Source organism: Bos indicus x Bos taurus, chromosome 7, assembly GCF_003369695.1.
Source record: "Bos indicus x Bos taurus breed Angus x Brahman F1 hybrid chromosome 7, Bos_hybrid_MaternalHap_v2.0, whole genome shotgun sequence".
Classification (NCBI taxonomy): Eukaryota; Metazoa; Chordata; class Mammalia; order Artiodactyla; family Bovidae; genus Bos; species Bos indicus x Bos taurus.
Genome location: NC_040082.1, coordinates 39774236 through 39835183, shown reverse-complemented (window position 1 = coordinate 39835183; position 60948 = coordinate 39774236). Strand labels below are relative to the sequence as shown.

The following is a 60948-nucleotide window of genomic DNA, read 5'->3' as shown; positions in this document are numbered from 1 at the left end:
TGAGGAACCTGGACTTCTACCACAACCAGGAAAAATATTTGAGGAAATAAGGTCTGAAAATTTTCCAAACTTGAAAAAAAAACATAGACCTATAGAATAAAAAGTCTGAGTGAATTTCAAACAGAATAAACCTAAATTAATCTCCACCAAGACACAGCATAGTCATCAAGAAACAACAGCTTATAAATAGCAGGAAAAACAATTCAAATGACAGGTTTCTCCTCTGAAACTATGGAGGGCAGAGGAAAGTTGCACATTTTTCAAGTGCCCAAGGAAAAGAACTGCCACCAGTGAAAATATGCTTTAGTAATAAAGGATAAGTCAAAACGTTCTCAAATGAAGGAAGCCTAAAAGAATCTGTTCCCAGCAGACCTATCCTAAGAGAACAACTTATAACAAGTTCTTTAAACAAAAAGGAATTTTGGAACACCAGGAAGGAAGAACAGTGGAAAGAATAAAAACATGGGTAATGACAACAGACTTTCCTTCTGCTTGAAATTTCTGAGTTATATTTGATGATTGAAACAGAAATTATAATATTGTTTGATATGGCTCTCAATGTAAGTAGAGGAAATAATTAAAACACACATGAACTAGAGAGAGTAAAGGTTAAGATTTTATACTTCACTGGAACTAGTAAAATACTATCACCAAATAACTGATATTAAGAAGAGGTGGCACAAATATATACAGAAGAACTATATAAAAAGATCTTCATGACCCAGATAACCACAATGGTGTGATCACTCACACAGAGCCAGACATCCTGGAATGCAAAGTCAAGTGGGCCTTAGGAAACATCGCTTTGAACAAAGCTAGAGGAGATGAAGGAATTCCAGTTGAGCTACTTCAAATCCTAAAAGATAATGCTGTGAAAGTGCTGCACTCAATATGCCAGCAAATTTGGAAAACTTAGCAGTGGCCACAGGACTGGAAAAGGTCAGTTTTCATTCCAATCCCAAAGAAAGGCAATGCCAAAGAATGTTCAAACTACCACACAATTGTACTCACCTCAAATGCCAGCAAAGTAATGCTCAAAATTCTCCAAGCCAGGCTTCAACAGTATGTGAACTGTGAACTTCCAGATGTTCAAGCTGGATTTAGAGAAGCCAGAGGAACCAGATATCAAATTGTCAACATCCACTTGATCATAGAAAAAGCAAGAGTTCCAGAAAAACATCTACTTCTGCTTCATTGACTACACCAAAGCCTTTGACTGTGTAGATCACAACAAACTGTGGAAAATTCTTCAAGAGATGGGAATATTAGACCACTATACCTGCCTCCTGAGAAATCTGTAAGGCAGGTCAAGAAGCAACAGTTAGAACCAGACATAGAACAACAAATGTTTCCAAAGGAAAGGAGTACGTCAAGGCTGTATATTGTCACCTTGCTTATTTAACTTATACGCAGAGTATATCATGCAAAGTGCTAGGCTGGATGAAGCACAAGCTAGAATCAAGACTGCCGGGAGAAATATCAATAACCTCAGATATGCAGATGACACCACCCTTAAGACAGAAAGTGGAGAGGAACTAAAGAGCCTCTTGAAAAAAGTGAAAGAGGAGAGATAAGTCAATGTATTTAAGTTATATATATAAACTTATACATAACTTACACATATACTTATAAACTTAAAAAGATATTATGTATATAAAAGTGAAAAAGCTGGTTTCAAGCTCAACATTCAAAAAATGGAGATCATAGCATCCAGTCCCATCACTTCATGGCAAATAGATGGGGAAATAATGGAAACAGTGAGAGATTTTATTTTTTGGGGCTCCAAAATCACTGCAGGTGGTGATTGCAGCCATGAAATTAAAAGACACTTGCTTCTTGAAAGAAAAGCTATGACCAACCTAGACAGCACATTAAAAAGCAGAGACATTACTTTGCCGACAAGGGTCCATCTAGTCAAAGCTATGGTTTTTCCAGTAGTCATGTATGGATGTGAGAGTTGGACCATAAAGAAAGCTGAGTGCTGAAGAATTGATGCTTTTGAACTGTGGTGTTGGAGAAGACTCTTGAGAGTCCCTTGGACTGCAAGGAGATCCTAAAGGAAATCAGTCCTGAATATTCATTGGAAGACTGATGCTGAAGCTGAAACTCCAATACTTTGGCTACCTGATGCAAAGAACTGACTCCTTGGGAAAGATCCTGATGCTGGGAAAGATTGGGGACAGGAAGAAAAGGGGATGAAAGAGGATGAGATGGTTGGATGGCATCAGTGACTCAATGGACATGAGTTTGAGCAAGGTCTGGGAGTAGGTGATAGACAGGTGAACCTGGCGTGTTGCAGTCCATGGAGTCGCAAAGAGTTGGACACGACTGAGCGAATGAACTGAACTGGATAGACTGATAAGTTATGTATATATAATACTTAGAGCAATCACTATAAAAATTTATATAAAGAGATACACTTTAAAATAATACAGGCAAATAAAAATGGAGTTCTTAAATCATGTTCAAGTAACCAACAGAAAGACAGACAACATAGAAAAACCACCCAAACCAGAAATCAATAAAGTGGCAGACTGAAGCTTCAAAATATCAATAATTGTATTACATACAACTGGTCTATTTTATTTGTAAAAGCCAAAAGGTGGAAAGAATCACAATGTCCAACACGTGAATGATTACACAGACTGTGTTAAATCCACACCTGGAAATCCTCAATCATAAAAGGAAATGGACTACAGATACACACAACTGCTTGAGAAGATCTCACAGGCCTTATTCCGAGTGAAAAATGCCAATCTCAAAAGGCATATACTTGCATAACTCCATTTACATAACATCTGGAAATGAGAAAATCATTAGTTAATGATTAGAGAATTAGAAAATCAGAAAAACATTAGTGATCGAGGGTTAGAAATGGTGAAAGAAATGGTGGTTTCTGTGAGTATGAAGATGCAGCACACGGGGTATCTTTGTGGTGATGGAAGAGTTCTGTATCGATTGCAGTAGTGGCTGTGTGAATCTATACGATAAAATGGCATAGAATTACATGCACACATATTGTAGCAATGTCAATGTCCTGGTTTTGATATTATACTATAATTATCTAAGATGTGATCATTAGAAAAAAACTGGGTAAAGGTACACATGATCTCTTTTTGAAACCTCCTATAAATCTACAATTATTTTAAAATATCATGTATAAACTGTATACCCTTACCTAAAGTACAGAAAAGGTTTTCAAAGATAGGCATAAAAATAGTGGTAAGGACATGTCTGTATTATTTTTGCTATTGTTTTTTTTGGGGGGGACATGCTACAGGGCATGTGGGATCTTAGTTTCCCTAATAGGGATTGAGCCTGTGCTCCCTGCAGTAGAAGTGTGTAGTTTTAACCACTGGACTGCCAGGGAAGTCCCTGTACTGTTTTTAATAAGAGAGAAAAAGAATGTAAAATTATTATAAAAAATTCAACTACAGGAAAATACAAATAAGGTGAAACTCACCTGCTCTATGATGCCATCATGTGATTTCTTTCATTCACTTATGGTGCCATGAATGGTTAACATTTGGTGTGTATTTCAGAACGTTCCTGTGCATCCAAAGTCATTTACAAATTATAATCATTATAATCACCAGTGTGTACTATTATATGTATAATATGTATACTATATATAAATATATATTGTATATATATCTCATTACTTGAAATTCTTTTCATTTATTATTCATTTCCAAGTATTTATTTGAGTACCTTCTTTAGCCACCATCATGTGAGGCTCTGAGAATATAGTAGTGAATAGAGCAGACATCCATTTCCTCAGAAAGCTTACAGTATAGTAAAAACTGTCACTAAACAAACTGAAAGAAATACACAATTATAATGTCAAGTTTAGACAAATGCAAACAATGCTTTGAAATGCCCAACTGTGAAAAGAGAGGATAGTAGTTATGGCAATACCACGGCATGTTTATTATTAATAGAAATGAGACTGCAGAGAGAAAAGAGGTTAAAAATACCACAGCAAGAGAGAGGGATAACTGATTTTCTATGAAAGCTTCCTGAAATAGAAGGAGCCACAGCACAAATATGAATTGGTTTCAGGTAAAAGGAAAATGCCACATTGAAACAAGCATAGGAAGTGAGGACAAGTAAAGCTATAATTTAGTTTGTAGATTTAGAGGTCTGAAGTTCAGGCAATTCCTCTTTGAGACTGCTTATTTCCTTAGCAAAATACAAGACAATGTCATCTACCAAAAGTAAGGATATAAATCAGAAGATCTGAGGTTGGAAGAGAGTTGAGATTTTAAGTAGTCATTTGGGAAAGCAAGATGAGTAGATACATGCAGTAGTACTCTTGCCAGGGGTGAGTTGAGGGCCTGCAGAGTTGGTTCTATGAGGCAGATTCTAACCATTTTCAGCAAACTGACTGAAGTCAGGGAAAAAACAAGTGTACAAACATTCAAAGAGAGAGACAAAGTGCTACAGTGCACTGCATTTTTTAAGAAATTAGAGGATGTTTTTCAACTGGAAAGAGAGGAAGAAAATGGCCTGAGAAAGGGAAGGAAGTAAAGAGAAAGATGGAGATGCAAACAGGGTGACAGCTTTCCAGCTGGGGGTCAGGAATGTCCTTTTGTCCTCCAATCCCAGCATAGTCACTGTGATATCAGTTTGTCTTCACTGTGAAATCTTCACTGTGATATCAGATTTTGTGAAACTGTTACATATTTCTTTTTAGTCTCTTAGACCTGATAATCTATCAAACCCTATGGGGTAATTCCCAGGCACCTTCAGTGGCTGCAGGGAAGGATGAGTGAGGCACAAGTGTATCATCCATTAGAAGATCAACTCTAGTGAGCAAGAGCAGGCTGACATTTAATTTTTCTCTTATTGGCAATTGTGAGTTGCTGTGAGTCCTTTTTTAGGTCCATTGTATTATATTCTTTCCTAGTTACCAAGTCCAGTTCTTTTACTCAAATGATATCTTTCAATTGACCTCAAGTGTTTTCTCAACATTATTTTTGATTTAATGAATGTTTAGCTAAATATAAACAGACTTGGAGGAACTGAGGTATGGGCATAATTAAAAATCATCTGTTACATGAACCATTTGTAAAATACTCCACAACCATTATTCTCTGAGAAATACTACTGTTAAACACTTGGCTAGGTAATTTGTAATTATTAAATTATTTACATTTAGTAATAAGAGACTTATCAGATCCTTTGTACAATGTCTATTCTGTGATTAAAAAGAACCTCCTTGTGAATTTTGTTGCTTAGAAATAGTGAAGCTTAAAAATGTTTTTAACTGATGTTAACAGAAACAATCTTCTCTAACTGCAATGGCAAAAATACAAAGTTGCCAAGAAGCTGTTTCAGTTCAGTTCAGTTCAGTTCAGTCCAGTTGCTCAGTCGTGTCTGACTCTTTTCGACCCCATGAATTGCAGCACGCCAGGCCTCCCTGTCCATCACCAACTCCCAGAGTTCACTCAAACTCACGTCCATCAAGTCGGTGATGCCATCCAGCCATCTCATCCTCTGTCGTCCCCTTCTCCTCCTGCCCCCAATCCTTCCCAGCATCAGAGTCTTTTCCAATGAGTCAACTCTTCGCATGAGGTGGCCAAAGTACTGGAGTTTCAGCTTTAGCATCATTCCCTCCAAAGAACACCCAGGACTGATCTCCTTTAGAATGGACTGGTTGGATCTCCTTGCAGTCCAAGGGACTCTCAAGAGTCTTCTCCAACACCACAGTTCAAAAGCATCAATTCTTCGGCACTCAGCTTTCTTTACAGTCCAACTCCCACATCCATACATAACTAATGGAAAAACCATAGCCTAAGAAGCTGTTTAGAACCTGAATAAAGCAAAAAACCTTGGGGTGAAAGGTAATTCATTGCCTAGTCCTTCGTATTTTGACCATCTCTTTAGCTAGATTGCTAATATGTGACTTTTGTACAAATTCCATTAATTTTGGGTTTTCCCTTTCTTATTTTTTTAAAATTAGAGGGAATACTTTTTGCAAATACGCTTCATTAAGAAAAATGAGCAGATATCATTACTAGTGCAATAAGAATTACCAAAAAGGGGGAGGAAAACAGAGTTCTTGTGTCTTAATTAAAAACTGTTAAGACACAAAACCTGGCTCTTTGCTCCCTTTCCAACAGCCAAAAGGGAAACATGGATCAGTTACATGCTATCAAGAAGAAAGAAAAATACAAGTAATTCGACTAGTGCATGTGAGTGAAAGTCGCTCAGTCCTGTCCGACTCTTTGCGACTGTAGAGTCCATGGGATTCTCCAGGCCAGAATACTGGAGTGAGTAACCTTTTCCTTCTCCAGGGCAATCTTCCCAACCCAGGTCTCCCGCATTGCGGGCAGATTCTTTTATCAGCTGAGCCACAAGGGAAGCCCCGACTAGTGCATACGTAGAGGCCAATATTATTTTCACCTTTTCCCTTGCTTTTCAAAGCCTAATACATTTGCCGCCACAGACAACAATCTGCTGCTGCTGCCAAGTCGCTTCAGTCTTTTCCGACTCTGTGCGACCCCATAGACGGCAGCCCACCAGGCTCCCCTGTCCCTGGGATTCTCAAGGCAAGAACACTGGAGTGGGTTTCCATTTCCTTCTCCAATGCATAAGAGTGAAAAGTGAAAGTGAAGTCGCTCAGTCGTGTCCGACTCTCAGCGACCCCATGGACTGTAGCCCACCAGGCTCCTCCATCCATGGGATTTTCCAGGCAAGAGTACTGGAGTGGGGTGCCATTGCCTTCTCCGGACAACAATCTAGTGGGCACTTATTATTATTTTCCTGCTTAACATAAAGGGATGCACGTTGGGAATTCGCTGTACCAGATAGCGGGTGCTCCATATTTTCATTAAAGTCTGTAATTCTTTTGTTAGGGTTTGTAATTGGCTTTCTTAGCATTATGAGGGAAGTGGTAATGGAGGTGGCAATGGGCAGGTAGACATAATTCAATACAAGACTACAGTAATCTCGATGGCAGCTCTTATAACGAGATCAGCTTGCATGATTCTCTGAGACTTGGGCTTGCCCCTTTCTTGACGATCCTGTTCTGAGATTGGGTAAAACGGGTAGAATTCTTAACTCCTGAAATTACTAGTGTTAGTGGCCCCTGGTGACAGGTCGAGTTCTCAAGTCCTCAGTCCTCAAACATCACCTTTTAGGCCTCATTCGGAACATGACAAAGCCACACGAGTCCTAGGCCCGTCTCCCACGAGGATCTCCGTTCACCTGAGTAAGCCTCAGTGCACTGCCTCCGAACCAGCTTCGACTTTGTCGAAATAATACCACAGACGTCATACTCCCGCGGCTCCCGCCCAAGAGCCCGCCAGCGGGACGCATGCGCAGAACTGGCGCGCGCCCACAGCCAGCTAGGCGTCGCAGGTGTGTGTACACCGGTCACAGTCTCCGAAAGGCCTGCTTCCCTCGTCGCGGTGAGGCAGTTCTTGGCGGCGACTACGTAGTATGACCACACGAAGAGAAACAAAGGAAGAGATTGTCCCGTCTCTGGCGCGCTTCCGTTTCAAACTCTAACTTCCGGTTCGTTAGCCGGTTCCGGTCCCCGTCTCTCACTTCCGGTCGCCGTGGGTTCCTCTGCGGTCGGTTCCTGCATCCGCTGTTGTCGGTTCAGCTGTGCTCCAGGTGAGGGGACGCTGGGCATCCCTGCCCACTACCCGCGGAAACACCGTTGGGCTGGAGGACCGCAGCTTTGCTGTCCTCGGTGCGCGACCTTCACTGTGGCCTGGCAGGCCGGCTGGGGCTGCATTAAGGCGTCCCGCCCGCGGCTACCCTGGTCCGTGCGCGGCCCAGGCCTTCGGCCTCGGCCCGCTCATCACAGGGGCCGCCACCCTCGCATCCAGCCTCCTCGCCTGGGTGGAGGGCTTTCCGCCCCTCTGTGGGTTTTTGCGTCCTCCCGTCTCATTCCTCTCTCGTCTGGGGTTTGTCCATTTCTTCCCCCTCCCTGTTGAACGTATCTCAGCCCTTCTGGGTTTTGGGGGTCTCTGCCTGTCTTCTGTGCTGTCCCCTAGCTGCTGCTTCTCTGCACTCGCTCGCAGTTGCTGCAGCCGTGCTGTCCAGAGAACGAGTTGGCAGTTCTTCAATAGTAGGCAGGTTGAAAAGTTAATTCCCCTCAATTCCTAAGGTGTTAACTTAGGCTGAAGGTCCTTTCAAATTGACCGCCTTTGCTACTTTTTAGTTGTGTGGTCTGGAGCAGCTTGTTTTTCTTTTTCAAATTTCTAGCCTGTATAGTGAAGACAGTAGTTGTCACTTTAGGATTGTGAAGATTAAATGAGATTATTCAATAAAATTGTCGAGCATATTATAATTTTTCTATTTTCACCACCATTTGTATTGCTTATAAGTGCTGTCACAGCTGTTATTGCAGGGCTTAACGCTATTGTCATGGTAAACATTACTACCTTGACTAGACAAGTCACCACTGTATGTTAGGTTGGAAGAATTCATCCAGACAGCCGTTCTTGACCGTAGTTTCACCACCATAAAGGTATGTTCCTTGCTAACTTATTTTGGTTGGATCGCCATACCTACCCCCAAAATCGTTTTTCGCTTTATAAATCTGGTAAGATCTGGAATGACACAAAACATTAGAATTGTGTAGGGAAAGGCCAAATGTGAAAACAGAAAATGACTCGTGCATTTGCATTGCATTGCTCCATTCTTGTGAATAATCTAAATATTCAAGGAGTAAAGTTCAGTATAACTTTGAAAAACAGTTTTAAGGGCTTTTGCATTAAACTTTTTTATGGTATTTGTTTTATTGTGCCTAGTCCTTTAGAGCAGTTGTCAGTTTGGAAATCCACTTGTGGCATAGGTGATATGTAGCATTTGTATACTGCTTTACTAAGCACACAGAGCCCATGCCATCTGGCACATTTTCTATTTTAAGGCTGAGAAAATTGAAGAGCCTCTCTAACTTTAAGATGCCTCAAAGATGGGGGGGGAGGTGGCAACAGGGATTGTTAAAACACGAAGTGCTAGGTCTCTTCTTTCCAGGCCCAGTTACATTTCTAACAAGTTACCAAGTGGGGTCAGTGCTGTTGAATGGTCTGGGGACCACACTTTGAGAACACTCATCTAGAGGCACAATGATTTGTCTGCACCCACCTAGAGTTGAGGTGATCTCGCTTCAAATGTTTTGTTCTGCCCAATACAACGTGCTGTATTAGCACTGTTTGCATTCCTAGCTCTTGTAAGTTTTCATTTTTATTTCCACTTCTCACAGAAAAATAATATTTAAATGGTATTTCAGTTTGACACAAAAGGCCTATTTGGCTTTTTTTTTGAGGAGTATAGCATTTGTTAGAGCACGTTCTTGCCAAATAGAATACATTGCTCTAAAGTAGCATACCTTCTTGTAGAGCAGGTTATAAACATAGAATGAATGTAAGTGAATTTATGGTGCTCTTTTCAATGGGCATGCTGAAGACATCTTGAGTTTCCAAATTACATTTGCATGTTAAGATTCAGAATTTGCCTTCTTTCTTGTTGGTTGTAATACTTGAAGAGTGCAGTCATAATATATTATGACAGCATTTGGAAATACCACTACTTTGAGATGAAAAAGATCTAGTTCTCTGACCTGCTGGGGGAACAAACATGAAAACTGGTAGAAAGCTTTATGGCGGGGAAGACCTACCTGCTATCATTGATGAGTGGCAGCTGCTGTATAATCTTTGTGTACTTTATCTGTGCCTGTGGGTTTTGTATTTACTGATCTTTGGTACCTTAAGTTCAATTCAAGAGAGACACAAGGGGAAGAAACTTGAGATTTAGTCAGAAGACCTGTTCATTTATCAGCTGTTTGTGCATGAGCCAATTACATAACCTCTCTGAACTCCTAGAGAATTCCATGGACTGTATAGTCCATGGGGTCACAAAGAGTCGGACACAACTGAGCGACTTTCACTTCACTTCTAAACTCTCTGTTTCCTTCACAGTGAAAGAGAGACAGTTCTTACCAAACAACCTTGTTAAATGAGATTGTGTAAAAACTGTTCTGTGTATTCAGTTCAGTTCAATCACTCAGTTGTATCCGACTCTGTGACCCCCATGAACTGCAGCACGCAAGGCTTCCCTGTCCATCACCAACTCCCGGAGCTTGCTCAAACTCATATGCATCGAGTCAGTGATGCCATCCAACCATCTCATCCCCTGTGAAAAAGTGAAAGTGAAAATCGCTCAGTTGTGTCTGACTATACAATCTATGGAATTCTCTAGGCCAGAATACTGGAGTGGGTAGTCTTTCCTTTCTCCAGGGGATCTTCCCAACCCAGGGATCGAATCCAGGTCTTCCGCATTGCAGGCGGTTTCTTTACCAGCTGAGCCACAAGGGAAGCCCAAGAATACTGGAGTGGCTAGCCTATGCCTTCTCTAGTGGATCTTCCTGACCCAGGAATTGAACTGGGATCTCCTGCATTGCAGGCAGATTCTTTACCAAATGAGCTATTAGGGAAGCCCTGTTTATTAAATCTGAAATAAATAATGGCCATTTACCATTTGTTTAATGCTGTGCCTAAAACACTGCAGTTCTAATTTTTGAAACTATTTAACCAATACTTACTTGCATAGTGCTACCTATGTGCCAGGTAGTATGTGACTTACAAAAATTAACTTACTCCTCATGAACCTTGAGAAGTAGGTAGTATTATCATCCCTATTTTACTGATGAGGAAACCTAGGCACTAAGAGTCAATTAACTTTCTAAGGTTAAATAGCTAATAAGTGGGATTCCTGAACTCCAAACTCAGGTAATCTGACTCAACAGTTTGTGCTCTTAACAACTCACTGTCCTACCTTGCAAATGGTAAATGAACATGGATGGTCCATCATGGAGGAATTTGCCTGTAGCACAAACCTGATATGTAGTTCATGATTGCAGCTTTCCAAACAGGAATAATCTGATAGAATATTAGAGGGTTGTAACTAAGCTAAAAGTTGGGAGCATGGAGGAATTTTAACTTTGACTCCTAATAACTTTTGGTGTTCTGATAACATTTCTATAAGTAGAAAATCCTGTTTCTGTACCATCAAGTTGTAAAATAGGACTCAAAGGATGCAGTTTATAAGACTTAGAGCTTTGATACATCTTTTTAAAAATTTTTGTTGAATATAGTTGCTTTGCAACGTTGTGTTAGTTTCTGCTGTATGACCATGATATCTTTGATACGTCTGTTTCAACATGTATATGGTTTTCTTTCTAGGTATCTTTTTCAGAAGGAAAACTGCCTTATCATATGTTTCAAAGATGGCTCTTCCTATCATTGTAAAATGGGGTGGACAGGAATATTCAGTGACCACACTTTCGGAAGATGATACTGTGCTGGATCTCAAACAGTTTCTGAAGACCCTTACAGGAGTGCTACCAGAACGCCAGAAGTTACTTGGGCTCAAAGTTAAAGGTAATTTTCTTCCTTCTTCAAATTTATTGCATTGATATATTTATAAATCTTTACATTAGCTATTACCAGTTCACCTTAATAAGTCTTTACCCCTGGAGGTTTCTTTGATAGGGATATCCCTTAAACTATTTTAGTGATACAATAAGAGTATTTAAGGATACTTGGAAATAACACCACTATTAAGATTACTGTTGATTTCCTCTGACGGTTGATGTTTGCTTGTTAAACCTTGGACATGGAAGTCCCAGGTAAAGAGTGTAATTTGTAATATCTGTCTTCTAGTACAGTCTTTTCATTACAGCTTGGGCCTTTTACTCTCTCCAAATAACCTTTTCTCTTTTGAAAGTAATAATGATTTAGAAATTATCAGCAATGTTCATATTCAGTTAAAAGGCACTTTTAAGGTGTTTTTGTTTGTTTTATCATTGAAGAGTCAGTTCTGAGTAGCAGTAAATCTACAGTTATCCCAGGCAGTCAATTTTCAGGACTTTCCGGAAAACAGTTACTTTCATCTTGAACAACAGAATAAGAATAAAACATGAGTTTATTTAGTTAGTTGAATTAAAGATGTTCCTCTAAGACGGAGTTGGGGGAAAAAACCCAACCTTGTATTAATTGCTCTTCATAGTGTGTTAGAAACTGCTAATTCAGCAGTAATCGTTTATTAATTTAAGGGAAAAGAACCTGCTGTGGAATCTTTTAATGTTAGGGTTTTGTATAATGGGATAGTGAAACCAGCACCTGAACTTTAGTGAGAAAACAGTCATTTGCTTGTATTGTAGGCAAACCTGCAGAAAATGATGTTAAGCTTGGAGCTCTCAAACTGAAACCAAATACTAAAATCATGATGATGGGAACTCGTGAGGAGAGCTTGGTAAATGTTTACTTTTGTTACATTTGTCCCATTGAAGATGCGTGCGTGCTTAGTCGCTCAGTCATGTCCGACTTTTTGCGACCCTCCAGACTCCTCTGTCCATGGGATTTTTCTGGCAAGAATACCGGAGTGGGTTGCCAGTTCCTCCTCCAGGGGATCTTCCCGACCCAGGGATCAAACCCACGTTTCCTTCATTACAGGTGGATTCTTTACCACTGAGCCACCGAGGCTGAAGATATTATGATTTATATCACACTGTTACATCATAGTTTTAATTGTGGTAAAATTGTCAGTTTAATAGTCAATAGAAAGTAAAAACTGCACAGTGAATGTGGTATTAACTCAGCAGAAAGCAAACACTGGGGAACTTGTCCGTGTACACAGGTAGCTTTTAGTATAGTAGTAGTGATAATGGTCAAATTTAACGTGGTAAATCTGCCCAGTGAACATACGTAAAATGTGGACGTTTTCCCATAGCGTGTGCTTGCAAGACTTTTGGACTCAATTTGTATCTCTTAATTTTTTATGCTATGCATATATTTGTTATGTTAAAGATAATATGGTAAAGCAATACTGTTTTTCGTCTTAATAGGAAGATGTCTTAGGTCCACCTCCTGACAATGATGATGTTGTTAACGACTTTGATATTGAAGATGAAGTAGTTGAAGTAGAAAATAGGTGAGTGCTTTTCATCATCAAAGGGAATTGGTTGTAATACAAGAAAAAGTGAATCTTTTCGTCTGATTTTATTTTTCATTAGGGAGGAAAACCTACTGAAAATTTCCCGCAGAGTAAAAGAGTACAAAGTGGAAATTTTGAATCCTCCCAGGGAAGGGAAAAAACTTTTGGTACTAGATGTTGATTATACATTATTTGGTAAGTCAGCTGAAACGGTGCTTCATCGTCTGTTACCCGTAACAGCATTTTCCCCTTTTGTGTTTTCCTTGCACTACGAATTACTTGAAAGCATTTCTTTTTATTTTAAAAGTAAATCATTTATTGTAAGCAAAAAAAAGAAGTCATATGTAATCCCAAGATCTAGAGATCTTTTTTTATGTGTTAATTTCCTGGATATTTATATGTATATCCTTTTCATGTTTACTTAATGATATATTCAACATTTCAATCATTTTGTATTCATTGTGAGTTAAATATATGTATTTTTTGGTCTGGTGATTTTCTAGTTTGTGAATACGTGATACTTTAATAAAGCCGTTAGCTATTTATTAACATTTTATGAGGATTATTTAAAAATCATTTTTGATAGTTTATTTCTGGTTTTCTGTTATGTTCAAAACAGATTCTTGAATTTAAGAATTTGACATTTGATACTTCATGTCAACAAAAAAAGATATTCATTTCATCCTTTAATATTGCCAGAAATAATTAGTTAACTCCTGACATTAAAATGATCATATTTACCTCTAATCCTAACCTTTAAGTACATGTCATAAGTTAGTGTACATTTATTTTAAAATTTGATTATTAAATTAATTGAATCTGTCATTTTGGTGAAATATGATTATATTTGGAAGGTGAATGGCTAAAAAGTGAGTATATCTGGCCCTAGTTTGTTTTTCATATCCTAAAATAAGATCTATGTTTTAGAGATTAGAAGAAAATGTACTGTTTATTATATAAGCCTGAATTCTGGGTATTGACTCTTTGCAAATTGAACAGAATTGATCAGTTAAAGTTGGAGCAAGAATAGTGAATCGTGTGCTTTGAAGATGTCCCTCTGTCAGCTGATAGAAGTTAGTCCGAAGTAGTTAGTATTTTGAGTGTTTCTGTTATATTTCAGAAGTTTAATTGATGTTAGATACTTGTCCATGATAATAAACTAATCATCATTTCTAACTGATTTTCTTTTAGACCATAGGTCTTGTGCAGAGACTGGGGTAGAATTAATGCGGCCATATCTTCATGAATTCCTAACATCTGCATATGAGGATTATGACATTGTTATTTGGTGTAAGCTGTATTTCTTGTTTAGATTTTCATGAAAATAAGGTTATTGCTTATATTACTTTGCTTTATAAAATGTGACTTAAATTTTATTTTGCAAATTTCTGATGAAGCATGTTTGATACTTTCATCACAGTGTGAACGTATACATGTATTTGCCAATACCACTGAAATACTTAAATATAGGATGAGAGTAGTTTATAGTATGAAATAAAATGGCCTGTTTTTACAAGACCCCACTTTGATAAGGATCTTTTCTTTCTGATATTTCCTATAGAATCTTTGATGTTTTAGTATACTGTTGCTTTCTCCTTTCTTCATTATTCTAGTCTCAGAACATTAGAGAAACATATGTATTAAAAAAAATTTACAGTGATATAGTTCAGAAATAAAGGCAATGTGAATTTACTTAGGGAAAATTAATAAGTGGGTTAAAGCAGTGTGACTCAAGTTGTGGTCTGCCATCCCAGGAACTTGTAGGTCTATGACAAGAGTGAGTTTGCTCCAGAAAAGTAAATTTACTGCATTACCGAGCACACTGTTCAGTTGAGGTGACATTATTTTTTTTGTGGCATGATTTTCTGAAAAGGAAAGGGGAGTGGTGTATTGATTTACATCTTACCTTCCCATAAACATTTTAAGTTTTCTCTTGGCAATGTCATAAGCAGAAAAGAGCTATCCTAATTGTGAATTAATAAACTGCCATCAGCTAAAGATGGTACATTTAACTGTATTAGGTTACTGATTATAGAGGCTACATACTTCTGCAGTCTGTAAATTTCCTTTGTATTTTCTCTTATTAATCAGAGTATTTCAATAGTTTAGTACTAACATGAGTGCATATCTGTTATAACTAAATATATACTTAAACATATAATTTTCTGATTTTTAAGATACAGAGGAGAAAGCTTCCTAAAAAACAGTTTTGTGTTCAGCAATTCTGACTTCTGAGATGACATTTGAGAAAAACGTTTATCCTCTAACTGTTATTAGAGTAGACTTATGGATTTTGAGAATTTTTTACAATCATATATTTAAAATAGGTTATTTTTATAAATTTCATAGTAGTACATTGAAAAGGGCATCTCATTTTATAGCTAAGTAGACTAAGGTTTTAATTCTGGCTCTGACCTTCCTGATACTGGGCAGGTCAGTTAATCACTCTGAGCCTTAGCTTCTTCATCTGAGAAATGAAGATAAGGAAACCTATATTTCAGGATAGTTATAAGAATAAAATATTGATATAGCAACTAGTAATGTGTCTGACATGTAATAATTGCTTAATAGTTAAGAAATCCTTTTTATTAGCTGAGAATCTGTTTTTCATCTGGGAATTACAGATTCAAAATATATACTGAATTAAAAAGTTATTTTTCCCTATCACATGATTTGTTGTCATTGTAGACACATCATTCTCTAAAATTTTAGTTCAGCTGACCAATTTTGCGTGTAAGGTGATTTTGGTTATTTTATGTGTGCTAAAGATTTTTATTCCAAGAACTTAGGTACCTCAATTGCCCTTAAAAAATAACATACATGCATGTGTATACACACTTTAAATAATTGAACTCCTTTTTCCCTTTTGAAATATTTTACTTTGTAATACCTATGTAGTTTAAGTCCAGTAACTTGAGATGAGTAATGCACATGAAGCTGAAGGTTGAATTTTAATGTCAGTGATCTCAAAGAGGTTGGTAACTGACAGTGAGCAGGTACATAACATAGATGCAGTTTATGAATTTAGTTGTCTTAGACTTGTTAAAAGCTGCTCGACTCAGTGATCACTAAGTTTGCCAGACCTGGAAAAATTGTAATTTTCATTAGCTTATATTGACGTACATACATATTCATCTGCTTATATTGACATACATACATACACACGCCCCCGCCCACACAACCCCCGTCCCCGCCACCTGTGTGTTACCTGGCAGGGGGAACATAGAAAAAAATGGAGATCCAGGCACCCTAAATTCAAGTTTAGAACTGATGGAGAATAGTAGCAGGGCTGTTTTTAAAAGGGTGATTAGGGCTTGATTTATGAATTTCCTAGGTTCAGAGTTCCTTTGAGCATTGGTGACTGGTATCTTTTAGAGAAAAGTTAAAAATTGTTGTCTTGAAGACACAGTAAAATAAGTTTGTTTTTATAAATAATTAAAAGAAAATTAACCATAAATTATGCTAGGGATTATTTGTGGTATATTTGAACTTTTAGTATTGCTTAGAAACTAATTTATACAGAAGAAAGATTTTTTTAAATTAAGTTCAAACTTTTCATATATATTGTGTTATCATTCCTCATGTTTTAGCTGCAACAAATATGAAGTGGATTGAAGCTAAAATGAAAGTAAGTGTTAGAAAACAATCCATTTAAGAACATTTTGAAACTGCATTTGTCTTTTTAGAAAATTCTGAATTAATTTCATTGTGATTGGAGGACATTTAGTATCAAAACAAATGCCAATATCAGGAGTTAGAGGTGTTTTTCAAGTCTGCTTAGTGGTGATTTGCTTTGATTACCTACCTATGTCTTTTTCAAGATAAAGTACAGCAAAGCTCCTGTTCCTCTTTCCCTCATTTTATGCTAACACTTTATTTTCCTTCTTTTGTCTGATATGTGATGCTTAAAGGAGTGATGCTCTTCTAAAATAGTGAATTAGGAAGTAACCTGTTTCTGGTAGTATATTGAAAAGGGCCCCTCATTTGGAAGCTAAATAGACTAGAGTTCTTTGGACTACCATTTACTCAATCTGCTTAGTGAAACTAAAATGCTTGCCAGTTGTTGATCAAGATGTGGTAGCCAGGGGGATAGAAAGATGGTATAATGGGAAATTATGCTGGGCTATTCATAAAGCCTGGGATTGTCTACATTATTATATTTTAACCATGTGAACATTTATATTTATAGGAGCTGGGAGTGAGTACAAATGCAAATTACAAGATTACCTTCATGTTGGACAGTGCTGCTATGATAACAGTGCATACTCCGAGGAGAGGATTAATAGATGTAAGAAGTCATTTTTCTTTTATTTAAAGACTTGCTTGTTTTCTGATATATTATTTGCATTTGTATTGATGGAATAAACTACACAAAGAGTTTAGAAATCCGACTGGATAATAAAGTATCAGTTGAGTTTTGACGGAGGAAGCTGTATTTCAAGTTAATAGATTTGAATTTTAGTGACAAAATTAAGAAGCTTAAGGAAGGGCTGTCAGGAAAAGTCATGGTTAATTGTCCTATGATGATAGCAGCACAGTGTTGCTAAAGACAGAATGCTGCTGCTACTGCTGCTGCTAAGTCGCTTCAGTCGTGTCCGACTCTGTGGGACCCCATAGGCGGCAGCCCACCAGGTTCCGCCATCCCTGGGATTCTCCACTGGAGTGGGTTGCCATTTCCTTCTCCAATGCGTGAAAGTGAAGTCGTGTCCAACTTGTAGCGACCCCGTGGACTGCAGCCTACCAGGCTCCTCCGTCCATGAGATTTTCTAGTCAAGAGTACTGGAGTGGCTTGCCATTGCCTTCTCCAACAGTGTAGAGGAGACAGAGTAGATGAGAAAAAATACTGGATATCTTCAGGGAAGATAGTAGAAACAGACCAGAACATACTTGTCTTGGCCTATATGAAACTGATAAATAAAAGCAGATACATCATGATGCATGTCTTTGGGGTGACGTATGTGAAGGCCTAAAGAAAATAAGAAGAACCGTCAAAAAAGATTTGTGCTTAAAAAGATTAAGTTTCTTCACTTTGTTTACTCATGAAGTAACTAGTCATACTATGAACTTCTAGTATCTGCAAAGCCCTGCAATGGGCACTGTTGGGAATAAAGAGATGAGAACACCTGGTTCCATGCCTTTTGGAAACACACAGACTAATAGGAATTGGGGAGAACTTAGCAAACTAGGAAAATTTAGAAGAGACAGTATTAAAATTGTCCATCATAAGTCAAATTATGTGCATGGGGATTTTTCAGTAAAGGAAATTAAATCTACATCAGGAGAAAATGTAATTTATTATCTGCTGAAGTGGTACATTTACTAAATCTAAACGGGGAAAAGAAGTGTGGCAAATGTTAAACATAGGAATGTTTCTAATAATGAAAAAGGAATAAAAAGAAATCCTCAATAAACAAATCCCCACCATGGTAGACAGTTGATTGTATAAATTTTTGTTCACCCCTTTAATGGAATGCGGCTAACTATTTGATGTAGTATTTAGTGCTTTAAAATTTTTTCATGATACATTATTAAAGTGAAAGAAGTATTTTAGCAGTATTTGCAAACTGTTAGAAAATAGTTTTTTAACCTTTGTTTGGTTCAGGGTTTCCCTTAGCTTAACAAAAGATCTGTGAACTCTTTGAGGCTGCCGCTGTTTATCAGAAAGACTGGAGGTAAATATACCGGAATATCTAGTTGTAATCTTTGGTACTAACTGGATTATAGATATTTAAAATTTTTCCTTTGTCCTTTTTTGTGTTTTCACAATTTTTTTCCCTACAGTCAGCAATGTTACTTCTCTAATTGAGAACAAAGTAGTGCATGTTTTGGGGAACATATAGTGCTTGACCTAATTACAAAATGACAGCTCTATTTAGGAGGATGTAGGATTGCTAACCCTGGCTGTCATAGAGCTCTTGTCTTATCTCTTGAGACTTTATGTTGGCTAGGAAAACCAAAAATCTGGTTTGTTGTTTCAGTTCCAATATATTTGTCTTCAAGTATTTGGGGGGTTTGTTTCAGTAGTAAACAGATAGTGCAAACACATACAGCAAATAAAATTATAGTGACATTAAAATATTTCAATAACATTTTTTGTAGTAGCAAGAACGCTAAGATAGGAAAAGAGACTTTCTCCATATTAAAATAAACTATAGAAGGAAAAAAAGAAAACATTTTAAAATGACAACTCTTATCACCATTTATTACTACCATTTAATTTCATATAGTTAATAGCATGTAATCTCGTATCACAAATCAGACTCCTGCATTCAGCAAATTTCTTCTAAAAGAAAAAACTTTTAACTTCTAAAAGTTAGTGTATTAAAAAAATTTTTGAATGTATAAAAAAAGTTCACGTGATTCACAAATAAAGTATGTAGTGAAAAGTCTTCCTCCGTCCTGAACCTTCCAGCCACTTAACTGTCCTTCGTATAGGCAATCACTGTTACTTCTCATGTGGTTTTACAGAGAATTTATGCAAGTATCAACAGATATGAATATCTGAGGAATTATCTTTTTGAAGGCTCATTTTAAGAATTCAGAAATACAAGAAAGAATTTACAAATTATGGTATTTTTGAAGTTAAGCAGTCAAATGCTCTAGAAATTGTGCACGTGTACTACTGAACTAAAGAGAAAGTCAATTTTTGCTTTACAAAATATTTAAATATTGTAGTAAAAGAGCCAGAAACATTGTTGTTAAGGTTTGCTAGTTTTGAAAACAGAACCCAAGTGAAACCTCAGGTTCTGGGGACATAAGACTGCTCAGCAGACTCTAAATAATTACTAGATTCTTACTTTTTAAATTAAATACTCTTATTTTGATCCCAAATCTTTGTGTTAAAATTATTGAAAGTGTTATAATGGGCTTAGTTCCATTAGACATGAGCAGACCTTTCAGAAGTTAACATTGGGAGATACATTGTCTCTTAAAGTGTGTTGCCTCTCAGTTCTGGTCTGTTCACAGAGCCATCACTGTCTTGTGGTAAAGGAACACTGGCATAGTTCTGTAGGCATTTTGCAGTATTTTTGCTTCTAAGAAAGGATGAACTATTAATGAAATTTAAGTTAAATCTAAGTTTTTATTCTAAGGTAAAGCCTCTTGGTGTTATATGGGGAAAGTTTTCGGAGTTTTACAGCAAGAAAAACACCATCATGTTTGATGACATAGGAAGAAATTTTCTAATGAACCCACAGAATGGACTAAAGGTAAGACATAATTTACTTGCTATTCTCATATATGCTGGTATATGTAGTAGAACTTTAGCACTATTGAATTTCATAAATTTTTTCAGGTAATGTGTTGGCAAGAAAAACTTACATGTTTAGAAAAATTCGTATAAAATTGAACATTTTCTCTTTCGCATGGTATCTCCTTAGTTAACCAACTCATGTAGATGTTTTATTTTCACTAAGCTCTGAGGAACAACATGAGCTTACTGACATTGACTTTCAGCATCAAAAGTGAAAGCATCAGACATTGTTGGATTAAGGATTGTTGTTATTGTTAAGTCTTTAAGTCATGTCTTACTCTATGTGATCCCATGGACTGTAACCTGCCAGGCTCCTCTGTCCATGATGATTGTCCAGACAAGAATACTGGAGTGGGTTGCCATGCCCTCCTCCAGGGGATCTTTCCAACCCAGGGATCGAACCAGGTCTCCCTCATTGCAGGCAGTTTCTTTACCGTGTGAGCAGTGTAAAATTGGTGAGAGAGAAATTGAAACTTAAAGTTTTCGGTACCTGTGACTGCCAATGTGTCAGTACAATATGAAAATGGAAAAGAGAGCTTGATATTATGGTACTAATGCAAATGAAATCTCCATTTGAAGTGTAAATCCTGACACTAAGATATTTTTAATCTCAGTCCTCAACTTTTCCACAAGCTGAATTCTTGATGACTTTAAAAGACAAGAGAAAAACTTGAAGCAGAATCATTTTGAAGCTATCCTTGCAGACTATTGATGTGGTCTTCGGTGTACAAGAAGGATAGTTGAGGGAATTTTTATTAATGTAGGCAGTGAATTGTCACAAATATAAAAACTCTTGACTTGGAAGAGAAGTACTAGGGATAGATTGGTGGTTATGTTCCCCTTTAAAAAAAATGATTTCTGTTTGAGGCTTTAGGAGAAGTGCTTTTCCCCTGTGTGGTTTACCAGGTGTAAGACACAAAAGTACATTCTTCAGTCTTGAGCAAAGATTCAGTTGGTCTAAGCTGAATCTTGTATGAAACCAATGGTATCTGTACTGGAAAGGAGGTAAAATCATGGTATTCAGGGAATGATTAAAATTTTTTTTTGGTTGAGGTATAATATTAGTTTCAGGTGTACAATATAATTTATGATTTGATATTTGTATAAATTGTGAAATGATCACCACACTTCTGTCACCATACAGAGTTATTTTTTTTCTTGTGATGAGAACATTAAGATCTACTCTCTTAGCAGCTTTCAAGTATGCAATACGGTATTACTAACTATAGTTATTATGCTCTACCTTATATCCCCATGACTTATTTTATACCTAGAGGTTTGTACCTTTTGACTTTCTTCGTTTCTCCCACCTACCCATTTCTGGCAACCACCAATCTGTTCTTTCTGTTCTCTGTTAGGTATGAGCTTGGTTTTGTGTGTGTGTTTTGTTTTTGTTTTTTCTTAGATTCTGCATGTAAGTAAGACAGGGAATGACTTTTGAGAAGAGCTTAAATTAAAAAAAAAAATATTACTTTCATGTGTGTTTTTAGAAGAAACATTTTCCCAGCCAACATTTGGGCCCTCCTCATCTCTGGATACAGCAAGATGATGATACAAATTTCTAGTACTTTAGAGCAAGATTTTTTTTTTTTTTTTAACCAGAGTACTCAGTAGAATCACTGAAGGAGTTCCTAAAAATATATTAGTTTCCACCTCCAAAAATTCTAATTCAGGAGAGGTATTTTTAAGCATTCTGTAGGTAATCTCTCTCATGTCTCCTTTTGAAAACTCCTTCTAAGAAAGTAGTAATTAATGTTCTGCCCACATTGACATAGAAGTGGTTTTGAAATTGAGAAATACTCTTAAACTATGTGTTTGTTAGCACTGTTTCATAATACTTCTGGTAGAAATCTCAAAGATTTCACAGAGATTTTAAAGATTGCTTATTTTTGAAGTAGTTAACTTCTTATAATAAAAGTTTGTTAATCTTAAGGTTTGAAATATAACATAGGAGGCTTTGTCAGTTATAAATATAGTACTGAACTTAAGGAAGTTGAGTTTCGGTCATGCATAAACAGTAGTTACTCTGAACTTCACTTTTATTATCTATATAAGGAAGTGGAAATATAAGAGAATGTAGATCATCTAAATATCCTTAAGTTCCTAAAAATGTTTTTTTGGTTATGCAGCAGTAGGGATAATATATGTTGATCACTTAGATTATTCTTGAGAATGGAACAGTGATTATACTGAAACAGTTGAAGTCAATTTTTTCCACTTAACTGGTTTAACTTTTAGATCTAGAATCTTTGGGTTATTTTAGTTTTGTTAATAGTGCTTAAGACCAATTCAATTGTTTAGAAAGTAAAAGTAGCTTAGCAGGGCCTTGGGTTGAAAGTCTTATTTATTAGGCACTGAATCTGTACTTTCTCTTTCAGTCTAAATCTTTTCCTGCTTTTACACTGGAAATCACTTTGGTACATTGTATGTTAATAGTTTAGAAGTTAGTATGTTTCTTTTACAACCTTTAGTTACATGAGGAAATACTTTAAAATATTACAGTATTGCCCAGGATTGTGCAAAAACTCATGTCACCACATTCTGATATCATGCCTGTTTATACGTAGCTGCAGAGCTTACGCAAGCCCCTGCGGAGACTCTTCTTGATCTCCAGCAGTCACTGCTGCTGCTGTGAAGCAGCACTGCCTGTTTGGAAGTAGGATCTCCTACAAGAGCTTGCATCTGTGCAGATTCTGACAGCTCTTACTGGTGCCAGTCAGCCACCCGCTGACTCACAGCTGTGGAGGTCCTTGGCCCTAAGCTGTTTTGATGCAAGTAGAACCTGGGATGTATGGGAGTATTTTCTTCTGTTGGTTTCAAGCTGCTATTGTGTTTTTCCCATGACACAGTATATAAAAATTCTTGTTAAACCTCTACTCTTGATTGACACGGTAACACTCCCATGGGCTCATTGTTCTCAATATGTAACAATGATCAAATGTCATGTTTTTAAATGTCCCTATGTAAAATTGACCAGTGTGCATTTTCTCTCAGTCACGATAAGGATATATTAATATTTTACTAAAATGATTTATTCACTTCTTATAGGAGTATGTTTGATTAAAAACAATTTTTTTTTTTATAATGGAAAAGTTCAAACATAGAACTGCTTGGAATTGTATAAATTAACCCCCATGTATGCATCATCCTATTTAAACAACTTGTTAATTCATGAATGTTTGCTCTATACCTTAACTGTTTTCCTCTCTTTGATATTTTGCAGCAAATCCTAGACATTATTTCATCTAAAATTAGTTAAAGGTTTATGAAATGCTATCGAGTGGTATATAGATGAGCAGGTTGTTTTAAAAAGTAGAACTCTATTAGAACTTTAACATAAAGAAAAGTACATAAAATGTATAGTTTAACATTATTTTACAGAGAACTTGTGTAACTACCATTCAAGTCAAGATATAAAATTCCTTACTAATTATAGTCTTCAACCCTGTCCATCATCCTGACTTTGATGCTTTTGAAATGAACTTTTTATCATAATAAAATATATTGAACTTAAAAATTCAGAAACCATGACCACTTTTTATGGAAAAACTCATATAATTAAAAATATTTTAATAGAGACTTTAATAATAAAGAAAAATACTTATGATAAAATGTGAGTGAAAACAGGTTATACCAATGCATAATATCTTAGTTATATAAAAATTTAATAGAAAAATACTGATGTGAAATAATCAGACATTTATTTTTCATCATTAGTTTGTTCTTCCATACTAATATATGATAATGATGTTTTATTCTCTAGTATTATAATACAAAGTTGATTTTTTAAATTTATTTAAATGTTTTCTCTTTTCTTTTTTTTAAATAACAAAACAACTATGTGGAGGACTTCTGGGGTTAAATGCATATGTAATATTGCATTTTATTGTCTGATAGTTTTTTATCAGTTTTTGGTCTTTGAAATTATTTGTAATAATAAATTTATGGTTTAAAAAAGTTTATCTCACTCTTCTATAAATCAAGCTTGTATTGTGTACCTTTTTAATGAATGAAGTGACGTGGATGAGATTATTTAATTAGTAAGAAGCAACTAGATAGAAGGGGGAAAAGTCTTAAGTAGTTCTGCAAAGTAGAGAAGCCATGTAGGGTTGAAGTGCTGTAAGATAGCTGGTGTTGTCAAGTTCAGACTGAAAGGCTAATAGAAGACAAATTAGGTGGAAGGGCTCTTCTATTATAAACACACCATGACTGTCAGTGAGATAATATAAAAGTAATTCTTAGTATTGACATCCTTGGTGATATTAATTTCATTGACTGTAACTTAAATGTACAAGTTTGTACTATTTTTCTTACTGCAATGTGAATTATTGGATAATGTCTGTTTTCTAATAGATAAGACCTTTTATGAAAGCACACCTAAATCGAGATAAAGACAAAGAACTTTTAAAATTAACCCAATACCTCAAGGAAATAGCAAAACTAGATGATTTTTTGGACCTGAATCACAAATACTGGGAAAGGTAAGTGTCATTTGTTTAATCATTTATTTCATCTGTACGTTAATGAATGAAAAAATTATCTGGTATCTGTGGTATACACATAACTCTTATTTTTTATTTAAAATGGGTAAATTCTAAAGCTGTTTTGTAATCTAGTGACATCTCCCCTGGAACTGTTTTTCCCTTTCGTCTTAACCTCTAACTTGTTCATAAACACACATCTCTTAAGACCTTCGGTACTTCTTTAGTAGAGAGGCTCTCAAAGGCTAGTGCATGTTTTTAATGCTACCTGTTAATTATTTTGTAACATTTAGTGGGTCACTCTTTTATGAATCATATGAGAATGTAGTCCCTGTTCTCATACTGTAAAATAATGTCAGGATAAAATAAAATATGCTAAAATGTTTTTTGTTAAAAATTACAGGTAACCTCTCTGTAGCAGAAAAATTAGAAAATTAATTCCTTTAGGCAAACAGTTGTGATTATGAAAGATACTAGCTTGATGTCTTGTCTTCTAGTCTTTTTTTCTGAGCACAAATTTAAATACAAATCTACACATAGATTTCATGTAAACATCAAGATTTTGTAGGATAAACCTCTGGAGGTGTGGACAGGATTATGTACTGCAAGTATTCTTTTCAAAGTAAATCTTTAAAGATTGGATTTCACTAATACAGCAACAAAAGAAACTTCATGTAATATAACACTCTGGCTGAATTACACTTTTGGCTTTTCAGATCACTCGTACACTTATTTACTTAGATATACTTATATACTTACATAAACTTGTAATATGCTTCTTACTAGAGTCTCATAATATTAGGACTGTCATTTTTATCCCCAGTTCCTATAAATGGTGTAATAACTAAGGCATAGGAATAATAGACACCATTGTGAGCAAGTTTTACCATCAAGACTTATCTAGATCTCCTGATTTTAAGAACTCTTTCTCCACCCCCATAGCTCTGAGTATAGTAATTCATAAATGGGAGAAATAGAGATGTAAAAATTTTAGTTTGTTTGCACACTCCTATAAAATAATATGAAGAAAAATTTGTTTGTTTAGTGAATTAACATCTTTACACTCTTGATCAGAGTTCTTTAGCAGCTTTGGCTGACTACCTTTATGCAGGAAGATCATTAAATGGACTTTGAGTTTTGGGGGAAATTTATAATATTGGCTAATACATTGGTTTCACATTTGGAAGTAAGACAGTATGTAGTGACAGTGTGCAGCCTCCAGAGTCTTGTTTTCAATCTGAACTCCACCACTTTCTTGCTGTATGAACTTGGACAAATTGCTTAACCTCTTGTGACTGTAAAATAGAAATAAATTCTCGTTGAAAACTCCTCATAGAATATTGTGAGGACTAAATAAATTAATGCATGTGTTTAGAACAGTACTTGGCACATAATTAATGTATGTTGCTGCTGCTGCTGCTGCTAAGTTGCTTCAGTCATGTCTGACTCTGTGCGACCCCATAGACGGCAGCCCTCTAGGCTCCTCTGTCCCTGGGATTCTCCAGGCAAGAATACTGGAGTAGGTTGCCATTTCCTTCTCCAATGCATGAAAGTGAAGTCGCTCAGTCGTGCCCGACTCTTTGCATCCCCATGGACTGCAGCCTACCAGGCTCCTCAGTCCATGGGATTTTCCAGGCAAGAGTGCTGGAGTGGGTTGCCATTGCCTTCTCCTAATGCATGTTAGGGATTATTAACAGTTATTACTTATCTTGAAAAGGTTTGTTATTAAAATAAGCAACTTTCTTTGGGGAGGAGTGTTAGATTGTTAACTTGAATTCAGTGTAATACAGCTTAGACATCTTTATTTTGATTTCTTGCAGGTATCTCTCAAAGAAGCAAGGACAGTAGTTACAAGCTGTACTGGCAGTTATTGAAGATACTTGATTATCCAGGAACAACTTCTCGCTTTTATGCTAAAGATCTTTATGATAGTGCTGGACACTGCAGCAAATACCAACTGCTTATACTTGGTCTTCCAGTTTTTTTGTAAATTTAATTTTATATTTTTTGAAGATCATAGCAATACGCCAAAAAAGAAAAAAGCTCCCCCCATATGAATATACTGTAACTCTTAAAAAATATTTTCTCCAGCATAGAGTAGTGAGTACTGCCCCCCCCCCCCCCCCCCCCCCCCGCCACACACACGAAGTGGCAGAAATGTATACTTAACAATGTTATTTTGTGACTTTGGAAACAAGTATGTCTTGTGTTTTTGTCTCAATGTGTTGTCTAAGCCCAAACCCATCTTGAAACTACTGTTTTTCTCTTTAAAACCAAAAAAAGAAATGTTTTTAGTAAGGAACTTAATTTGGTTTGCTTAAAATCACCAAGATTTTTTTTTTATTCCTTTGTCATAAACACAATTTCTCTTCTTACTCCATTACTTACATTTCTAAATTCTGACCTGTTTCATTTGGGTCTGTATGTGTGTCAGTGTTCTTTGAGTAAAACTGGAAAACGTCTGCTGTGATACACATATGTCATAGTATGACAAATAGTAAACGTAAGACTGAGGAATGGAAGTCCAGAACTAGAGTGTGTTTCTTTGTGGTGGCCAAGTAGAAGCACTCCTGCCTCAAACCATTGTCCTAAAAGCAGTACATTTTCAAATGGGATGTATCACTGGTTCAGCCCTGAAAAGCATGAACAAAAAGTTTTTGTTCTGTTCCAGCTCTGTCTTGTAGAAGTGCAGACACTGTGTTTCAGTGAAAATACCTAGCCATAAGATGAAAAAAAATTTATTTGCAATGCTTGTGCCTGCAGATATGTAATGTGACCACTGTTTTGTGTTGACAGTATTGCTTTATAGAGTTCTTCTATTTGAAAGGAATCTGATTCTTTCAAATAAACATGGTATATATTGTTCTTATGGGGGACTATTTCAGTGGTGTAAATAATAAATTTCTTTTCTTAAGACATTGGTTATCTGCTCTATATTATCCCAGATATTTTGCCTCTTTGTTGAATCATGAAACAAACACTAGGTTCAGGTAGGCACTTCTTGAAAAAAATTAAATGTGTATAGTTTTAAAAGTGTTTATCACTATTCATGCATTTGGAGTTGATTTTAGCAACTAATTAGGTAGTTAGCTTACTTATTTCTAATAAGCACCATGTTTTCAGAAAGATAAACTGTTTGGGGTTGTTATTAGAAAGATATAGAGTATAGAAGCATTTGAGAACCCTTAATTAAAATGATTCAATGAGAGCATTTTAATTAGGCTAAATTTAAATATTTAAAGATAGAATAGAATCTTTTAGAGTATTTCTTTGGCACATTTTCCCACTGTAAAAAGCAGCTTATTATTCTAAGTTAGGCATGGAAAGGGCTTGATCTTTTTAAGAAAGTTGAAAACTTCAAACTGTTTATATACGTTGATAAAGAGCAAACATTTTCTAAATCAGTGTAAACTAGAATATAAAACTTAGCAAGCTTCAGGAAGCAAAGCAGAATAGGATTCAAGAAAATTTTTTTTCTGCCGTTAGGTGGTATCCTAAACCAAAGTTTGTTAGTGGATATGCTAAATTAAGCAGTCCTGAGTGAACCTTGTCATTGTCAGCTTATTGGAATCACATGTGCTTGTGTGGCTATACATTCGTAGTGTGAGAATTTTAGTTTGTCTTCAGCATCTCATGGTTTATTGAACAGATGTATCTATATATATCTGTGTATGTGGTGTACACAACAGAACCAAGAGATGGCTTAATTCAGATGCATATTCTAGTGAAATAGAAAGTTAGTTTTATATATGCAGATATTCCAAACTTTCAGACATTAGTGCCTAACAAAGTATATTTAATCTAAAAACTGCAGAACATCATTAAATATTTGGTTTATAGGGCTGTTTGAGACCTGGTAGCCCCTCAGGTCCTTTATGAAAATCAAGTTATTGGGTTAATGTTATCTGTAGGAGTTAGTTGTATAAAGACAATAGATAAGCAAGTCAAAATACTAAGGAACCGCATCTTGTTTTTCATTCATAGAAAGGAAGATGGTTGTCTTGTGGGGAGGAGGTGAAGCTGTACGGGACTGGGAAAGAAGAAGACTATGCAAAACAACATGGGAAAGGCAGATCATTTAGGGTGTTGCTTGGTTTTTAGATGACAATTGCCAAGAATAGTAGTAAAACGTAAAAAGTAAATAAACTGGTTGAGGTTTTTTTTTATCCCAAATAATCAACAGAACTCTCTCATAGGGACAGATTGTTAATTTCCCCTAAAGTATTGGTACATCAAAATTTATTAATGTTTTTAGCTGGAATAGCAGCCCAAGTGGTGTCTCTAGAGATTAAATGCTTAGGTATTTATGTAAGGATATATTAGTTTTTAGGATTAACTTTGGAAAAAGCTGTGTGGGTCTTGTGGGAATGCTAAGTATATAGCACTTAAGGGGAAATCCTTGATAATTAGTTGGATAGATTTATCAAAGACTGAGAAACTAATGCATTTTAAGAATTGGAAAAGAAATCAGTATCAGGCATCCTGTAGGTTTACAAAAGGGTGTCAATTACTTAAGGTCAATGAGATTCCATGTAGAACATAAGATCTTTAAAACCTCCCACTCTAGTGATTTTTTAAAACTCTGGATGTTTCTTATTTTTCTGAGTTTTGGCCGTGCCACATGGCCTGTGGGGTGTAAGTTCCCCAACCAGGAATTGAATTCACACCCTTGGCAGTAACATCCTGGAGTCCTAACCACTGGACCAAGAGGGAATTCCCAAAACTGGATGTAAGCAAGCACTTCTTAAATGCTGGTTTAAGGATATTTCCTGATACACAGTGTTACTTATTAAAACACAGATTTCCTTTTGAAAAGTTGAACTTAGAGTTTGTATAAACTGGGAAAACAGTCTTTAAAAATACCAAAACCAGAGATACTGTATAAGTCAATATAGCCACAAGAAACACAAATTAGATTGTATATGTGTCTAATCTGTGATGCTAAAGACCAAACTGATGAATGCATAGGTTATTAAAGTAACAATTTTTGATTGAATGCAATTCTCTCAATTCTGTTCACAGGTCTTTTTTTTTTTCTTTACTCATTATAATGCCTTTGAGATTTTTTAAAATTGCAGTATAATTGCTGTACAGTATTTTATGAGTTATAGGTATATAATAAAGTGACAATTTTTAAGGGTTATACTCCATTTATAGTTATAAAATATTGGCTGTCTTCCGCATGTTGTACAATATACCCTTGTATAAGAGCTTATTTTATACCTAATTGTTTGTACCTTTGTCTCCCCTGCACTTATGTTGCCTCCCACCCCTTCTTTCTCTCTGCTTTAACTACTAGTTCTTTATATCTGTGAATCTGAATTTTTGTTTTTTGTTTTTGTTTTATTCATTAGTTTGTTGTATTTTTTAGATTACACATATAAGTGGTATCATAAAGTATTGTTTCTGTTTGGCATATTTCACTTAGCATAGTGCTCTCCAAGCCCATCCATTTTGTTGCAAATGGCAAAATTTCCTTTTTTAGTCACAGAGTAGTAGTCCATTGTATATTCATTCATTATTCATTGCATAGTCTTTATCCATTCATCTGTTGATGGACACTGAGATTGCTTTGAAAAGGTACATGCAGCCCAAAATTCATAGCAGTGTTATTTACTGTTCCCAGTTCTTGATATCCTGGAGTACTTTTGATAGCTATCACTTTTTGTTGCATAATTTGTGAGGATAACAAATTATGTTCTCCTTAAGAAGAAAGGGCAAGAGAAATGTCAGAAAAGAATCCCTCCTTACTGGTACCTTGGGCAAGTGTCTCTAATTCCTTGAGCTTTCCCTTCTTCACAAAAATTTTAATGATGTGACCCCATAGGCTGTTGCAAAGGTCAAATGAGACAATGTGTAAGTACTTTGAAGTAGCAAAGGCTTGTGTGAATCAGATATTATTAAAAGTAGTTCAGACATGTGGCTGTGACTGAACTATCTCATTCTTGAAATTATAATTAACAAGAATATAGTATTAAAAGGAAAACTTTTCTCAGGTTTATTTTTTACAATATTACCTTGGCTTTCTGAAAGTTCTAAATAATCAATGAAAGTAGAATGAGGAAACTCTTCTTATGATCCAGATGTTTTTGTAGATATCCAAATGCTTTTAGTCTGCAAATGCCACTTAATAATGGTGTGAATGGATGATCTGCTGGATATGTTTGAAACTTTCACAGTGTTATAATATGTCTTGTATAGAGGAATATTAACATTATTTTAATCTTTTCACTGAACCCAGCTGTTCCCAGATAGAAGCTTGCTAATTTTGCCATGCCTGTAAAAAATAGGATATCATTCCAAAGCACTGAATTTTTTTAAACATTTTTTTTTCTTACACAAGGATACTAGGGTACATGTTAGTTTTGGCAGAATAAACTGTGGAGGGACCAGGAAATCAACATTTAGCATGGATTTGTTAGTACCTATTGTGTGTTTCCGATGTGTTCTTCAAAGGTAAACAACAAGATTCTCTACTCCCAAAGACTTTATATTCCAGTAAGGAAAACAATTTCAAACCTTTTTTTTTTTTTTTTCAAAGAATAAGAAGTGCTATAAAAATATAGTAACGTGATAAAAAGTGTGTGGGGTGGTGGGGTTGTAGAGTAGTGACTGACAGTAGCAGGGGCTAATGTGGGATCACCTGAATAAGAGGCATTACTCAGAATACTGCGAAGAAGAGTATTGTGGGCAAAGCTAAGAGCAAGTGAGAGACCTTAAGGCAGGAATTAGGTGGGCAGATTCAGGGACTGGTGGGAGGCAAGCGGTGGCTGAGGAGAGCTGAGGATGGAGAGGGAGGCAGAGCCCATGGGATAGGTTGGATTGTGTAGGTCTACTATAAGTAACCTGGTGAATTCCCAGTGACAATTCTTAGTGAAATGGGAATAAGTGAAAGATTTTAAGGGAATGACAATTTTTAAAAATTCATGTATTTTTAATTGAAGGGTGATTGCTTCACAGTATTGTGTTCATTTCTACCAAACATCAACATGAATCAGCCATAGGCTTACCCATGTCCCCTCCCATTTGAACCTTCCTCCCACTTCCCTCCCCACCCCACCCTTCTAGGTTGTTACCCAGCCCTGATTTGAGTTGCCTGAGTCATATGGCAAGGGAATGACAATTTTTAAACAACCTTATTGAGATACAATTTACATACTCTTTAAGATCCACCCATTTGAATTCAATGTGCAGTTCAATGTTTTCTAGCATATTTATAGAGTTGTGCAACCATCACTATGATCTAATTTTAGAACCTGATTTGTTGTTTAAAAGATCATCTTGGTTCTTGTGTGGAGAACAGATTATAAAGGGGGAAAAGGATAAAAGGATAGTATCAGGAGGCTACTGATGTTACCCAGGTGAAAATTTTCAAAGTGACCAAAGGAAAATTGGCATTTTTTCACTCTTTCATTGCATCACTTGCCAACTACCTATTGAGCCTGTCTTCTGTGCTAGGCCCTGTGCCAGGAGCCAGGTCTCCAGTGATGGAGGTGATATTAGACGTGATCCATGTGGAGCACACAGCAGTGCACAGACTGTGCGTCTCCTCTCAGGTTTCACGAGGATGTTTCTTTCATCAAACCTGCAGGGAGAGTCTCTGACTACACATGCTAAAACAGCCTTGTCTCTGTGACATGGAGTTATCATGGCAGTGACAGCCCATCACTCTTGCAATGCTCTGTTAGAGTCCAGCAACAGATCCCTCCCACATTTGGAGATTAAACAAATGTGTGAACAGTGGGAGGGGGTGGGGGTGGGAGGAATCAAGGAGTTATTTTATGGCCTCTCAGCCACAGTCCCTGGGCCTAATCTGTATGCTATGCTATGCTAAGTCACTTAAGTCGTGTCCGAGACTGTGCGACCCCATAGACAGTTAGCCTACCAGGCTCCCCCGTCCCTGGGATTCTCCAGGCAAGAACACTGGAGTGGGTTGCCATTTCCTTCTCCAATGCATGAAAGTGAAAAGTGAAAGGGAAGTCGCTCAGTCGTGTCCGACTCTTAGCGACCCCATGAACTGCACCTACCAGGCTCCTCCGTCCATGGGATTTTCCAGGCAAGAGTACTTGAGTGGGTTCTGTTGCCTTCTCTGGCCTAATCTGTAAAGTTGGTATAAAAATAACCTACTTCACAGGTGGTTATGCAGATTCAACATAAGATAACGTATAGCAAACTCAGCCCTCTGGGCTTTACCACTTGGTAAGAAATTTCATTTGAAGAATAGATAACTCAACATATCAAAGCCAACACATAAAGAGCCTTTCTCACTTTACCCACTACCTGCAGTGAAGCAGGCCTCAGTGCTGTCCAGAATTAGACCTAGGATGGGTGTCCTGCATGAGCATGCTTGGCCTGTGACAAGAGAGTACTCAGGAAGATGGATCAAAGACTGCCTCCTCTTTTTCTGTGGAGTTGCAGTGAGAACATCCCCTTCTAACCATTTCATACACAAACAGCCAAGAATGCCATTTACAGAGTATTTTGCACTTATGCTCAATATATTGTCACTTCTTCTGCACCATCTAATGGGGTTACAGTGTGTGCCATAAGCCTGTGGCTAAATTCTGCCAGGTATTTCTTCAACTCCAAATTCTTGAAACCCCCTCTTATAGCCTTCTGGAGTCTCATCTGCAAACGGATTCAAATGTACTGTATTACAATCAGATCTTTAAGAATAGGCACAGCTGTAAAGTTTTTGAAATTTTAGTTAAAAACAGAAAATAAGCCTGAACTTACTCCCCTCTACTAGTGGGGGAGAATGAAGGAACACTTAAACACTATTGTATATATCACTCAACTTTAAGAAGACATTTTTGTTTGTTTTGTTTTGTATTTACCCTCGGCAGTGAGAGTACAGAGTCCTAACCACTGAACTGCCAGGGAATTCCCAAGACATTAAAAAAAAAAAAGAACGTGGGACTGTTCAGTCGCTCAGTTGTGTCTGACTCTTTGCGACCCCATGAACTACAGCACACCAGGCCTCCCTGTCCATCACCAACTCTGGGAGTTCACCCAAACTCGTGCATCGAGTTGGTGATGCCCTCCAGCCATCTCATCCTCTGTCGTCCCCTTCTCCTCCTGCCCCCAATCCCTCCCAGCATCAGAGTCTTTTCCAATGAGTCAACTCTTTGCATGAGGTGGCCAAAGTATTGGAGTTTCAGCCTTAGCATCAGTCCTTCCAAAGAACAGCCAGGATCTCCTTTAGAATGGACTGGTTGGATCTCCTTGCAGTCCAAGGAACTCTCAAGAGTCTTCTCCAACAACCACAGTTCAAAAGCATCAATTCTTCTGCGCTCAGCTTTCACATCCATACATGACCACTGGAAAAACCATAGCCTTGACTAGATGGACCTTTGTTGGCAAAGTAATGTCTCTGCTTTTGAATGTGCTATCTAGGTTGGTCATAACTTTCCTTCCAAGGAGCAAGTGTCTTTTAATTTCATGGCTGCAATCACCATCTGCAGTGATTTTGGAGCCCAGAAAAATAAAGTCTGACACTGTTTCCACTGTTTCCCCATCTATTTCCCATGAAGTCATGCGACCAGATGCCATGATCTTCATTTTCTGAATGTTAATATTCTTTATTTTCCCTTAAGTGGCTCTTTGCTCAGGAGGAATAGATGTGCATCGTTTGGTGGGTTTGTTTAGTTAACATTAGATCTAGTTGTTAATTTTTTTTTTTTTTTAGGCCACGAAGATTGCAGAACCTTAGTTGCCTGACTAGGGACTGAACCCAGGTCACTGCAGTGAAAGCACCAAGTCTTAACCATTAGACCAGTAGGGAATTTCCTAGACCTAGTGGTTTAAAAGATCTTTAATAGCAATGCATGATTATTTTCATTTTAAGGGCTATTTTATTTAAGAAGTACATATAATTTTTAAAGATCACATAAAATCTCACCACCTCAAGGTAGCCATGATTAACACTGTGATGTACTTCAGGTTTTTGTCAGTGTTCATGTGTGCTGGTGGAATATGTGTACAAGAATGTCAAAATATGTCCTAGGGGCTCTATGTGCTTGAATTAGCCCATGTGGTTATTTTCAGATCCATATAGTTGGAATGATGTTGAAGGTGAAACTCCCAATATTTTGGCCACCTGATGCGAAGAGCTGACTCATTTGAAAAAACCCTGATGTTGGGAAAAATTGAAGGCAGGAAGAGAAGGGGACAACAGAGGATGAGATGGTTGGATGGCATCACCGACTCAATGGACATGAGTTTGGGTAAACTCCGGGAGTTGGTGATGGACAGGGAGGCCTGGCATGCTGAGGTTCATGGGGTTGCAAAGAGTCGGACATGACTAAACTGCACTTAAATGATAGTTGGAAAGCCCCTGGAAGAAGAGACTATATTTCTTTTCCTCTTGAATTCTTTCCAGGTACATAGTAGGCCTGGTAGATACAAGACAAATATGAGTTAACTAATGAATATATAAACAAGCCATAAAATATACACTTATGTAATGTCATTATTTGAAACATTTGCTCTAAATGCTTTCAACCATAATGAGACTCACGACTATATGTATTTCCCTTTTTGCATCCCTGTATGTTAATTTTTTCCATCTACCTTTGAGGGGTGTATATTGAAATAAGCACAATATTTTCATGAAAGCTTATTGTAAAGATGAAATTTGTAAGTTCTAGTTACTGATGCAATGTTGGATGGCTCCTCTGCTATACATTTATGTCTCATGATGCACAGGAGAGATTATCATCTATTTATTAGTATCTTCTTTAGTAGTAAATTGATTCATATAGTTTACAAATGCCTTTACCAAACAATAATAAAAGCGCACAGCACCTGTCTAAACGCCATAATTCCTTCTCATAAACTGATATTCTTAGGGAATTCTGAGAGCTCAAGGCTAGATGATTCTTTTGACTAAGAGGACACTGATAGGTATCATGTAGATGCCACTGAGCAGCAAATCATCAAAAACAAAGTGCTGCCATTTGCCTGCCACCATCCAGTTTACTGAGCAACTAACTAAGCACCCCCACATCCAGCCCCACGGTGGGGTGCAGGAAATGTGCATGGGGGCCCTGGCCTGTAGGAAGTCTTGCTAGGACCACTGACCACCGACACTTCTCAAATGTTAGCTCCCAAGATGGGCCCATATTATCATTACTCCATCAGGCAGCCGCAGCCTACTTGAGAAGGTAGAGAGGTCCTGCAGGTGATCCAAGTCAGGGAAGGTCTTGATTTGAGTAATTAGAGGAATTTAACTGAGTCCTATGTTGGAGTCAGGCTGAGATCTGCAACAGTCTTGAAAGCACCACATAAATGCAACAGGTGGCTCTGAATAACATAGGAGTCAACAGACCCAGGTTGGATCTCCAGTGCTACAACTTATATGAGGGTCTAAGGTAAGAAACACAACCTCTCTGTTTCCTATTGCTACATAACAAGTTACTGCAAACTTACTGGCTTAAGACAACACCCGTTTAGTCCCTCATGATGTTAGGAGTCTGTGCACTGCTTAGTTGGATCCTCTGTTCAGGGTCTCACGAGGCTGCAACAAGGTATCTGCCAGGCTGTATTGGGGAAGAGTCTGCTAGAAGTCAAGTCCTTTGCCCCACTGGGCCTCATTGGTTCTAACCAGTTTTTGTTGTGTCCTGGCTCTGTCATTCTTTTAATGGTTGTGCCCTGCTCCCTTCCTTCCCCTTTCAAGGTGAGGTCAGACTCAAAGACAGGCAGGTAGCAAATATAGGGGGGCCAGTGAAAACAGATAAGCCATCTCCAGAAGGGATAAAATCTTGTAATCCAGGTAATGAGGATTTTGACAACATTCTTGGGGCATGGGATTGAGATGGGGAGGGGTCTGCTCTAGGTTTTCAATTAGCCACACTTGTATTTGCTAAAGTCTCCGAAATCTGCTCTGGACCTTGGTCACTGGTCCACATGAGTTGTTGCCACCTTAACTCCCATTCCATGCCAGGTCCAGGGATGCTCCTTGTTATGTCTGAACTTCTGCTGAATGTACAGAATTCCTGTGCTTCCCTCAGCCTTGAGTCACTCTGTGGAGCCAACACCCTGTGGTACCTCAGAGCCACTCAGGAGCCTTCTTCAGGTCAGCCTTCTCCCTTCACCGAAGAGGAAGCTGAGCCACGGTATCACTCTGCGGGGCTGTCTAGGTTCTCTCTGCCTAAGGCACACCACACAGCCATTTCTTCTCTGAGATCATGGCACCCCTCGTGGACACTACCTGAGAAGAGAGGCCTGCATTTGCTTTGCTCTCTGATCTCATGAACCTTCATGGAATTCTCCTTGTCCCCATCCTGGGCTCATTTTCCTATTGCTGCTGCTGCTGCTGCTAAGTCGCTTCAGTCGTGTCCAACTCTGTGCGACCCCATAGACAGCAGCCCACCAGGCTTCCCCGTCCCTGGGATTCTCCAGACAAGAACACTGGAGTGGGTTGCCATTTCCTTCTCCAATGCATGAAAGTAAAAAGTGAAAGTGAAGTTGCTCATTCGTATCCAACTCTTAGCGACCCCATGGACTGCAGCCTACCAGGCTCCTCCATCCATGGATTTTATAGGCAAGAGTACTGGAGTGGGGTGCCATTGCATTTTCCTACTACACTCCCTCAATTCCAGAAGAACCTAATCTTTGTGGGAGGAAGCTTTGATCTAATTCATCACCTGTGTTCCCAAATTTATTGCCTGGCTTTTGAGATTCAAAAGCCCAAAGCTGATTACTTTGCTCTTCTCTGAGGTATCCGTTCCCCACATATTTCTTAGTGAATGGCTCAAAGAGGGGGCAGAACAAGAGGTGCAAAGGAATACAGGGGAAAACATTGTTTAATAGTTCAAGTTTATCAATCCAGCATAAACAGTATGTTGCATTGGGTAGCCATGCAATAAATATGTTTGTGTGAAAGGATCAAACAGTTTTTTCAGAGAGACTTAATGCTTTCAAATCAGGCTGTTAGGGAATGTTTTCCTTGGGAAAACATGATTTAAGAATGGCAATCACTGATAAAGTTTGTTTTATACTCACTTTCCTTGGATGCATCTAAGCCCTAAAGCAGAATTACTTAAGTTTAAAATTAGGTACATGAATATTCAGAGCAGCATTATTCATAAATAGCCCCAAAGTGGAAACAACCCAAATGTCCATCAACTGATGAATATATAAATAAAATGTGGCATATCAACACAATGTGATAAAAAGAGTAAAGTACTGATGCATGCTATAACATGTTTGAACTTTGACAACATGCTAAGGAAAAGAAGGAAGTTGGAAAACTGTGTATCATATAATTTCATTTATGTGAAACGGAATAAACAAACCCACAGAGGCAGAGCAGAAAGTAGATTAGTGGTTGCCTGGGACTGCCAGGGGGAGGAGAGAGATGGTGGGATTGGGGCTGATGGCTAAGGGGTGCTGGGTTTCTTTATGGAGTATTGAAAATATTCTAAAATTGACTATGGTAATGGATGCACAACTCTGTGAATATGCTACAGCCATTGAATTTATGCTTTAAGTAGTCGGTTGCACAGCTGTGTGAATTATACTCATTATAGCTGTCAAAAGATTTTGATATTTAAGTTTTAGTAGCTTCAGTTTATGAAGTTAGGAAAATGAAGCCTAATATGAGAGTTTGTTTCTATATATTTAAATAACTTTTTCATTATTTAAAAGTGAAATGGTTCTTTTTGTGGATCTAGGGCTGAGTGTAAAGTCACAAATTTGTTATTTCTATATATTAGTCTTTTGGGGGTCAGTACTCAGTGTTTCTCTTATCCAGTGAAGTTCTGTTACTAAATGCAAATTTGTCTGCCTGACACACAGTGAAGCCAAATAAACCAAAACCCTATATGTATCTATCTTAGTTATCTATCTAGTTACATGGAATATTCTTCCAGATGAGGAAAGATTTTCAAAACTGTATGTTAAAAAAATTAAGCAAGGGAAGGGAGGGAAATTGGAAGGCATGAAAAGCTGAAGACTTAACAGATGAAGGCTGTCTGTAAATAGAGCATCAGTGGACCAGTTTGGGGAAGGACACACCACAACCACTCCCACTGGCAGACGCACCCAATCACTGCTCCTAAGACAGAACTGAAACCTGGGGCACTTGCTGGAATCCTCTCTGCCCCCCACCCCGGGCTTCTCCCTCACTTCTTTTCAGTCTCTGTCACGTCCTACCTTGTCTGAGGGGTCATCCCACTGGTTGACCCTACCTGAATGGAGGCTTTCTTACTGTATTGTCCTCTATTCCCTCACTCGAGCTCACTTCATGTTTCTTCAAAGCAGTGGGATTTTTTGTTTTGTTTGTAGTTTATCTCCTCGTGAAATTGGAAGCTCCACAGGGCAGGTATTCAGGGCAGGTCTTTGGTCTCAGCACTTAGAGAAGAGGTTGGCATACCATAGGTTCTCAGTGAATGAGTGTTGAATGAATGCCTGATAGATTCAGTTCAGTTCAGTTCAGTTGCTCAGTCATGTCCTACTCTTTGCGACCCCATGAATCGTAGCACGCCAGACCTCCCTGTCCATTACCAACTCCAGGAGTTCACTCAGACTCACGTCCATTGAGTCGGTGATGCCATCCAGCCATCTCATCCTCTGTCATCCCCTTCTCCTCCTGCCCCCAATCCACCTCATGCAAAGAGTTGACTCATTAGAAAAGACTCTGATGCCTGATAGATGAGGAAAAGCAAAAGAAGTGGGTGCTTGGAAAGAGGAGCCAGCAGCTTCACCGTTAGTGCTTATAAATGTTTTCATAAAAGGCAAAGTCATGATTTTTCTTTTTTTAAGAAAAGTGATTTTGTTTTCAAGTACTTAGTATAACACTAGGCTAAATAAGGATTTCTGGAATGCTTTGGGATTTCTTTTAATGACTAGATGAAAATTATATCTAGTTAGCATTAATTTTTATGTGTAAATGGGTACATCCAAATTGTTTAAAAGCAGTTCTCTTGAATAATTTAAACATCCTCTTCACCCTGAAAAGCATTTAGCATACTCTTCCCTCAAAAATTCTATTAATGGGAAATGAAACTATGAGGTTTAAATGCAAAACAAAGGAGATTTTTTTTTTGTTGTTTTAGCACATAAGTGAATACTTCAGTAATGGGCAGACCCAAGAATAAGATACTAAGGAACCCTAAGAAACTAACTTGGTGGCCTCTGATAACCTCAAATGTAGGAATGTGTTATTAAAAAGAATACAGGAAGAAGAGAAAGCCTCCTTTATGGTAAAATTATAATCAGTAAATGTAGACAGAATGATGGAAATAGATAATCACCATTAGGCAAAACTATTGCTGCAGCCAAGTATCATCACTGTATTCTAAAATCAGTGGGTGAAAGTGTGATGGGAAGGAGGATATTAACATAGCCTCCCAGTATCTCTCCACAGGGTAGCTATATTAATCCTCAGGGAACAATAGAACCCCACAGTGGAGAAGCTTGGCGGACACCACCGACATCAGGTGCTGAGCGGTCCTAAGGCTCCAGTACGTCAACCCTGAGTGATGCTGAATCGCCTGACAAGATCACTGAGAAGGCACAATATCGGTTGTGTGGGATCCTTGGCAAAAATGCAGAATCCACATTTAATCACAAGGAAATAATCAGGTAAACCCAAATTGAGAGACATTTTACAAAATAACTGGTCATTGCTCTTCAAACTGTAGCAATAGCAAATGATTAGGGAAGACCACAGAGAAGGCAATGGCATCCCACTCCAGTACTCTTGCCTGGAAAATACCATGGACGAAGGAGCCTGGTAGGCTGTAGTCTATGGGGTCACTAAGAGTCGGACATGACTGAGTGACTTCCCTTTCACTTTTCACTTTCATGCATTGGAGAAGGAAATGGCAACCCACTCCAGTGTTCTTGCCTGGAGAATCCCAGGGACGAGGGAGCTTGGTGGGCTTCCGTCTATGGGTTCGCACAGAATCGGACACTACTGAAGCGACTTAGCAGCAGCAGTAGCAGCAACAGCAGGGAAGACCAAACAGTTTAGATTGGATTATGAGGATATGATATTACATGCAGTATTGGATCCTGGATTAGATTCTTGGACAGAGAAAAGACACTAGTGGGACAATTAGAAAAATTTTAATAAGGTCTATGAATTAGTTAATAGTACTGTATCAGCATTAATTTCCTGATTTAGATTCTTATACTAAGATTATGGATGATAACATTAGGAGAAGCTGGGTAATAGTTACAAGGCAACATAGTATTTTTGAAGTTTTTTTTTCTGTCTGAAATGAATTCAAAATAACAACTTGAAAGATAGGTATATTTATATGGTAACTGAACTGAGCATAGTATTAAAGTTAACAGTAATAATACTAGCTGTTGTCTATTGGATTTGCCCCCCACCCTGATTTACATGTTGAAGTTCTAATACCTTCAGGAGTGTCACCTTTTTTAGAAACAGGGTCCTTCCCTGCAGATGTAATTAAGTCAAGATGATGCCATACTGGAGTTCGGTATCCCCCTAATCCAACTTGTCCTTACAAAAAGGGGAGATTTGGACACAGGCACACAGGGAGAACAAATCCCATGTGAAGATGAAGGCAGAGATGGGGGTGATGTAGCAGAAGTCAGGGAACTCCAGAGATTGCCAGCAAAGCAGCAGAAGCTAGGGGAGAGACATGGAGCAGATCCTCCCTGGCAGCCATCAGAAGAAATCAGCACTGCCAACAGCTTCATCTTGGACTTCCAGCCTCTAGAACAGTGAGACAGTAAGTTTCTGTTGTTGCAGCCACTTGGATTGTGGTATTTGTTACATCAGTCCTAACAAACCCATAACACTAGTTAACATTTACTGAGAACTTAGAACATTGGGCTCTTCTGCATTATCTCATTTTATCTTCACCCCATCACTTTGCAGGAGGTGTTATTATTGCTTCCAGTTTATAGCTGAGAGAATTGATGCACAGAGTAGATAAGTAGCTTTCCCTGGCTTACACAGCTAGTATATGCTGGGTGGGTTAAAGCCTCTATATTCTGATACCACCATATTCCTATCCACTACACACACTTCTGGATGTCAATGCTGAAGATTTCTTACAGAATGTGAAATGGTTACCTTTGGTCAATTTCTCTCCATTTGTTGTTTAGTCACTCAGTTGTGTCCAACTCTTTGCAACCCCATGGACTGTAGGCCACCAGGCCCCTCTGTTGTTGGGATTTTCTAGGCAAGAATACTGGAGTGGGGTGCCATTTCCTTCTCCACAGGATCTTCCCGACCCAGAATCCTATCGAACCTGCGGCTCCTCCCACACCTCTTGTACTGCAAGCAGATTATTTACCATTGAACCACCAGGGAAGTCCAATTTCTCTCCATATCATATATAAATTCCAAGGGTGAAGAATAGCCAAGTGCACAGCTGGATGCCCCCTCCTGTTTCCTTATTGCCCATTCCCCCACAACCACCCCAGCCTGGTGAAATCAAATAGCTGCCTCCTTGGAGACACTGTATTTCCTGTGTCTTAGTCTCCCAAGAAAGAAGTGTTAGCCTTCAAGGAGAGAATTGATTTTAAAAGTGAGCAACTAATTTAAGGGAATATTTGGAGTTAAATTCAGTTATTAAAATACATGGGAGACTGCATTCTAGGGCAGTGGAGCTGCTTTAAAAAGTGGAGAGCAAGTGTTTCATCTATTTTAGAGCAAAGAATCTGAGAGAGAATAGTCCACTGGGTTTCATTTGTTTGCCTTCTTGAGTCATTCCTTCATTCATTTAACCTTTATTGAACACCCCTGGGCTTTTTGGTGCCAGGCTTAGCCAGTATAAATTGATGAAGAAGATAGTCCCAGGTTTCAGTTAGTCTCTCATTCAGGGTTGGTCCCAAGGCAAAAAAAAAAAAAAAAAAAAAGGTGGAGATGAAAGCTTTTGAAAGCAAATCCCCATTTCCTAATTCTTAACCCTTCTCCTCATAGGCATTGTCTTTTGAGCAACTGAAGGTAATTTTTCTTGTATATATTGGTGATCCCCAGCTCCCTATCTCCAGCCCAAATTTCACTTACAAGTTCCGGATTCTTGTTGTTCAGTCGCTAAGTCGTGTCTGACACTTTGTGACGCCATAGATTATAGCTCACCAGCCTCCTTTGTCCATGGGATTCTCCAGGCAAGAATACTGGAGTGGGTTGCCATTTTCTTCTCCAGCAGGTCTTCTCAGACCAGGGATTGAATCCATGTCTCCTTCATTGGCAGGCAGATTCTTTACCCCTGAGCCAACTGGGAAGTCCCCAGACCCATATATCCAAAGTTTATTGGATGCTCCAATTACTTGTCCCTTATATATGTTCTCAGATATAAAGTGGAACTCATCATTTTTATTCCCTCCTCTCGATTCCTTCCCAACTCAATCCTTCTCCTCCCTTCTCAGAGAATGGTATCAACAGTGACCCAATTGATCAAATCAGAAACCTCTCAGTTCCATGTAAAGAAGGACTGCTTGTTTATGCTGAACCAACATTCTGTGTCTAGCTAGCTCAGTCTTGGACCATTCACTGTGAAAAGTGCAAATAATGACCTGATGAGTGGATGAATGAATGGCTTCATCCTTTCATCCTTCCTTTCTCTGCCTCTCACCACTCCAAGCAATAAACCCTATCAATTCTCTCCATCGTTTCTTTCAAAGTAGTCCTCTCTTCTCATTTCCCAGTCCAAATTGTCATATTCTCTCACCCAGATGACAGCTGTGACCTTTACCTGGTTCACTTGCCTTCTCTCATGCCATCTCCCAATCTGTTCTCCATGTAGCAACTTGAATGAACTGGTAAATACAGAAATTGGACCTCATGACTTGTCTGCTTAAAACCCTTCAGTGACTTTCTGTTGTCATCATGATGCAGCCCATGCTTGATATTTGAGGACCTACCTGGTTTAGTTCCTAAATATCTGCCTGTCTTTATTTTTCATCTTTCTCCTACACTTCTCCTCTTAGCCCCTATGCTTTCATGGTTCTGTGCAACCGAAGCTCCTATGCTTCAGTTGAAATGAATTTTTGCTGGTTTCCAAACATGTCTTTCCCTTTTCTAGACTTGTGCTCATGTTAGCCCTTTCACCTGGCAATTCTTAATTCATAAAGTCACAGCATGTGTGCATTCTCATTTGGGATCTTGTTTTAGTTTCTATTGCTTCTGCAGCAAAATGCCTGTATTTAGCTGCTTGCAGTAATACCCATTTATTATCTTACAGATTTCAGAAGTCACAGGTCTAGATGGGCTTGGCTGGGTTCTCTGCTTAGTGTCTCACAAGTCAGGGCTGCATTCCTTTATGGAAATTCTGAGGAGCAATATGCTTCCAAACTCATTCAGGATTTTGGCAGAATTTAGTTCCTTGTGGTTGTAGAAGTGAAATCCCCATTTCCTGGAAACGTAGCCCCTCTATATCTAAGCCAGTGATGGCAGGTCAAACCCTTCTCATGCTTCAAAAATCTTCGACTTCTCCCTCTACTGCCATCTTTTGATTGTTTTTTAAAAGTTGGAGTATAATTGCTTTACAGTGTTGTATTAGTTTCTGTTATACAACGGAAGTGAATTAGTTATATGTATACATATATCCCCTCCATCTTGGACCTCCTGCCACCTCCCCCCTGTACCACACCCCTCTAGTTATCACAGAGCACTGAGCTGAGCTCCTTGTGCTATAAAGCAGGTTCCCACTAGCTACCTATTTCACACATGGTAGTGTATATGTCAATCCCAGTCTTCCAATTTGTCCCACCCTCGCCTTCCCAGCCTCTGTCCATATATCTGTTTTCTGTCCATATATCTGTGTCTCCATTCCTTTCATCTGGACACATCTGCTAGAGTAATGAAAATAAACACAAAAATAAACAATTGGGACCTAATAAAACTTAAAAGCTTCTGCACAGCAAAGGAAACCATAAACAAGATGAAAAGCCAGCCCTCAGAATGAGAGAAAACATTTGCAAATGAAGCAACTGACCAGGAATTAATCTCCAAAATATACAAACAGCTCATACAACTCAATATCAAAACAACAAACAATACAATAAAAAAAAAATGGATGGGAGGTCTAAATAGACATTTCTCCAACTCTTTGACTCTTAAGGGCTCATGTGATTATACTTGTTCCACCTGGAGAATTTGGGATAATCTCATCACAGTCACAGGGTCTGAGAAATAGAGTACGGACATATTTAGTGGTGGGGGGGGGGGGAAGGGCGGGTAGTTTTGCCTATTACAGGTGCCCACCTTCAAATCTAGGGTCTATGTCCCTGCCTTGTGCTCCAGTGGCAGGCACTGCTGGTTGCTTCACCAATAACCATTTCCCATTCTTAGCTATAGTACTTTTCTGCTCTCAGAGACTGCCTCCCACTTTGGAGGGTGAAAATGCCAGATTTTTGCTTCCCCAGCCTCTCAAGTAGGTAGGGTATGGGTGCTTCTGCTGGAGGACTCTGGGAAAGACTGTCTTCTCTGATTAAAAAAAAAAAAACACAAAAATTTAGAGAACTGCCTTTCTGATCTTTGGGCATGGCAGTGTGAGGACATGATGCTGGGGGCTGCAGCAGCCATCATGAAGGTCACATGTGAGGACAAAAGCTAGCACACTGGAACTAGTAGAGGAGGGAGTTCACAAGAGTCCTAGTTCTTGATGATGTCACAAAATCGCTGAATTGCATCCCACTCCTACTTACCTCCACGGTTCTTATTGGGTTGCCCTTATTGTTCCTTATTGCCCAAGCCACTTTTTAGTAGAGTCTTTCTTGCAGCCTGAAGAATCATAATTTGTAATGCCAGAGAACGCTTTTTCTTTCCTGTGCTAACACTTAGCACACTGTGGTTGTCTGTGGCCTCATCTTCATCTCTCTCAAGGCTGTAAGATCTTGGAGGGCAACTGACCTGTCCACCTTACTAACATACTTTCTCCTGCACCTATGTACCTGGCACAGTAAACATTTAGCAACTATTGGCTACATAAATGAATGAGTGAAAGCTCTCCCTCTCCTTCAGTTTCCTCTAACTAAGCACCTATTCCTCTTACCATGACGAGAATTGCTATGTATGGTTGGGCAGGTTGTGTACTGCACACAAGTCCCCGGTGGAGGGAGCACGTTGGGGCTGAAATCTAGCCTGAAATCTAGATGAAATCTCCACTTGGAAAGCCAGCTCAGAGGAGAGGGCACTTTATTGTATTAGCAGTAAGGTACTCCAGGACTGGTGGCAGTGTTATGACAGCCCACATTCTGACTTTTCTTGTCTGATAGGGTACATGCCCTGTTGTTTGCTTTCCACTCTCCCAAAGAGTGGAGTAGAGGATCTTCTTTGGGTCCTGGACACCATATTCCAAGGAGCATGGTGACTATTTGGAGAAACTCATTAGTCCTAAAGTGCTTGTGGGAGCTCCTAGGTTTTAATGTGCCTCCCTCTTTAGCAATAGGTTGGCCATTCTAATAGCAGTCTTCTGGAAATTATAACCTAATATAACAAAACTGCCAGAATGGGAGTCAGGAGACCCAAGTTCAAGTGTGAGCCCTGACATTAATCAGTGCTTGGGCAGGCAGCGACTGCCGGGGTCCAGCCCCGGCTGATCCAGGGTATTCGAAGGAGAGACGGCATCGGCGATCATCAGGAAACAATAGATCAATTAAGCATTAATTGAAGATATAAAGAGTGGTTAAATAAGGATAGCTCAGTGAGGAAATTCAGTGGAGAAAAGAGGCTGAAATAATTCAGCCAGAAGGTGAGAGAAAGAACGAGATGGGGAGACCAAGTTTCGGTGAACAAGGCCCGCACTTTATTTTTCAAAGTAGTTTTTATACCTTAAGTTATGCATAGAGGATAATGGGGGAAGGGGTAGAGTCATGCAGTAAGCCAGGCTTTCTTCCTGCAAACTTATCATATGCAAAAGTTTAGGTGATTTGCATCATCTTCTGGCCCGGAGGCCTGTTAACATTTTAAGACCCTTTCTTCAGAAAACTTATTTTTCTCTAAAGGTGATTAGGCAGGCGCCACCCTCCAAAAGCATTAAAGTTGCATTCCTATAGGGCAAAGGTGTGGTGGGCTACAACAAGAAAAATAATTAACTCAAGGGTCCAAGGTTACAAACATTGAGGCTACTACTTACACTAATTATATTAATCAATACACTGCCAGGGACACAGCAGGTAAGGGATATGGAGACTTAGCAGCAAACATTGGCCCAACAAGTGAAAAACCCTTTACCAATACAATTTCTAATCCATCTTTTAACTGCTCAAAGGAATCTGTATTTAGACAGTTTAGAACATCTCATGCCTCTCACAGTTGGGAGGCTCTGAGCAATCACATGTGGTTGGAAAAACCTATTCAGGCAGGCTAGAGGACTTCCAAAGGAGTTTGTAGGTTGAAACACTATCACACCCAGGAACTTTATTAACTGGAGCTATAAGTTAACTCTTTTTTCAGAGAGAGGTAGTAGGGGACAGCCCCCTGTAAAGTCAGAGGTATAGGTGAGAGCACAAAGCAGAAAGTAGGCAGACTCTGGTTTGGGGGGTAGATGCTTGAGAATTTCCAGGGGGACTCCTGAGGCTCGATCCCGCCTTTGCATATGCCGAGCCTCCTTCCTCATGACCTTTGCCACGGGCGGAGTTCCTCATGCTGGCTCCCGGCAGTGATAGAATTCCAGTTGAGCTATTCCAGATTCTGAAAGATGATGCTGTGGAAAGTGCTGCACTCAATATGCAATATGCAATATGCACTCAATATGCAATATGCCGGCTCCCGGCAAGTGACCTTCTCTGGTCTTCAAGTTTCCTCACCTATAAAACTAGAGGTTCTCACACGATGCCCTGTAGAGTTTAGGGGTGTTGAGGTGACACCCCAGGCTCTCAGTGGTGAGTAGGTAGGTGAGACTGAGTGGGTGGGAAGCTTCAGCCAGTTCTGCTTTTGTCTACTTTACATGTAGGACTTCATAAAAAATTAATTTTTAATTTTGCAGGAAATCTACTAATATATCCTTCTTGTAAAGAATTAGAATACTGCAGACACAATTAAGGCCCCTTTGGTACCCATCCTCCCCCATCCCTGTATGTGTTGGAAATTCATTTAAGATTTCCATTTGACCACAGAGATCCTGGCTCAAACAAGCTAGGGGACCATTGGTCTGATTAGCCTCCAAGGACCCTAAAAACACAAAAAAGAGGGAGTTCAGAGAAAGGGGCAAGCCACCACTGGTTCCACAAGGTTGAATGGAAACCCATGCAATGGTTTGCTGAAATGGAGCATTGCTCTGGGTGCTGTGATTTGGGGGTGGTGTCACTGCTGTGAGCTGGCAATGTACCTAGGAGAGGGCTCATGGGCAGGAGGACATACATTCACAAATTAGAATGGGAAGGCTTGTGTACATGTCCCAAACCTGCTCTCATTGCCGTAGGGAGGGAAGATGAGGTGGCATTAGTGTTGCTTCTTTTTGGTCTGACTTCAGAAAAACAGCAAGTGTACCTAACATTGTTGTGTACTTGCTGAGTGCTGGGTGCTCTGAGCCTGGTCTTGGGTAACACTCATAGTAACTGTGGGAGGTGATGGCCCTGCCAGCATACTTGTTTTAGAGGTGAGGACACTGAGCCAAAAGAGATTAAGGAAATGCCTAGGAGCACATCACTGGTAAGCAAGTTGTGTGTGCAGATTTGAGCCCTGGGTCACATGTGCACACCCCATTGGCAATCCTCTCACACACTCCCTGCCACCACTTTAACTCCCTCCCACCTGTATGAATGTCGGCTGGTGGGTGTGAGGAGAATAAAGCTGGCTGGACACTGTAATTTGTCTAAGATTTGTCCTGCAACTTTCCTACTCCCTCAAATTCCAGGACCACAGGAAGAATGCTCACTTCCCTAGAGCCCCCCTTGCTCAAGTTAGCAAGCAGTCAGGGAAGATGCCAGGTAGATTGGGATAGAGGGCAGGGGAGAGTCAGTTTGTGCTCCTTATGAAAGGAGATAGAAGTCTCAGGCTAGGCGTATACCCAGAGAAAACCATAATTCAAGATACCTGCACCCCAGTGTTCATTGCAGCACTACTTAACAATAGTCAGGATATGGAAGCAGCCTAATTGTCCATCAACAGAGGAATGGATAGAGAAGATGTATATACAGTGGAATATTACTTATCCCTAAAAAAGAATGAAATTGTGCCCCTTGCAGAGAAGTGGATGTACCTAGAGACTGTCACACAGAGCAAAGTAAGAGAAAAACTAATACTGTATATTAACACATACATGTGGAATCTAGAAAAATGATACAGATGAACCTGTTGGCAAAGCAGAAATAGAGACACAGACATAGAGAACAAATGTATGGACACCAAGGAGGGTCAGAAAGGGTGGGATGAATTGGGAGCTTGGGAATGACGTGTATACACTACTATGGATACAATAGGTAACTAATGAGAACCTACTGTAGAGTACAGGGAACTCTATTCAATGCTCTGCAGTGACAAAGAGGGAGTATATGTATATATGTACATGTATAGCTGATTTACTTTGCTGTACAGCAGAAACAAACCCAGTGTTGTAAAGCAAGTAAACTCCAAAAAAAAAAAAAAAAAGTTATATAAAAAGAAAAAAGGAAATGGGAGACTAGTGAGCAGCTGCTGAGCCTTGCAGCCCATCACACACGGGCATCCACCTGGTGAGAGGCTGGGCACAACCGCTGCCCTGGCACCCAGGCCTGCATGAAGGAAAATGTGAATCAGTTCTGCTTCCCACATAAGGAGGCTTTTCAGTATGCACGCCTGGTCTCTTCTGCCTTCAGCCCAAAAGCTGATTTTATTTTTGTATTTTACGAGCTTGAGAGAGGGAATTCATTTCCTTGGTATAATATGACCCTCTGGAGAAAGTCTTGTCCAAATATATTTTGCTCACAGGTTCTGTCCTGAAGATGGGCTGTACTGAAATGAAATGGAAAGAAATGATTACAGTCTGATTTATAGGTGAAGTGAATTGGTAGGTTTACGCCAAATTATTGCATCCAGGAAGGTGAAAAGCAATGACAGGTTCTTCCTAGAAGCTGTAAACCTTTATAAAAAGAAATTTTTAGGGTGTACATGCTCTTATGCTAGCTAGCCTGTATTTTAATATAGTCGCTGTATTTGGCCCATTTCTCTTTCACTAGACTACAATCCCTGAGGGCAGCAACTGCTTTCATTGCATCTTGGTATCCCCCATGGGGATGTTTTTGCAACTTTATTTATAAGAAAGGCATTCTACACTGAAGACTGTTTTCAGTCTCAAGGGGCTGAACTGCCTCTTTCTTCCCCACTGGCTGATTAATACCGCCTCCATCCCAACCTGGTTCTTAGAGACATCAGGGCCTCCCAGCAATGACTCCTCCATCTTACCACCTCCCCAAAGCATGAGTGATAAATTATGCTTCTTTCAGGTGATAAGTAATATGCTAAGACTGTTAACAACAAGCTTTTATCGAGTACTTCTATGGATCAGGTATTTTTCTAAGCATTTTCTGAGTGTTGTTCCATTTAATCCTCACAACTTCCCTGTGAGATAGGAACCGTTATTATCTCATTTTACTGAGGCTTGAGGTGCTTAAGTAACTTGCTCAAGGTCACAGAGCTAGTCAGTGGAAATAACTTCAATTTTCTGGGTGCTTATGGTAGACCGGGTACTGTACTGATCACGATAAACTGATGATCTCATTTCATAGTGCTTTTAACCCTCAAGAGGTAACCCCTCATTTCCTCCTCTTGCACCCCACCATGTGAATCCTGCTGACACTCAGGCTGTCCTTGAAGCAGGCTTCCTGACCATGGCAACCCTACCAGGCTAGGTAGGGTATTACCAGGATCCCACGTGGCATCATTAGGATCAAGTCCTCCAGGGCCTCCCCATGGTTGTGCCAACTCTAAGGAGTAGAACTAGATTTTCTGATGCCAGTTCCTTCCTGTGCTGACCTGGCTCCTTTATCTGACTTGGCCAACAGCCTCCTGTAGATGGGGATCTGAATGTTTAGGAGGATGTCTTTATTTAATTTTCAGTTTATTCATTTTCTATTTTAAAAACAGAGTTGTTTAATGGGTACAGAGCCTCAGAAGAAGAGTAAGTTCTGGAGCTGAATGGTGGTGATGGTTGCAAGACAGTGTGACTATAGTTAATACTATTGAACTCTGCACCTAAAAATGGTTAAAATGGTAAATTTTATATTGTTTATATTTTACCAGAATTAAAAAACCACACATATGGGTCTGCTTTTCTAACACAACAGTAAGTCTGGGTTGGTTCAGCTCCTTGATGATGTCACTAGGGTCTCAGAGTCTTTTTCTCTTTACTGTCTTAGCATGATGGTTTCTATCCTGGGTTCAAGGTATCCTCTGAAACATTTTAAATTTCATCTGGTCAAGAGAGGAAGAAGGAGGGGAAGGGAGATCCTAGCCATGGCTCTGGTTTTTTAAATTAGGTAAACCCCCAGAAGAGTTTTCTTCTACTTCATGGGCCAGAACTGGGTCTCATGGCCTTGCTAAGAAGCAAGAGCAACTGGAAAAGTGATTACTTAGCTTCCCAACCTTTAAGCTGAGGAGGTACCTGGGGAGAAGGCCTCTGGGAGTGAGAACTGGTTATGTCTGGTGCTCTGCCAAAGGTCACATGGTCACACAGCAGGGCTGGCCAGGTCCAGGACCCAGGCTCTGGGTTCCCCATCCTGAGCTTTTTGCTGGGACATTTGATGAATTTTTAGTGGCTATTTTCCCAATAAAAAGGACTGTCCTGGAGAGTATCTTTCCAAGAGGAAAACTCTCCATAACTTATATGTAACTGAAATTAATCAACTGCTAAGAGGTTGTGTTAGGAAAGCACTGGGCATTGGTGGAGCCAGGACACCTGAGTGGTGCCCCAGGCTGGCCGGAAGTTTTGGGAAAGGTCCCCATGTCTCTGTGCTGATGAGGTGTAATTATATTTTTCTTGGTTAGTGTTGTTTATTAAGTGCCCAGTAAGTGTTTTGGTATCTCTAGATGAAAGGTACTCAGGAGGATACATATAGTTACTATTAACCAGTCATGTGCTTTCAAGAGTGGGCATATCACACAAGATGATATTTCAAATGTTGGATTAAGATGACAGAAACTTCACAACATCTGTCCAGACCAGGAAAGTAGTGAAGTTGGGGATTCAGGGAACACTTAAAATAAGGAATGTAAATAAACATCCCTATTATAATTACCTTGCCATTGCAAGGTAGCCAGATGTGTACATGTGGCTTTTGAAGATAGAGAATGGACACCATTCTCTTTAACTCCATCACTTGTTCTTTCCATGGGAGGAACAAAAGAGGAACTGGCAGGCCCTGGCCATTCTTTGAGCCCAGAGTAGGCACATCCCCTTCTCTATCTAGCCTTCTTGGGTGACTCCAGGTTATACCGATCCATCTTCATTCTCACCGATCCATCTTCATTCTCACCCCAGGGCGCCATATACAGTGAACATATTAGCACTTAGTGGTGTTGAAGTTAACTTTTCATCTTAGTCTTATAAGCTTTGCCAGGAGTGGGGACTGTTTGGGGGCAGCAACACAAGGATTTTTGGAACTGCTCAAGCCCAGGGCCCAAGCAGTTGGCCAGACACACTGTAAACCCTCAATAAACATCAGAGCTGGACTTATGGGATGGGCTGCCTATGGCTCTACCAGTTGGGAAATTTTTTTCATGATGCTTTGGAAACCAGTAGGATCTATTCCAGGTTAGAAGGTGAAGCAAGAATATCCCATCCCTGAAGGGGCATGATGCAGGTGAGTGCCCTCACAGAGTCCCCTGTGGTCAGACCACAGCGACACTTCCTGAGGTCAGCAAGACACCGACTTTCCTATAAAGGTAAAGGGTCCATTCTGCAAAACCAGAAACGAAATTGCTCCAAGATGGGGTGATTCTTCAACAACAGGGGAAAAATAATGCAGCCCTGATCAACGTGGGAACGGCATAGCCAGTCAACTGAGAAAGTCCAAAATATTATTGCAAAGAAGAATTATATTTTTATTAGTTCACCATCAGAATATAAAAGTAAATAAGTAAACAGAAAACAAATGGAGTCATTTTACAGAAAGTAAATCATTGTAATGGCTTGGCACTTTCTGGTTAAATCCACTTGTCATATTCCCTCATGCTGACAAGAAAGAGATTCTTGGCTGCTTTCTCTGCATCTGTCTGCTTCTTTGTGTGGCTATTAAGGAACAACTGGCAATTATGACAATTTTATGTCCTTTGCCATAACTACACTTGTCTTCTCTCTTGAATTGTAAGTTCTTTGTATTTTCCAGACACTAACAATTTCTCCATATCACTCTCCTATGTCTTAGAGATAGAAGGCAGTGGGGGCTGCGAGAAAGGCTGAAGCTGAATTTCAATTTCAATCATCTTTTAAAATTCTGAGTTCAGGTATCCAAAGACTAAACTTGCTTAGAGGTGCAGAAAGCCCTGAGTTATCACCACCACTTCAAGGAAGTCTTCGTGGACACGAGAACTAATATCTGCTGTGTAGGACCTTCTCAGTTTGTGTGTTCATGTCTCTTGTGTGTTCACTATCTCTTGTGTTCCCGTTCATCACAAATATATTATGGTGCTGGCATCAGAACATTGTGTTCTTACTGGTTGTCATAAAACTGATGCACTTGCAGCCTCAACTGAAAAGTTGTCAGTATAAATAACACATAAATTCACATTTTTCATAATAAGGCCCATTCCTTATATCAGGTTATGAGTGTATGAAACATATCTTGGCACACAAATGTTAAATAACAGTAATAAATTAATAAATACATAAATTACTTAAATATTTAAATAAGATAAAAGTCAGCTGTGACCTGCTAGCTGGAAACACTATAAATAAATTAGCTGATTGTTTCAGTGGGCATTTAGCATGTAAATATAAAAATACAGCAAAGACATCTTTATAATCTTAAAAAAAAGGAAGTTGGTAGAAAATATCTTTGGGGAGGTCTGTTCCGTCATGTCTTTTAAAAATTTAGCATAATGTCTTCCACTTTTCCTCTGAGGTTTCATACTGAGGTTAGAACCTGGAAAAGAATGCCGAGCATCTATGTGGATTCAAAATTCAGTAGCCAACCCTTATTTCACACAACACATTATTTGGGCAGTTGGGTTTTGGGGATTTCATGTCAGAAGGGTCCTCCCCTTCCTTATGTGGCCTGAGATTTTGCTGGTACTATACTTGCCAGAGGTTCTCTTGGGAGTTTTCTTAAAAGACCATCTATCTGATCATGTCATTTCCTTGCTTAAAGCCCTTCAGTGGCCCCAGGGGTCACCAGATAAGATTTTAACTCCTGGTAACAGCTTTCAGGCCACCAGTTCTCTGACTTTCAGCTACTTCTTTCTCTTTGCCTTCCCTTCTGGAAGGGTGGGACCTGTGCCTGCTTTCTTTACTGTAGTGTCCCTGTGCCGAGCATTGTGCTTGGAATACCATGGCCATCAAATAAACACCCATTAATGAACAAATGTACGGTTCTATCTCTGGCGACTATGTGTTAGGCACCGCCCCCCGCTTCCTGCCCCGCACCATCCCCACCATTGTCCTGGCCGTGGGTACACTGAGTGCACAAGTCTGGGCTAGGCTTTGCTGGCTTGCTCACCTAACTGCAGGACACAGATGCCCATTCACTCCAGAATGAGCTGTAGTAGCGGTCCCGGGCTTGCACGCGGACGTTGGCATCCTTGTGGCATGTGACTTTGGCTGAGGTTTGGTCCATGAAGAGTTTCTGCAAGGGAGAGGGAACTTTTTGACAAAGCAATCACAAGGTGGGCTGGGCATATTTTGACAAGTACAGTCTCCCAAAACATCCACACCTTAGTCTCAGGGCACTACTCTGGGAATTCACAGGGCGTATGTAGAACTTGCGCCACCTACTGACAGAAGCTCTCAGCATAGACACGATTTTTCTACCTTGTAAGCCAAAAGCCTGGAGGAAGAAATTGGTCAAGGCTTCATTTTTTCAGCACAGTTGCCTTGCTTGAAGGCCCCATGTGCACTCGCTCTAGTATTAGGCCAGTGGTAGGCTGAGAAAGATTTCCTCTAGCTGTCCCCTGAATATTCTGAAATTCTATAGTCTGATCCTTTTGTCAGAAATATCTTTGTTCAAACCCAGGCATTGCTGTTTATTAGCCATGTGGCCACAGGAAAATGTCTTAGTTTCTCTGTGTCTCAGTTCCTTATTTATAAAAGAGAGATAATCATAATAATCATTCCATTATAGAATTTTATAAAAGTTAAAGTAGCAAAGTATTTAATCATGTAGAAAATGCTCTGTAAGTACTACTATCTATTAATACTATATATTAATAATATATTGAGAAGCACATAGCAAGATTTTAAATAAAATCTAGGTAAAATCTACTCCTGAATAGCCCTTCCTTTCCAGAAAAAAATTCTCAGGGAGTTCCTGAATCATCGAATTTCTACCACATATAAACACTATACTGAATAAGGCCTTTATCTAGTGATTTCTAAAACTGGGGTCCAAGGAGTCTTTGGATCTATAAAAGGGCCTCTAGGAACTTGAGATTATGATGCTCAGGCAAGGAAGTTTGAATGCCAATGTCTGAGACGACGTTCTGTTCAATAAGATAATTTCACAAGCTAGGAATTATCTAACACTTTAGAAGAAACATAGCATGAATGTTCTATCACCCATTATATTCATTCATTAGAAACAATTATTTTAGGCTCCTAGAGCCCAGATTTTCTATATCGAGGCCAATTCTGAGAGCAAAAATTAATGATCATCCATACTGGTGGCAGTAGGGTCTAAGCGCATGGCCTTTGTGTCCTGGAGACTGAGTTTGCGTCCCGGTTCTGCCACTTCCTAACTGGGTGACCTTGGGCATGTCACTCCACCTCTCTGAGCTTCACAGTCTTCACTAGTGAAGTACACATAACACTGCCTGCCTTTCTCGGGTTACTATGAGAATTAAGTGAGATATGCAGGGAAAACCCTCAGCAGAGTTCCAGGCACATAGAAAGTACCAACCAAACATTAGCTGTTACTAGCTCTTGCCTGGAAAATCCCATGGATGGAGGAGCCTGGTAGGCTGCAGTCCATGGGGTCGCTAAGAGTTGGACACGACTGAGCGACTTCACTTTGACTTTCCACTTTCACGCATTGGAGAAGGAAATAGCAACCCACTCCAGTGTTCTTGCCTGGAGAATCCCAGGGACGGGGGAGCCTGGTGGGCTGCCGTCTATGGGGTCGCACAGAGTTGGACACGACTGAAGCGACTTAGCAGCAGCAGCAGCAGCAGCATTATTGATCTTCTCCTCGATGTGGGCCTACGTAAACCTGACTACAGAACAGATGGTATCTGAACCACACCTTACCTTTTCTCTCTTGTTCTTTCCCTGGACCTGAACACAAAACGTCAGGGAGAAGTAGGAATGCGGGGTGCTCCACGTGTCAGGGTACTCCCAGCTGACCTCCACCTGCCGAGAATTCTTTAATGGTCTCAGTTGCAGGTTCTTGGGTGGGTCTGGTTTGACTGTAGAAGAGAGAGAAACAGTTATTTTCCTAATGGGGCTTTGGGGTAAGGTAGTTTTGGCTTCTGACCCCACTTTCGCTGTTGACCAGCTCTGAGCCTAGGTCCATATAATAGTTACTGAACTTCTCTGATCTGGTTGACAGACATGAGTCACCCCTGCAAGTGATGCTCACGCTGAAGCCTGTGGGAGGCAGTCCTCACCAACCGCTGCTTTGGCTGAACCTAAGAGAGACTCAGAATCCTTCTCATCACTGTGCAGTTATACAGGCCTCGGGGGTGGAACCACCTCTGTATGGTGCTCAAAGGAAAGATCTCAGAGACAACAAGACTTACATCTGGGCTGGCAGTGAAGGACCACCCTCTCTACAATCGTTCCCCTCTGCACCAAACTCAGAAAGGGTGGAGCCTCTTGCTGGGGACTAGATGAGAGAGTCCCACTTAGTGCCCTTTCTTTCGCCTTTCATGGAAGCTGACACAGACTTGTCCTGTGGCAGTTAAGCCAACTTGTCTCTATGCTCAGTGACACATTCATTCAATAAAAAGCCCTTGTTATGTGCCAGCCACTGGACTGTGCACAGAAAGCACATCCCTGAGTGTCAGAAAGACTCTGTCCTCAAATAATATGCCTTCTTCTAGAAGGATGTAGGGAGGAGAGGGAGTTCATAGAATGGGCTTGAAACATCTGGACCCAGCACCTCTCCACACAAAGACAAAAGACTCCTATATGTTCCACAAATACTCTTTCCTCTTTCTTAACACAATGACATCTTATTTCCTTTAGGACTCAGACAATGCCACCTCGTCACAGAGACCTTCCCTGGCCACCTCACGTGAACAAGACCCCACCCTCTGCTTCCCACCAAAGGCAGTCCCTCCACAAATGCTAGAGCAGGTTCTGTGATTCTGTCACACTTTATGGCACGATGCATGGTCACTGGATAAAGGGTGAAGGATATGACAAATGGCCAAATCTCCATCTGCCAATTTATAAAGAAGTCTCTTTCAAATGCTGGAGAAAGACTAGTTGGGAATAATTGCAATTAGGAGGGGAAGCTCTGGTTCTGCATATGAATATTATGCTTGAGGGACTGCTCTTGGATTCATCATGGAAGGTGCTTGGGTAGCAGAACAGAAGCATAACCAGGAGCCTGCTTTTTCTGAGGCAGTCTAGGTCTGAATTGCTAGCTGTGAGATCTGGGGCAAGTTGTTTAACCTAACCAGGACTCAATTTCCTCTTCCTTAAAAGCAGTAATTGTATCTACATTGTAATTATTTTGGGGTGGAGGTGAAGAGTAAGAGATAACGCAGGTATAAACCCTCACTCTGCCGCATGGAGCACTGTGAACATGTGATGAATGGCATCATCCTGATTAAGCAACATACAATCAAGCAGACTCACTGATGTCCCTGATGAAGAAGCTGCTGGTGTAGTTTTCATACTTGAGCTTGTGCACAGCTTCTACCACGACCTCAATAAGCAGGCTCTCCTCAGCGGCTGGGCAGGCGCTGCCCTCCTGACACTCCACTGTGTACTTGTTATACTCCCTGTGCTCCAAGCTGACCTTCTCTGCTGAGAGCGACGCTGCTCCGCACGTCACCCCTCGGGGGTCAGAGGAGCTGAAATCAAAGACAAGTTATCCTGTGTCACACGACTCTAGGTGAGTCCCTAGCCATTGTAGCTAGACATCTGTCCAAGGATGCAATTTCTCCAATTGGTTTGATTTCTCTCAAGGGGATAGCAACTGCTCTCCCCATGAGACCAAGTGTTGCTTCAAAAAGTAGTACAAATGATTAGAAACAACTCTGCACTTATATGCCTCTGGCCTAAATGAATCTGAAAATTTTTGGATCCAAAGCTCCTGGTTAAATCTCCTTAGCAAACATTTTAATTCATTTTCCTGAACAAAAATCAATACATACCTATTCTTAAGAAGATAAAGATAGTGTATAAATGAAATGTATATGCCTCTTTTAAATCTAGTCCCCCTTTTAACCATAGTCTCATGCCCTAGATATAAATACAAATACTTTTCCTGGCTTGTTGTATCCCTCCAGACATTATTCTATGAATATTCAAAGCAGTAATTTATCCACATGTATGTATACATAAGAACTTTCCAGGTGGTGCTAGTGGTAAAGAACCTGTCTGCCAATGCAGGAGACGTAAGAGATGCAGGTTCAATCCCTGGGTTGAGAAGATCCCCTGGAGAAGGGCATGGCAACCCACTCCAGTATTCTTGCCTGGAGAATCACATGGACAGAGGAGCCTGGTGGGCTACAGTTTATGGGGTTGTAAAGAGTTGGACACGACTGAAGTGACTTAGCATGCACACACGTATATGCATATACATGTGTTTGTCTATATACACATACATCGGTTTTATTTTTATGAAAAAGGATCAAATTATATATATATATAAAATATGTATTTTATAAGTTTTAAAATTCTAACATATTATTATATTATATATGTTGTTGTTTAGTTGCTAAGTTGTGCTCGACTCTTTTGTGACCCCATAGACTGTAGCCTGCCAGGCTCTTCTGTCCATGTGATTCTCCAGGCAAGAATACTGGAGTGGGTTGCCATTTCCTTCTCCAGGGAATTTTCCTAACCCAGGGATCAAACCCGCATCTCCTGTTTGGAAGGCAGATTCTTTACCATTGAGCCACCAGGGACACCCATATTTACATACATGTGTATGTATATATATAATTCTGCAACCATCTTTCCCTCTTCTGAACATATGGAGTACTCCATGACACACCACATGGATTGGGTTATTCATTTTGAAGACCGCACAATAAGAGGGGGTATAATGTACCTCACTGTTTAACCTTTGCCCTGCAGATTACCAAGAACATCACGATGAACCCTTGCATCTATGTCTCTGTGAACTTATATAAGCATTTCTTTAGTAAGCACTTTCATTTTAATGATGAAATAGTAAGACTCCAATGGTTTATTCAGTTAAATAGTGGCCAGGCCAGGGTGATCACTTAGGGTTTGTTCCGTTAGCCTGTTTTGTTTGGGAACTTAGATGAGAGGGAAGGAAGTCACATAGAGGGCTAACGTAGGTTCCGTACCAAGGGAAGTGGTTTCTTGGGGTAAGTTCAAGTGCATTGGACAAACAGTGAACTTCAGATTAGTAGTGCCAGCAGAAGAAAAAGGAGTTGAAGTGGCCCTGGGAAAATTTTTAGAAGCTTCACAAAGCTTTTGGAGTTGGTCTTAGGGCTTACAAGATACATGCCCTAGGGCTCTTGTTTCTATTTTTGACTCAAGGTGCAATTTTGACAAGTCCTTCATAGCTTTGATTTCTCCTTTTATTCTCTCCCTGTGGTGCTATGAGCCTTAATGAAGCATTGCCAGGCAATTTGGTTGTGTGGGTTCATACATAGCAGAGGCTATTCCAAGCCCCAATAATATCCTGTTCTAATGCTTACATTTATTCAGGCAATTAGCGTAAACCTTCATGTTCTTTCCCTAATTTAGGCAAGGGTGTGTATATGCAGGGGGGGGGATTAAAAACATAGGATTGATTTTATTTTCTCCCTTCTCATTAACCGATAGGGTATTGCTAGGTTGCCCTTATTTTCTTAATGAGAAAGATCAAGAGAAATGCTGAGAAACCCCAGCGGTTTCACTTACCCTCTGCTGCTTTTGACACTGAATTTCAAATCAGTACTGATTGCTGTCAGCCACCAGCAGGTGAAGTGTCCAGAATAATCCTTTGCCTCACATTTTAAAAAACTCTTAGCTTTGGGTTCTGGATTTGAAAAGAACAAAAATTCAATATTTAGGGATTTTCTTTCTTTTAAAATTGCAGATTTTTATTGCCATAAATTACAGACCACTGTATGGTATAAGAGTGAAGATTTTCCATTTATGTCCTAGGAAAATGCTGCTGTTCCCCTGGCAGGCAGTTCAGCGAGGACTGGGAAGGTCCCAAGAGGAAGTTGATTCTGTAGATTGTACTACACACCTAACATATCAGAGGGAGGTATTAATTTCTTTCAAGGCTATCAGCCCAGAGTTGAGTTATGCACACTGCATGTTAACTTCCATTAGTCATCCAATCATATTACTGCTATTTGAAAAGAACCTCAGGAAAAGCATCTAGATTCCCTCTGAAACTCTCTCAACAGGAGATTTTGATGGTTGATAATCCAAAGTGTCCAGCAAAGGAAAAACAAAGCAAAGGAAAATATAGGTTTTCAGTGGTTTCAGTAAGGGACTTGGTATGACTTCATTAACCACATTAAGCCTGTCTTGCCTTTTAAATTCTAAATTTTTTTTTTAATCTCTTATGGAGCCAAAGAGAAAACTGACACCATCGAAGGGGATGGGATTACCTTTCTGATCCTTTAAAATATCAGTGGACCAAATTCCATCTTCCTTTTTGTGCAGCAGGAGGAGTGAACGACTCAGAGCCTCGCCTCCTTTGTGACAGGTGTACTGCCCAGCATCTCCAAACTCTTTGACTTGGATGGTCAAGGTTTTGCCAGAGCCCAAGACCTCACTGCTCTGGTCTGAGGTCCAGGTGATGCCATCTTCTTCAGGAGTGTCACATGTGAGGACCACTGTTTCTCCAGGAGCATCAGGATACCAATCCAATTCTACAACATAAACTGGAGAGCACAGGGATTGGAGAACTGGACTGTGTTTTTTGTATCACCTGGGCATCTGAATGGCTGAAGCACAACCTTGCTAATAACAGCAAATGCTTGCTGAAGATGACCTCAGGTTACCAGGCTTCACTTGGGTTCAAAATTGTGGAAGAGAGAAGCTGAGTGTAATA

General features: G+C 39.4%; 2 protein-coding genes and 1 long non-coding RNA gene across 3 annotated transcripts in view; 1 reads left to right on the top strand and 2 right to left on the bottom strand.

The window, feature by feature from the left end:
* Positions 1-2535: 2535 nt before the first annotated feature.
* LOC113895086 lies at positions 2536-5406 on the bottom strand. Its single transcript, XR_003511752.1, has 2 exons — positions 3464-5406; positions 2536-2798 (listed from the first exon to the last, which is right to left on the bottom strand). It is a non-coding gene; the product is annotated as an uncharacterized LOC113895086 (long non-coding RNA).
* A 1259-nt stretch (positions 5407-6665) lies between these two features.
* UBLCP1 (ubiquitin like domain containing CTD phosphatase 1) lies at positions 6666-27605 on the top strand. The gene is made up of 11 exons (XM_027545794.1): positions 6666-7623; positions 11202-11399; positions 12182-12273; positions 12866-12951; positions 13034-13149; positions 14146-14244; positions 16545-16582; positions 17144-17242; positions 20046-20162; positions 24560-24687; positions 26508-27605. Exons 2-11 carry the CDS (start codon positions 11246-11248, stop codon positions 26533-26535), a joined length of 957 nt encoding a protein of 318 aa, XP_027401595.1. The 5' UTR covers positions 6666-7623; positions 11202-11245; the 3' UTR covers positions 26536-27605.
* A 25054-nt stretch (positions 27606-52659) lies between these two features.
* Positions 52660-60948, bottom strand: part of IL12B (interleukin 12B) — an 11489-nt gene continuing 3200 nt past the window's right edge. Inside the window, exons 2-7 of the mRNA XM_027545793.1 lie at positions 60503-60778; positions 59799-59916; positions 57552-57769; positions 55995-56152; positions 54253-54378; positions 52660-53679 (exon numbers count right to left, since the gene is read on the bottom strand). Of these exons, the coding sequence (XP_027401594.1) occupies positions 54253-54378; positions 55995-56152; positions 57552-57769; positions 59799-59916; positions 60503-60778 (896 nt within the window). The 3' untranslated portion in view covers positions 52660-53679. The remainder of the gene's footprint in view (positions 53680-54252; positions 54379-55994; positions 56153-57551; positions 57770-59798; positions 59917-60502; positions 60779-60948) is intronic.

Coding starts and splice junctions, on each gene's coding strand:
- UBLCP1 (XM_027545794.1), top strand. CDS start 11,246: ATGGCTCTTCCTATCATTGTAAAATGGGGTGGACAGGAATATTCAGTG. Junction 13,150..14,145: donor TGTTGATTATACATTATTTG/GTAAGTCAGCTG, acceptor ATTTTCTTTTAG/ACCATAGGTCTTGTGCAGAG. Junction 16,583..17,143: donor GGATTGAAGCTAAAATGAAA/GTAAGTGTTAGA, acceptor TTATATTTATAG/GAGCTGGGAGTGAGTACAAA.